Below are 72,089 nucleotides of genomic sequence, written 5' to 3' on the forward strand. Positions count from 1 at the left end.
AAACTCTGAAACATATGCCCAAAGTCACCTGGTAATCCATCTTCAAAAATCATGTTAATGATCTACCAGTTCTCAACTCAATGAGATGCTCCTTTAATATTGTTGAAAACAATGGACTAGAATAAACCTACTTACAAAAGGATGTGTTACCCAGACATTTTCTTTCTCACCACCAATAGTTTATAGTTTCCATGTTTGGTGCCCCTGAGTTTTTGCCATGCTGGACCCATGCAGCATGGTAAGATTCCAGATTGGTGAGGGGTGACTGTCCTCTTGTATAGTGAGAGGAGGGTGATTTTGAAGGAGGAGGTAGGAGAAGAGTAGCAGGAGAGAGTCATAGTCACAGGCAGATCACCCTGCAGAAAGTGCACATTGCAAGGTTGATGGTTTTTAACACATTGACTGCCCCAGAAGAAAAAAAAAATTTCCTTGGGGCTACAGTCTTTTATTATGAAAATAGAATAGAAACATCAAAAACAAAATAATCCTTTCTAATTTAATGAAAAATTTGTTATTTTCTGTGTGTGAGTTATATTCAATTAAATTGTCAATATCAATTCTAACAATAAGAACATCAACAAGTAAGATTTTCACAAACCAACTGCTGGGTTTTGCCCAGGGGATCACCCACCACGTATCACGTACAGTACAGCATGGCAGCATGAGTTGCCTGTGCACCACAGGGCTCCCAAGGTAAAGAGACATGTGAGTTACATATGCTTCATGAGACCCCAGGCTCAAAACTAGCATGAGTTAACTACAACCCACATGGCAGTTAATGTGTTAAAAATAATGCCTACCTCCCTTTGAAAGTCCGAGTGTAGTCCCAGCAAGAAGATCAGTGAACTAGAAGCTCTGTAAAAAGCTTCAGGGTGGAGTCTTGAGCTGAGCCCAGCGAATGGGTGAAATTTAGGGAAGCAGGGAAGAGTTGGGAGCATCTCCTACCTGCGAGGCACAGACTGAGCCAAGGCCTTGACTGTGTGGTGTCCCAGTGGAAGACTCCTAGAGCGCAGTGGCCTAGACAGGCCCACTGCTCACCCCTTTCGCTGTATAATTCCCATCACAGAGTCTGCAGTGAAAGGCAATATCACCATGACTCTAGATCAGAGATTGAAAAAAACAAAATTCAAGCATTTATAGGAACCCGGTAGGTTACATAAAGCAGAGCAGCTGCTGGGAGTGTCATAGTACATGGTGTGCACCTTGAAAAGTTGTCCCATCCAAGGGGTCAGCCTTTGCTGAGAAACAGTGGGAAGGTAGATACAGTGTTGCAGGTCTTCCAAGTGTTTCAAGAGAAATGGAAATCTGGATTTGAAGGTAAATCCACCCCAATGGGCAAGATACAACATATTTGTGGGCTATATCTGTCCTGTGGGCCAATCAAGACAGAATATCAGAAAGCATCAAAAGCAAGTGCCCATCAATACATGAGTGGATTAATAAAATGTGGTATATGTATACCGTGGAGTTCTACTCAGCCATAAAAAACAATGCTGAACTAGCACCTCGTGTGTTATCCTGGATGGAGCTGGAGCCCATTCTTCTAAGTGAAGTATCACAGGAATGGAAAAACAAGCACCACATATACACACCATCATATTGGTACTAACTGATCAACACTTATGAGCACGTATAGTAGTAACATTCATTGAGAGTCAGGCAGGTTTGGGGGGAGGAGGGGATGTGTATATATACACCTAATGGGTGCAGTGCACACCGTCTGGGGGATGGACACACTTGTAGCTCTGACTCGGATGTTGCAAAGGCAATTATGTAACCTAAATGTTTGTACCCCCCTAATATTCTGAAATTTAAAAAATGATATTAGAACATAAAAAAAAATTGATTTAATTTAAAAAATAGAATGACGAAAAAAAAAAACAAAAAACAACCCTGAAGTATTCTGCCCTATATAAGGGCAGATGCCCAGAACAAAGCAGATGCTCAGTCACCATTTGTCGGCTGAATGGAAGCCCACCTTTATAAGGCCCTCCTTGATGGCCTTCCAGTCCGGAGACACCTAGAGGTTCATACTCTCAAGAGTAGAGTCCAAAGCCACGACACCAAGTGTCTTCTGCCTGCGGTTGATTCTGTTTTCCTTTCTCTGTTGGCCAGTGGGAAGAACAGCTGCAGTCACGCCCACCCTCAGCTCCTCTGGAGGACCTTGTTCTCAGCCTTTCCTGTTCCAACATTTCCATTTATCTGTTTGTTTCTTTCTTACTGTTTTTTGCCCCTGCCTTGGATCCCTTTACGTATTTGTTTTATCCTGGTGTACTCTATGGATTTTGTAAGGCTGCTTGAATCCTTTTTGGAATGAGGTAGGGTATAAAGAAATAAAAATACTATCTCTGGAGCCCACCTCTTCCCCTACCAGAGCTTTCAGGCCTTGGGTCTGCGGGGACGCCACTTAATAAATTCCAGATTGTGTGTATCCTGAAGGTAATGGAGCTTCCAAAGGTGCAGAACAAACCACCGGAGAGTTGTTTAAGCACTAGGAAAATCTGGCCCCATACGTTATTCCGATCTATATTTATGTTCATGGCTTACAAAGAACCCCAGGGCCCTCTGGGATAAGAGAAGCTGCGTGAATCTAAGAAAATATTATTAAGTAGATTTATTTTGGGTTGCTAAAGAGTGTGAGGGCCTCTGGAGAACCACTGGAGGAGAATGAATTATTTTCTGCTATCTCCAACGCTTGTCTTTTTAAGAGTCTCTCACCAAACCACTGGCGCCCACCCTGATAGTTCCAGCTAATCTTGTTGCTATAGTTACAACAATTAATTATATGCTTAACTAGCCTTACTATTACATTGCAGCAATTCAATTAAAATCTTATTTTATTCTTCCTGTATTTTCAGGGTTTTGTTCAGCCTTCAGCTCTGAAAACAGCCCATAATATGGATTGAAAGAGTCCCAGAGGCTGTTCAGCCCATTTCCCAGTGGCAACTTTGGGTAGAACGTGACAGGATGGGGCACTGTTGCCCTGACATAGACCTTGGTATGAGAGCTAAACTGTTTGGGAGACTGAACTCAACAGCTGAGCCAATCATAAGATTAATACCCAGTGGATGTAAGACTGATATGAAGATATTATTTTTTCCTTCTTAATTTTAATAATGTATTTAAATTGGAAAGGGGATACACAGGATTCTGAAATTAGTGGCTGTGCCAGCCACTGGTTTGACATCTAGAGACACTCCCAACAGCCCCAGCAGGTGTGCCGTATGGCCTGACGTACCTCTCCTGGGCAACCCTGGAGACCAGGGGGGACTTACGAGGCAGTAGGATCGATTGAAGCTCCAAAGTGCACCAAGATTGTTGGTCTCCAGGGGCCTGATGAAAACACATTGGCTGGAAACGCTAGATTATTGCCTCTTCTGCTGGCTACCGATGTCAGAGCAAAAGCCCAACACCTTCATTTCCCAGGAGGAAAACAGAGTTTTAGAGAGGTCTTGATCAAATGTGCATCACTTTTGAGGACAGAGCTGGTGGTAAAACTGATTCTGGTAAGCCTCTATAGATCCTCCAATTGAAAAGAATGATTCCAAAATCATTGCAACTTTTTCCTTTTTTATTTTTTAAACAAAAGTCATTCTGTTCATGTAACTGATACTATCCTTTCCTGATATTAATATATCTTCATATTTTAAATTGTCCCTCTTTTTTTCTTTGCCTCATGATAATAACAACTAACACTGATGAATTTCTATGCACCAAGCACTGTGCTAAGTGATTTTCCCACATTATCTGATTTTGCAGAAGTGTCAACCGAGGTTCTCAGTGCTGAAGGACTCATCCAAGGGTACTGAGCTAGTGGCAGGGCCCCTGTCACATCTGATCTGCCTGGCTCCCATCTGAGCTTTGACTCTCCTTCACCTGCCTGCGACACATTGCTTCCTGGCCATCCTATCACCCCTACAAACTCACAGGGCCCTGAAATCTTAGAGTTCTTGTTGGTCTTCAACTCCTCATCTCCAACTCCCTACAAAGAATCACTCGCTGCCATTGTAGCACCCTCCTTGACCTGCCCTCTCTCACCTCTGTGGGTCACTGAAGAAGTGTGTCCCAACCAGACTGTTCCTGGGACCAGAGAAGCACTCTGGCTCACGGCCAAGGGCTGGTTCTATTTGCTATGAACCAGCCCTTGGCCATGAGCCAGAGTGTGGGTTTGACAAGAAACTGCAATGCACGTGAACTTCCTCTCCAGCTTTCCACACTGCTGTGGTTTCACAGTGCTATGTATTCCCGTCTGTCACTCCTGGGGGGCTCAGGGTTTCTGCACTATCCTCAGCAGGGCAGGTGTTCAAAGGGGACACTCCTTCTGACCTTCCCGGACACTGGCCTTCTTCTCTGGACCACTACTGCATCTCATACCTTCCAGGAAACGTGACCTTCTGTGACCACACTGGGACAAGTCATCTGCCCACGTCCTCTAGAGCTATCCCCTGTTCCTAGTACAAAGTCAGCACGTGGTAGGCATTGAATATATTTAATTTCTAAATTCAATTTTGCTTCTGTAAAATGAGATTTTTTTCTGGAGACATTCGCCAATTGAAAGGAAGGATTCCCAAATGTGTGTAGATGGACAAGGGGGGAAATATTTGCATATACACACATAAAAGGGGACTATGCTTGATGCTGTATTTGGATTTTCCCATTGCCTGGCACAATGTAATCTATGAGATATTAACTGAGCATCTAGTATTTGCAAGGCACTGTGTTAGGTGCAAATTTTATTTATACCTTAAATACTTATTAAATAAGGAAATGAATAGGTGAATGAGAAAATGAATTGATTTATTTATTCATTTATTTATCCATCTTGGGAACCACAGTTGGCTCTGAGAGTAAAGCAAATTTTCATTTTTCCTGTATTCCACAAATATTTAACAAAGGCCTCATGTGTGCCAGGCACCACACTGGACCCCGAGAATACGAAGATGAACAATGTTGTGGATACAGAATCCCTAGGGGAGGAGCTCAAGACCAGTGATGGGGCAGGCAGGTGCTGGGAGGCCAGTGAGCTACTGCAGTCCTGCTGGGTCCTCACACGGGGAAAGCCTGGGGACTCTGAAGCTGGAAGGCTCTTCCTTTGGGGGTCCTCCAACCTGCTGATCCCACTGTGGGTGGCCCTCCACTTGACTCATTATGAAACTATGACTTCCTGATTTTGTGAAAACCATAGCTCCTCACAGTTTAGTGACAAAAAGACCCTTCCAGGAGCCATGAGCATCTCCTAATCTGTTCAACTTAATCCACAGAGGTGACAAGGACAGCCCATCGCCATCCCTCTGGGTGTCCCTGGGAAAGACAGATAGAGTATCTTCCCAGGCAAGTTGGATCATGTTGGTCACATCAGTGTTGTCCTCAGCCACTGCAGATGTCACAGAAGGGCTCCAGAACCCCACATTTGGTTTTTACTAATTCATGGTCACATAGGAACAGACTTGATCTCACCAGCTCTACTGAAGGAAAATAAAATGAGGAAAATGCTCTAGGGACAGCTAGTCTTTATGCAATCACCACGGCAACACTGTCATCACAGGCGCTATCTATCTAGGCCAAAGCCGTACAGAAAAGAGGACGACTGTGGTGTGCTTGTGCCCTCACCCTCCAGGGTACAGCAGCCTGGGGACACAAATCGGGTCACAGGCAGACTATAGTATCTTACTACCTTCTCCCTGGATGCTACTGAAGAACTTGCTGCACCTTCAAATTCCTCTCCAACCAGCTCTTGGAGTTCCAGGAGGTGTCTCAGCTGAGGTGAACTCACGTTGAACTCACCTCTGGCCCTCCTTAGTGTCATTGTTGGGGTGGGCCCTGTACTGGCACCTCCTGAGGATACCGGGCAGGCCAGACACAGGGATATCCCCCTGGCGGCAAGTCTGGCTGATGTGTTTTGTGACCTGGAATGTCCCTTGGTCTAACACTGAGTCCAAGTTGGGGACTGACCCTGTACCTCATTTGTGCTCCTCTCTCTGGGGCATGAACCCCAAACCAAGTTCCTGTTTGCTCCCAGGGTCTTAGAAGTGGGGTAAAGCTCTTCCCACAGCCTTTTCTCTCTTCATACATCCATAACCCCTCCAGTCCTTCCCCCAGATGCTAAGGGATGCTCCCCAGTTCAAGTGGCCTTCTCCCTGCCCATCCACCCTGGATCTTGAGCCAAGTGTCCTTGAATCCATCTGTCTATGCCTCTGCACTCCTGGTTCCCATATTGTGGATTCTTTCTCCCTAGATTTCCACATAATTAAGCCCCTGGGAGGCCATCCCCTCATCCCCCACACCTGTTGAATCCCTGGGTGAACACATCCTTGTAACTTTTGATTTAAAGACAATTAATTTAGGCAAATCCCTGCAGTTGGATGATTTGAGGGAACTTCCATTCACTTACTCAACTTTTTACAAGGAGAGTTATCTGCATGGGCTTCACAGAGGGCTTGGCGCCTTCGCAAAGATGTGAGTCAGAGGCTGATGCTGGACTGAACGAAAAGTACTGCTATGGGCTGAATTGTGTCCCCCTCAAAGTCATATGGTGAAACCTAATCCCCATTGTCACTATATTTGGGGCAGGAAATAATTAAGATTAAATGAGGTCATAAGAGTGGAGCCCTAATCTGATAGGATTGGTGTTTTTACGAGAAGAGAGGAAAACAACAGAGCGCTCGCGTGCGCTCGCTCGCTCTCTCTCTCTCTCTCTCTCTCTCTCTCTCTCTCTCTCTCTCTCTCTACCATGTGAGGACACAGCAGAAAGGGGGCTGTCTACAATCCAGGAAGCGGCCCCTCACCAGAAACCAAATCAGCCAGAACCTTGATCTTGGACTCCCCAGCCTCTAGAACTGTGAGAAAATAAATGACTGCCATTTAAGCCCCCCTGTCTACAGTGTTTTGTTATGGCAGCCCAAGCTGACTAAGATGGGTACAGGTGCAGACTGCTGCTCAGAAAGTAGGCAACATTTATGGACCATCTAAAGGGCCCCAGGTTGTGCTGGGCACAGTCATTCGCACTATTTATTTAATCCTCACAGCAACCTCCAAGATCTGCATTAGTATTCCCAGTTTACACAGGGAACCCAGGACCCATGAGGCTTAGACATCGGCCCAAATGGCAGAGCCAGTGTTCAGACTTAGGTCTGGAGGATTCCAAATGCCAGAGTGAGGAGGGAGGGGCCAAATGTCAGGAAGGTTCACTGGCTCACAGAAGGGGTCTGGGATGGCTCACTTTCCACTTGTTGATTGCTCTTGTTGCCTGGGGCAGTCCTGGAGATCTAATGCTCTCACCGCCAGCCTGGAAGGAAGTGGGGCACTGGGGCTTGGGTTGTGTATCTCAGTGACCACAGAGCTCCTCATCTTCCTTATCAGATGATGAGCTAGACCAGGAGCCTCACTCTCACCCGCCCACCCCTCAGCAGTAGCCCTTCCTTTCTGCACACCTCTGGCAGCATTCTCCTGAACTCCTAGGCCATCTGGCCTTCACATTCCTATCAAACCCTATCCCTGCCTCTACTAACTTAAGTCTGGGGCATGCATGACATATGACAGCAGCTGTGTCTTTAGGGTGTGGCAGGCATGGAGACCCAACACCCGGATCACCCTTCAGGAAAAGACTCTCAACCAGCAAGGACAGCGGTGAACTGAGAGCTTCCAGCTCCTTCAAGGTCTACTTCAGCTTTCAAGTGAGGTCATGGTATTCTTGGGCTGCCTTCAAAGAGAGCAAGAATGGAGGAGCAGGAGATTGAGGGCAGTTAATGCAAGAAAAAGTCACCATCTCTTGCCCAATTTCTAGAACTGAGCTAGTTTTCAGGACTTATTTATTGAAGAGCTATCTGGGTGTCCTTGGGGAAAGACTGCAGCACCACGGCAAAAATCTACTGTAATTGTTCCTCAGTCCTTCTCCCTTACTAGAGTGGCAGTGCATGGAGAAAAGGGAGTTTCCACACATTCTGAGGACTACTGAACACAGGTCCAGGTTGACATGTCTCCCCAGAGACCTGAAGTATCATCACCGTTCTAGCCAGGGTGGAGGCTGATACAGAGGTCAGGTAACAAATGGAATGCTGGCTACAATGCAGCTTACACTATGTCCACTGGGTCCACAGACCCACCTGATGGGCACTTCCCCAGTTCCAGTTGTATAATTGAAATTGACATACATGATGGTTGGCTGAATCCCTACCTTGGATCCTAGGCCTATGGAATAAGAGCTGTCAAAACAGAGACGAGCAAGTGGTCCTGGCCAGGATGGTAAGTCAAACATGGTTTCACACCCAGGGGAGGAGTGATAGCAGACACTAGTGTTACTCTGAAGGGTCAGTGGATTCTATATATCTCCTTTTAATCTACCAGTATGCCCCTGAAGAAGCCAAGTAGATCCTGGAGAATGATTGTGGATAACCATTTTTTTTTTTTTGAGACAGAATCTCACTCTGTCACCTGGACTAGAGTGCAGTGGCATCATCATAGCTCACAGCAACTTCAAACTCTTGGGCTCAAGGGATCCTCCTGCCTCAGCCTCCCAAATAGCTGGGACTACAGGCACAAGCCACTGCATCCAGGTCGTTTTTCTATTTTTAGTAGAGACGGGTTCTGGCTCTTGCTCAGGCTGGTCTTGAACTCGTGAGCTTAAGCAGTCCTCCTACCTTGGCCTCCCAGAGTGCTAGGAATACAGACATAAGCTACCCTGGGCTGGCCAATAACCTTGAGCTCACCAAGTAGTAGCCTCACATACATGGAAAGTGGCCACTGATGCAGCAAATTTATTCTTTTCTATCTTACTCAAGAACGGATCAGAAACAGTTTACACTTACCTGGAATAGGTAACAACATATGTTTACAGCGTATCCCCCAGGACTATATTAACACTTTTTGTCCCTATATCATAATATCATCTGAAAAATCTGGACCTTATGGACATCCCAGAGCACACCACATTAATTTATCACATCCATGACATCTTGCTAATGCAGCAGGTGAACAAGGAGTGGCCATTGCACAGGAGACATTGGTAAGACACATGTGCTACAGTGATGGGTGATAAACAGTATGAAAATTCAGGCACCTGCAACTTCAGAGATGCACTGCAAATACTGATGCTAAATACCATAAAGAGAAATGACAGCGTGACTTGGAAACAATATCAGTGAAATTTATTTAGATTGAAACACCAACAGATTCATTGAATCTATAGATCAAAGTGGAGATGGTAAACATCTTTACAATATTGAGTGTGAATGTTCTCATCCACAAATGTGGATGTTAATTGGCTAGGGCTGCCATAACAAAGTGTCATGGACTGGGTGGCTTAAACAAAAGAAATTTATTTCCTCAGAGTTCTGGAGACTAGAAGTCTGAGATCAAGATTTCAGTAGGGTTGGTTTCTTCTAAGGCTTCTCTTCTTGGGCTGTAGTTGGCTACTTTCTCCCTGTATCTTCACATTGTCTTCCTTTGTACCTGTTTGTGCCCAAATTTCCTCTTTATAAGAACACCAATTATTTTGAATGAAGACTTAATTATTAAACTTAATTACCTCTTTAAAGACCTTATCTCCAAACATAATCACATTCTGAAAATATTGCAGGTCAGGACTTCAACTTAAGCATTTTAGGGAAGGACAATTCAGCCCATATCCATGGAATATCCCTCTGTTTATTAATGTCTTCTTTATCTCAATATTTCACAGTGTTTAATGTCGAGGTCATGCCTTTTTTGTTGTTATGTTTAGTCCTAGATATTTGACAGTTTTGATGCTCTTGTAATTGGTATCATCTTTTAATGCCATTTTCTATTTATTTGCTGCTGGTATATTGAAGCATCATTGAATTTCACACATTGGCTTTTAATTCAATGACCTGGTTAAAGTTATTTGTTAATTGCAATAGTTTATTTATAAATTCCTTTAGATTTTTCTACTTTACAACCATATGGTCTGGAAATAATGTTATTTTATTTCTTCATTTTTAGTCCTTATACCTTTTATTTATTTTCTTGCCTTATGCACTGGCTTGGAAAATCTGTACAATAGTGAATAGAGATGATAATAACAAGCCCTGCCTCATTTCCAGTCTCTGAGGAAATGCCTTGTATGTAGCTCTACAAAATACAAAATTTTTACTACAATTTTTTTGAGCTGCTTATTATCAGCTTAAGGAATTTTTTTGCTATTTCTTGTTTGCTGAGCATTCTTATCAGCAATGGGTAATAAATTTTGTCAAATGTTGATTCTATACCTATTGAGATCATCATATCATTTTGTTCCTATTCTGTCGATGCGGTAAAATATACTGGTCAATATTCCAATATTGAATGATTCTTACATACCTGAAATGGACCAAAATTCAAAGTGACATATTTTCCTTTTTGCATATTGCTGGACTCATGTTACTAAGATTTTATTTATAATTTTTGTATTTGTTTCCTTGATAAACAATAATTTGGTTTATAATTTTCCTTTTTTGTAAATATCCTTGTTATGTTTTGGTTTCAAGAAAATGCTGGCCACACAAAACAAGAATACACATGTTCTCTGTTTTTTTGGTTTTGTTTCTTGTGTTTATTCTGGAGGAGTTTGTGTAATATTGATATTATTTTTCCTTTAAATGTTTAGAAGAATTTACCAGTGTAGTCAACAGTGGCTTTTAGAAACTTTGTTAATTATAGATTTAATTTATTTAAAAATTATTTTATTTATTTAATAAAGAATAATTCATATTTTAGAAATTTTCTTGTTTTCATTTTGGTAAGTTGTGTTTTTCCATTCCACTTATATTTTAAAATTTATTGAAATAAAGTTGTTCACAATATCTTCTCATTTATTTAATGTCTGAAGGATATATAGCAATTCCTCTTAATCACTCTTGCTAAGGGTTTAGTTATTCGAAGAACCAACTTTATGTTTTGTTGATATTTTTGTATTGTACATTTGTTCTATATTTGACTAATTTCTGCTATCAAGACTAATATCTCCTTTCTTCTTTCTTTGGATTTAACTTGGTATTCTTTTTAACTTTCTGCTCTAGGTACACTCAAGAAAATCAACATATGATTAATTTTCAGCTTATCTTTGTTTCTGATAATGAATGTATGCTTTCAAGCATGCTTTAGCTGCCTCCCTCCCATTTTCATGTGTCATATTTTCATATAATTAAAATATTTTAAAATTTCCATTATGAATTCATCTTTGTTCATGGATTAGACATAGATTGCTTAATTTTCAAACATTTGGTGATTTCCTAGTAAACATTGATTTCTAGCTTTATTTCACTGCATAATTTTAACATGTGAAATTTTTGTTAAGATTCCTGGCCCAGCATATGGCCAATTTTGCTAAATATTCCATGCATTTCTGAAATTATGTGAATTCTCAAGTTAGTTGTACAGTTATTAAATCATATTGTTCAAACTTTATATACTCTAAATTAGATGTTATTGTCTACTTGTTTACTAGTTATCCAGAATATGTTAAAATCAGGCAGTATGGCTGTGAGTTTATTTCTTCTTTTAAATTTTAAATCCGGAACTTTTGCTTTATAGAATATGTTTTAATGCTAAATTTCTGACAAATTGATTCTTTATCATTATGAAATGTCTCTCTTTATATCCAGCAATGTCTCTTAACTTAAAGTCTATTTTGTCTTGTAGAACTACCCCAGCTTCCTTACTATTAGTGTTTGTACTTTCAGTTCTTTTATGTCTTTATGTCTAAGGTGTTTTGTTGTGTTTCGGTTTTTGGTTTTTTTTTTTTTTTTTTTGTCTTATTTTCTATTCAGTTTGAGAGGTCTTTTTTTTTTTAATGACATTTTAGTTCATTTACATTTAACATAATTGCTTATATAGTTGAGTTTTATCTATTATCTGTTATTTGTCACACTTGTTCTGCATTCCTTTTATGCCTTTCTTGAAACTTTTTGAACTAATATAGCATTTTAAAATTATTTTTCAGTTCCTTCTCTCTTGCCCTGTTAGTTATAATTTCTTTTATCTTCCTTTAATGGTTACACAGTGATTACAACATACATTTTTGATTTATTAGATTCTAATAAAACTTGATACTTAGATCACTTCCCAGGTAATAAGAAAAACTCCACAAATTTTAATTCCATTACCTTATTTCCATCTTTTTGTGTTCTTTTATATATTTACTTTTCATGTAGTTTAAATCATTATTGTTCTACATAGTCAATATTCATTTAGATTTACCCACATATTTACATTTTCCATTTATCTTTATTTTTTCTTGAATTTCCATGCTTTCATTTGAGATAGTTCTCCTTCTATCTTAAGAAACACTTTAGTATTCTTTTCAATGTGTGCCTGAAGGCAACAATTGTTTTAATTTTGGTTGGTCTGAAAAATGTCCTTACTTTTCCTTCATATTTAAAGAATGTTTATTCTGGATAGGATTCTAGGTAGACAGTTATATTCAGAAAATTTATTCAATAATATTTATCTTGAACCTAAAATCTGGAATTACTTACTAAGTAATTCCAAAGAAATCTGTGTAAATAAGTTAAAATGTAGATAAAGCAGTAAGTACAAACAAATGCATTGCATCATTATTCATAATAGTGAAGAACTGGAAACAAACATAAAATGTAACATTTAGGCAATGGTTAAGTAAATTATGGCACATCCACAACAATGCAATATTGTGAAACATTACAATGATGTTTATGAAGAATTTCTAGTGAGAAAAGCATTTATATTATTACTATAAGCGGGAAAAACAAAATGCACAGTTCAATATATCATGTGATTTTAGCTAAATGACAAAGCTATATACATAGAACAATCCTAAAAGGAAATGTACATAACTCAGTTAACTCTGCTTATCTATAAGTAAAAGTGTTATGGGTCGTTATTTTTATGTAATTGGAATAAATGATTTCCATATGTAACTATAGAAGCCTCACTTTTCTTCTCCTTTTCCATTTAAAATTATAAATGAAATTAATGGTAAAAATTGTGGCTAAGTAAAAGGATATTTAATTTATGGGTTTAACGTTGTCTTCCACACAGAATTTTCCATGAAAGGAAAATACAAACTGTAACAGAGAGACCTTATTTACACTGTCATAAATTGTTCCAAGTCTCGAATCACTGAGAAAAACTTACCTCACCCAGATGCCTGCTGTGGACTGAATGTTTGTGTCCCCCACCCCAAGTTAGTATGTTGAAATCCTAATCCCCAATGTGATAGTGTTAGGAGGTAGTGTCTTTGGGAGATAACTAGGTCCTCAGGGTAGAGTCCTCATGAATGGGATTAGTGCCCTCTTAATACATTGCCACAGTAGAAAAAATTTTTTTTCCTTGGGGCCACAGGGTTTTATTATGAAAATAGAATAAAGACTTCAAAAACAAAATGATCCTTTCTAATTTAATAAAAAAAATTGTTATTTTTTTTATCATTTTCTGTGCATGACTTACACACAACTTGAAAAATAGTTCTCATGGCTCCCAAGGTGAAGAGGCATGTGAGTTACATATGCTTCACGAGGCCCCAGGCTCAAAACTAGAGCCAATTACATACAACTCACATGACAGTAATGTGTTAAAAGAGACATTACGCCTTGCCCCTTCCACCATGCGAGGACATAATGACAAGATGGCATCTGTGAACCAGGAAGTGAGCCCTCACCAGACACTGAATCTGCCGGCGCTTTGATCTTGGACTTCCAAGCCTCCAGAACTGTGAGAAATGAATTTCCATTGATAATAAGCCACCCAGTTTATGGGATTTTGTTATAGAAATCTGAATGGACGAAGACAATGTCATAAACACATGATCTCTAACCATAAATCTTTATGTTGAAAATTGCATCCCACACACATCATCTGGAGTTGAAAGAATAGTATCTGCCACCCTTCATACATAGTACTAATCAATTCCCAAACCTCATTAGGGGTGGTAATAATGCTTCCCCAACAGGAATTAATTTTATGCTAATCATATATGTCAGTGACTCTCACAGCTGCTTCACAGAAGCAAAGATTTTGCAAATTAGTTGCTTTCTTATTTGGGAAAGGTGTGGGGTGGGCCAGAAGCAAAGGCATCACTGGAACTCACATAATGTTTTTAGACTTGTTAATTAGCCTAGCAGTCTCGTTTTATCATTTCATCAGAAGATGGTTTGGGGCTTCAGCAGTCCTGAGGTCATCAATTCTGACTCAACTGATTAACACTAGGCTTGTCAGATAATTGGAAAGGTCAAAAAACAGTGTCTAGTCTTTCTCCTAAAGCTAAAATTATTGTCAGAAAAATTTCTAAGAGACATTCCAGCCCTTGTAGGAAGGAGCTTAGGAATTAGGTAGATCTTAACTTAGATCCTTGGTCCCTGCTGTCTTGCTGTGTGGCCCTGAGAAAAGAACTTACCTTTGTGAACCTAAGTTTCCTTCTCTGTGAAAATGGACATGAAAATGCCTCTCCCATAGGAAAAGACGAGACAATGCACTGCACAACACACACTGGGGGAACAACAAATGTTCATTTATTCAAATCTTCTTTCAACACTTACTAGACAACCTTGCCTGTTTGGGAAGATCTGGACTCAACTTCGAAATTGATTGAATATTTTTCACCCTGAAGGTAATGCCAGTTTGGCTACTTTTGGCTTAAAAGAGGAATGGAATTTGCCTTTGCTTTGTTGGTGAAATAAAAGTGAAAATAAAAGAAGAATGGGGGGGTCAGGTGTGGGAAAGATGGGAATGGTAGAGGGAGCGAGGCAAACAGGATGGATTATCCAGGAGTCAGGAAAAGCACAAAAACCTGCAAAGGAGTCCCATAGAGAGATGATAATGGTTAGTTTTATTTATTCACGTAACTAACATTTATTGAGCACCTTCTATGCTATAGGTACAGGGTTTGATGCAGAGGAGACAGAGTGGGGTGAGACAAGCCCTGCACTTTCTTCAGAGACCCTATACTCTGGTGGGCAAAGAGGCATGGAGACAGCACGGTAAGGTCTGTGACGCTGAATGATTTGGTGGCTATGGTGACACTAGGCTGATCCCACCACCACCACCCTCAGATCACCCTGCGTCAGACTGCCCACTTTCCACCAGCAATGCTCGCAGGGTGAGCCGAGACCATCTGGGCAGGGAGGCAGCAGCATGGCGCTGTGCGGACAGACGCTAGATTTTTTTATTCTGCCGTGATCCCAGTCTTTGGAGTTGAGGGTGTTGCTGCCTTCTCCCAAGACACATGTGGTCATTACAGAAGTGCACAGGTGTAACGAGTCCCCTCCACATACTTGTCACTGGAGAGCCATTGAGATGAGCAGCTTCTGTTGGGAAAGACCCCTTCCCTGGGGAAGGCTAGCTTGCCCGTATCTTTCTGATATTCAAAGTTTCCTCCTTTTATTATTTCCGTTCTGTTTAGAGAACTTATTGTAGTCATTCCTTTAGAGTAGGTCTGCTGGTGATAAACTCTCTGTCTTCTTTCTGAGAATGTTTTAATTTTCCTTTCATTCCTGAAGGCTAGTTCAAATGAGTATATGATGATGGGTTGACAATTCTGTTCTTTCAGCATCTGAAAACTATTGTGCTGTTTCTTTCTGGCCTCCATAGTTTCTGATTAGAAATCCACTCTCATTTTAATTGCTTTCCCCTACATGTAAGGTGCTGGTTTTCTTTGGCTGCTTTCAATATTTTTCTTTGCCTTTAGGTTTCAGATATTTAATTATTATGTATATTGGTGTGGATTTGGAGAGGTTATAATTTTATGGGTCTTTTTTCAGCTTTTTGGATCTGTAGGTTTATGTCTTTTGCCAAATTTGAAGAGTTTTCACCCATTATTTCTTGGAGTACCTATTAAACCCTGCCATCTTTCTCTGCTCCTTCTTGGACTTCTATAACTCAATGCTTGGTCTTTTGTTAGAAATGTAGAGCTTAGACTTTCACCCTCATGAGACTGTAATGAGATATCCCAACAGCCCCATCACAGTGGCATCAGAAAAGACCAAATAGATATGACTACATGATGAGTGCCGGGCGCACTGTCTGGAGAATGAGAGCAGACGCGCTTGGGACTCTGACTCAGGGGGATGGGCGGGACATGGACAATGTATATGACCTAAACTTATGTACCCCCATGATGAGCTGAAATAAAAAAAAAAAAAAGAAGAAAAGACCAAATAGAGAGCCAGCATCTTCATTCCCACTAGTCCTGAGCTTTTCATCCCACCACAGTATCAGTGAAGACCATGGAGAGAGAGAGAACTTCTATCTCCACTCATCAGTAGTGAGGAGTACTTTCTACCTTGGGTGTCATGGAGACCAAGTGGAGAACCTGTACGTTTATTCCACCTAACAATAACAAAATGGCACCAACCCTTCCCTGCCACTGTGGTGTCATAGAAAGCCATACAAAGCAGAAGACTTAAATAAAATTAATTTTAGAACATAATCCAAAATGCTCATCTTTCAATAAGAATTTGCTAGTCATACAAAAACCAGAAGAATATTGAACCAGATGAAAAAGGTGATCAATAGATGCCAACATCAAGATGACAGAGATGCTGGAATTATCTAACAAATATTTCTTTTTGTAACAAAGATTTTTAAGCAGCCATAATTTCAATGAGCACATAGGAACATGCATGAAACATATAAAAAAAAAAAAGAGAAAGTCTTGGCAAAGAAATAAAAGACTTGAAGAACAATCAAATGAATACTATAGCACTGAAAAATGCCCCCAGCCTTTGTTCGTGTGGTTAAGAGTGAAGCCATAGTTTTTCTCTATGGTGTTTGGGTGGAGCAGAGTGGTTATTGTCTGAAAGTTTTCTGTCCTGCTAGGCTTCCCTGTTCCTGGTCCTTTGGCTAGAGAGAGAAAGCTTTTCTTGGGGCTGTTTTTTTCTGTGCCCATTGGCATTTCTTGGTTTCTGGCATCTTCAGTTCCAATTAAGAAATATATTAAATGTAAGGCAAGAAGAAAAATCCAGGGAACTCATCCCCATGTCATTCCTCAGATGCTGAAGTTCTTAGTAGGTCTACTTTTTTCTCCACTTTTCAGAGTCATTTACGTTTGTTTTATATATAACATCCAAAGTATTTAGTATACTTATAAGAGGAAGGGGAAAAGTACATGTACTTCATCTTCTCCTGTATCATGTTCTTTGGACTGGAACATCATTGAAAGTGAGACCTGAGGAGCTTTTAACATCAATATGAACTCCTTTAGTTTTACGTATGAAGAAATCGGCTAGAGAGACTGAAGGTTTATCCCAGTTACACAGCTGGTTATTGTTGGAGCTGTAACTAGAAGCCAGGTGACTTTACGTCTCTCCAGAATTCTATTATCTTTAAATCATACCCTGAGGGGTCCCTTCACCACCAGACATGTTTGTGATGTGAGCAAAACCTCTGTGCTGACCTCAGCAACTCCTGTGAGGTCAGACCAAGGTGAACTGACTTCCTGGTACCAAGCTCTAAGCAGCCAAACCAAGCAGCAGTTTGTGCTCAGCCTTAGATGTTACTGGGGAGAGTCTTGGGTTGGAAGAACTTTGGAGGGAAAAAAAGGAATTAACTGTTTATTTGTCTAGAACAAGAGAAAAATAGCTTCAACATGCCCTGTATCTCCACCAGTTTTAAGGATCTGGTAGTTGGTGATCACTTTACTGGTCATGGATGGCAGAGACAGAAAATTAGAGATATTTGTCTTGCCCTATAGAGAGGTTAGGTAAAGTTTTTCTCTTTCAATTTGTGTTCTTTTTGCTGTGGTCAGGGTTTTCAATATTCTAGTGAAATCCTCTTGGCTATTTTTATGCTGACTGCAGCCTAAACCACGGGAAGATGAGGGAAATGTTGCTGGGATGGATTTCTCAATAACCTCTCCTGAAATTAGCATGCAGTCTTGTTGGAGTGAGCATTTAAAATTATTTCTGCATTAATCCAAACAAGCTCCCTTGATGTCTAGCACTGGGCTCCCATCACCCCTGAGGACACAGTGTCCCCCAGGACTTTTGGCACCTGGAGAGCTGAGGAGCCCCGGTTTTGATGTAAATTTTCAAAAAAATTAATCCAAACAAAATGGCAATGCCAAAACTTTTAAAGATGCAAATTTGCTGTCCCCCAAAGTAGGGTTTCAGAGGACCAAAGAAAGATGCAAAGATGAGTTGTTCGTTCTTTACAGACTCACAGAACCACAGAGTTAGGAGGGTCGGGGGGCACTTTCAACTCCCAAACCGGGTGTGAGGAAGGGGCAGGAGCCCTTGCCCTTATTACATGTGCAGTGACTCCTCCCACTTATGGGGAGGTGTTAGTTTCTTCTCACCTCTCCTGTCCCTACCTTAGTCCAGCAGATACCAGCCTGTGCCCACAGCCCCCAGGGAGGAAATGGACAGGGAAAAGCCAGACCCCTTCCATGGTGCTCCCCAAGGGAGAATAGGGAGACATTCAGAATAGCAGTGTCCTGACCTTGACTTTTTTTTTTTTTTAGGATATATTCAATTTTATTGTTCTTTTATAGGTTTTTTCTCTTTGAAATGGAACATTCATTTGTACTTATTCATATTACATTATGTTACTAAACATTTTTTCTATTTCAGCTTATTATGGGGGTACAAAAGTTTATGTATGGAAATCCATAAAGAGTGGATTTCCATGAAGCTTGTCCAGGAACAGAGGGGGTAGGACAGGGTCAGGGGACGTGAGAGGCAGAGCCCCATTTCTTCCCTAAACGTGCAGGCAAGAGAAAGGGTCACTGAGGGTTTTTCTGTGCACACAGGGCCTCAGGCACCTTAGAAAAGCCACCGTGTTCCAAGCATGGTCTGGGGTAACAGAGACTCTGGGCCGGAAGGCACTCGGCAGAACCTGATAGCAGACAGCTCTGCCTTACCTGCCGATTCCACAGTCCTAGTGCCATTTTGGAAGGGGTGGCCCTAAAAAGGGTGAGAGGTTAACATAGAAATTGTTATTTGAGAAAATGCTGTGATATTTGTTACTTCTCTCCTGGGTTTGTGGCCTGTGATTCATACCACTGGGGACTTTGCAGTGCAGTCACATTGATCCTCACAGCATCCTGTGATGAGGAAAGTCAGATTCACAGAAGCTACGTGCTGACCCTGATGTCCCACGGCCAGTGGGCAGAAGAGCAGGAACTGTAGCCAATTTGGACTGTGACCTACACGTTTCATTCCAGCACAGTGGCCCTTATTAAGAAACCCTTATTTTCTGCCAAGGTAAACCATTACCTCTTGGAGAGCTCCATGGATGCAGAGACATGCTCGAGGGATATGAGTGAAAAAATTCACTGGGTTTCCACCATCAAGAAATAGAGATAGCTGCTTCTCTCAAGCCTCTGCTCCTTTGTATTGTAGAAGAGGGACAGTGTCTCTTTAACAATCTGCTCATCGCCTCTGCTCATTTCAACTCATCTGCATTTGCATGTGAAAATTACCATCTCAGCTCCCAAATTGATGTTTGCATGTGCAAGGAGAGAGGCCCCTCTCTTTGAAACTCAAGAAGACATTGCTATAAAAAATAATTATTATTTCCATTCTGATGCTCACCCTCTGGCCTCCCGTACCTCACACATCAGAGTGTGCCAACAAGAAAGCACACACCCCAGCAAGCATTCATTTTATCTTAAGCATGAGGTCTAAGAGAGAAGCAGGTATTGCTTACCTCTGATTTAGTCAGGCAAAACCTATACCCTGCAACTTAATTTCTCATGTTTTCTTGTTTCGTGTCACTTTCCAGTATCAGCTGTAATCTGATTTCATAGCTTACAGAACCATTTTGCAGGCACTGGGACTCTTGTTTTTCTCTGTAGATTGAGATAAGAATGTCAGCACAAGGTGCAGGAAGAACTTGGCGAAAGTCACTAATACAGTAGTCGGCTGACGTATGCAGGTACGGGAGGCGGCTTCCCCCAGGTGCCCAGAACACCCTGCAGGAGAAGCTGCTGCAGACCCTGCAGGCTCCAGAGAGGCCAGGTCCTGCCTCCCTGACAGCAGGACCTTGGACCCTGCCGTGTGGCTGCACAGCGTCACGAAGCTTTGTTTTCCTCCCCATCGACTGGTCAGGTACCGGCAGCTTCCTTGCCAAGGGCTGGCTCTCACAGCCTGGCTCTCCTGACCCACAATACCTCTGGATTTCCCCCAGGCAAACAGAAAGGCGGGACTGGTGTGCTAGCACCACCTGCTAACCAGGTGGAGGAATCAATTATGTTAACAGGGCCCTCACATTGGAGTTTACAAAAATAGATTTTAACCTCATCAGTACACATTTTCAGATTTAATTCTAACAACATGAACACTAAGTAGATACAGCTATCCCCATTTGAAATATGGAAAACCAAGGCTCAAGGAATAATTTTCTCAAGATTCCCAGCCAGTAGGGTGTGAAGACAGTCTTTGCAAACTCTCCCGGCTGCTGTGACTAGGGAAGCTGCCCAGTTGATGAATCAGTCTGCTTAAATAAATTCTTCAAGGAGAAGCAAGGAGTGTTCCTGCATTCACTCCACACCCCACAACTTCTCAAAGCAGGGCCAGAGGGCATTGAGGGCCCCATCTTTTCTCCCTTTCTGCCAAAGTGTCTGAAAATCACACAGCACCAAAGAAAGGAGAACGAGCACTTCTACACACGGAGACAGCACTGAAGCTAAACAAAGCATAGTTTATTTATGCCATTACAAGTGGATCTAGTGCTCTCCTACCTTCCTTAACTTCTTTGACTTGAAAAGGAGAGGCTCAGAGTCATGAACCAGAGAGGTCTTTGTCTTGAACAAGGCTCTCTCTCAGCATCCAGACTGTGTAGCCAACAGCCTCTTGGCCATGTTAGACCAATTATTTGGGAGGCCATTCGACTGAGGCAGTTCCAGCACCCTGGGTCCCTGCATAAGCAAACCAAAACCCAACTCAGTGTAAACAGTAAAACTAACCCTAAGCTTAACCAGTCAGAAACTGCCAACCAACCTCTAACTAGGAAATGACTCAAATAAGGCTATGGCTCTGCTTTAACCAAGCACATATTTCATTTGCCTGGCTTCCACGTTCACCCTATAAAAGCCTTCACCTCATTTGCCCTTGGTAGAACCTTCCAACTGCGTGCGACCGGTCTGGAGTTGCCCAACTAATGAATCTGTCTGCTTAAATAAATTCTTTAAAATTTTAACGCACCTCAGTTTGTCTTTTAACAGCCACCAAGAGGAATTCAGAAAGAATTTGGCTTCACGAGGCAGCAACACACTTCAACAACCACAAAACAGGAGCAGCTGGGCACCTGTTAGGCCAAAGCACTGTTAGCTGTGTGGGACTCCAGACACCAAGAGCCACACAGAATGCTAGTGATGCTTGGACTCCCCTAAAAGCATTTCCACAGGTGGAGCGTTTTTTCTTTTTTCTTTTTTCGATTCTAGTAATACCTCCGATAAGTTTGCTGAGCAGAAATAATTCCCCTGAACTAATACATGAAAAAACTGAGGCTTGGGGAGTTCACATAAACAGGAGACCAGATATCATTCAGTCAGTGTTCCCTACAGGGCAGACCTCATGCAGTGCTCATTTCCATGAATAATCTTTTAATCCTCACAACAGTCCTATGTTGTCCACCTTGAAGAGGAAAATCTTGGAGGTGGCAGGATTGGATCCCACACTCAGGTCTTCTGGCATCATGTCCAGAGCTGTGTCTACAGCTCAATCAAACACTGAAACCTCATCCCCAAGCCTCCAGGAGACCCTTGGATGGAATACAAGCCTATGTCCTTTATAGGCATGTCAGGTCCCCAAAATGGATAAGGTCACCCAGTATGTTAAGTGGGGTGTTTCAAAGAAGGAGAGTGTGAGTCTGCATGCTAATTTGGGAAAGTCTATTCCCAGCAAATATTATATGTTTAGGGCTTTGACACCAAGGAGTTCTGAAGATGGACAATATGTAAAAATATGCAGAGGTGGTGGGAGGTAAGACTTCCCACTGAGCTGAATTTTTCACGGCTTTTTTTATCCAATATATGCTAAGTTTTGTTTTACAGAAAAGACGTTCGGAAGTTGACTTGAATCTCTCAAAATAATCTGCAGGTAGAGCGTGTGCAGCATCCGCCTCAGAACCTACAGAGGAAGTGCAAGATGATAGTTGTAATACAACTGTTTCATTCAGCATAACAGGAAATAAAGTGGCGCAGATATGGCACAGAGTAAGTACCAAGCATTACTCACACTCTTCAAATGATCAAAATTACATTCATTGTCTCATGTCTCAGGGCAAAATAACTCATGAAAGAAAAGCTGCTGAATGTGAAGTGGGGGGAACAGGTGCTTGATGGAAGGAAATGAGATTCACTGCACCCTGCATCTTAAAGACATGAACCCACCTGACCAAGGGATGTCTGTGCATTGGCTCCAGAGCACCTCGAAGTCCCTGGAGGATGATACGACACATCACAACTCAGCCATGGAATGCGAGGCTGGTTTGGATCTCCATCCTTGACAACAGGGCCTGCTGCACCCAGGGTGGTTAACCTACTAATCCTGGAGATTCCGGTGAAAGCTTCCACGGGGCATCACACTTCTTTGCTCTTCAACCTGACACCGGGGATCACTGAGTTACCTAAATGAAGTGTCTTCTTGCAAGACACACCATCTGCCTTGTGTGTGGCTGGTGTGAAGATGTGAATTTCCCCAACCCACCCAATGCCTCTCATTTCTCAGATAGAAATCATAGTCCCTGCCTGAAACCACCCAGGAGCCCTGCCCTCAGGCATTCCCTGTGAAGCGCAGCACCACTGTGCTCTGGTCATGGAAGGGCTCCGTATGGAGACAAATGCTGTATTGCATCTGTGGCCTCACAAAGGAGTCTCTAAATTTCCAACAGTCCTAAAGGGCAGAATGTAAGGTCACAGAGGATGGTGACTCAAGGCCAATGTCATGCAAGTACCAAATCTTCCCTGCCCTATAGCCTTGAGCTCTAGGCCTGTCCTCAAGTCTCACCCCTTGTAAGATTTACTTGGAGCCTAAAATCATGGGATGTCTCAGGCGTCCTGCCTGAAGACCAACAGAGCATGCCAAAGAAGACACCATTTCTTTAAACCAAACCTATGAAGGAAGACCTGGGATAAATTACTTGATATTCTAGCCAAGGAGTTATGTTCAAAGGGAGGAAACCAGTCACCAGCCAACTTCAGGCCCTTCAGAAGCCATCCACCAGCTTGGGTACCCAAATGTGCCAAATAAGCACCAACCCCAAGAGGTGCTGCTCCATTTCCAAAAGGCCCTGTGGCTCAATTCATTTGAGATCCACTCTTCAGTTCAACCTCCTCCTGAAGATTCATGGTGCATAAATGCATTGTAAAAGCTCTGAGAAGTCACAAAGTACATAAGATTGACTCCTTTTGCAATCTTCTTGGATTTTGAGAGTGAGGTACATTTCTGTGGTTGTGGAAGAGCCAGGTCAAATAAAAGAGTGTTCTGTCCCCATCTTAGGCTTTGGTGTTGCAGACCTTGTGTCTAAGGTCAAGTTCAAATGTTTTTGTATTTAAAAAAATTAATTGGCCCAAGAAGTAGAATGGGGCTCTAGGATTTGGAGCAGCAGGCCCTAAGGAAAGGAGATTGTCCAAACTGGAAGAGACCCATGGTTTGGAGTTGCTGCCCTGAAAAGGGGGAGGCTCTCAGTGAGGAGCTGGTAGACATACAGGAAAGGGCCCTGTGCATCTGCAGCTGAACTCCAGGCAGAATCAGATGGGCAAGCTGGCTGGAAATGGCCATTTACCCCATCACCACCACCACCACCACAAGGGGCCATGCCAGCTTGGAAATTTAGCATGACAGTGGAATTCACTGTACACCAATTACAGAAATCCCTCCTCAAGTGTACCAATATGTATGAGCTCCCTGCAACCTTCCCATGGTGGGTGGGTAGGAGGACAATGACCCTCGAATAATTTTGCTTAATTTTCCTATATTTATAGGACATAACTACCACACATAATGAGACTCAAGTGTGTGTGGGGGGGCATTCTGTTTGGTGACTTGCATTTTGTTTGTCAATGAATCATAAGAATTTTTCTAGGACATTAAATAATCCTAAAATTATTTGTTTTGAAAATCACGGTGGATAACAGATTTAAACCTTAAATGGGAAACGATTAGAATTCTAGAAGAAAATGTAGGAAAGACTCTCACAGACGTTGGTCTAGGCAAAGAATTTATGAAGAAAACCCCTAAGGCAATTGCAGCAACAACAAAAATAAACGAATGGGACCTGATTAAATTAAAAAGCTTCTGCACAGCCAAAGAAACAGTCACGAAAATAAACAGACAGCCTACAGAATGGGAAAAAATTTTTGCATACTACACATCAGATAAAAGACTGATAACAAGAATCTATTTAGAACTCAGGAAAATCAGCAAGAAAAAATCAAACAATCCTATCAAAAAATGGGCAAAGGACATGAATAGAAATTTTTCAAAAGAAGACATAAGAATGGCCAAAAAACGTATCAAAAAATGCTCAACATCCCTAATCATCAGGGAAATGCAAATCAAAACCACAATGAGATACCACTTAACTCCGGTGAGAATGGCCTTTATCAAAAAATCCCAAAACAACACGTGTTGGCGTGGATGCGGAGAGACAGGAACACTCATACACTGCTGGTGGGAATGCAAACTAGTGCAACCCCTATGGAAAGCAATATGGAGATACCTTAAACAGATTCAAGTAGACCTACCATTTGATCCAGCAATTCCATTATTGGGCATATACCCAGAAGAACAAAAGTCATTTTTTAACAAAGACACCTGTACCCGAATGTTTATAGCAGCACAATTCACAATCGCAAAGATGTGGAAACAACCCAAGTGCCCATTGATCCACGAATGGATTAGTAAACTGTGGTATATGTATACCATGGAGTACTACTCAGCTATAAGAAATAACGATGATACGACATCTCTTTGGTTCTCCTGGAGAGAGCTGGAACCCATTATACTAAGTGAAGTATCCAAAGAATGGAAAAACAAGCATCACATGTACTCACCAGAAAACTGGTTTCCCTGATCATCACCTAAATGTACATCAGGGAAGGATACCAATTGGATATCAGACTGGGATGGGGGGGGTGGGGGGAGGGGATGGGTGTATGCCTACATGACGAGTGCATTGCGCACCCTCTGGGGAATGGTCATGCCTGAGGGTGCAGACCCGGGGAGGTGGGGGGGGAGGGGATCGAGGTATGAATACATGGCGAGTGCCAGGCGCACTGTCTGGAGAGTGGGAGCGGACGCGCTTGGGACTCTGACTCGGGGGGATGGGCGGGACAGGGACAATGTATATGATCTGAACTTATGTACCCCCATGATGAGCTGAAATAAAAAAAAATATATTAAAAAAAAAAAAAAAAAAAAAAAAAAAGAAAATGTATTGTCTTTTTGCATTTTTTCTGCCAATTATCTGTACATGTCCTTTGTTCATTGTTTTATTAATATAAGGTTGCATGCCATATTGATTTGTGGGAGCTCTTTTTTATTATGATACTATTGTTTAATATGAAAGTTATTATGTTTTCTAATGGCTTAGTATATAATCAGTTTTTTAAATGCTCCTTATGTTACTAAAAGCTCATCACTTGTCCCTGAGAGAACATCAAAAGAAGGAGGAGAAAGAAAGAGAAGTTTATCAATTTGCTGCCAAATGAGGAGGTTGTCAGACTCCTGTCTTAAAGTACCAATGTCCTCCCTGAAATTATTTTAAATGCTCAATTCATGTGGTAAATTACTATCACAAAAGTGGGGTGACTGTATTTAAAATTTTTACTTCAGGTCAAAACAGTGAAGAAATTAATGAGAGAAAATCTAGCTATGTGTGTGTGAAGTCAAGTATCTAGGTATTTCAAACATGAAATGAAGAGAAGCCAAATGAAGTTTTTCCTTTTTGTCCAGATGTTTGGCAGGATGGTGATATTCTGCTCTATTTGAGATCAAATTTATTTGGTTACTAGCACAACCTCTTTCATCAACTTATTTATAATGGGAAGGAAAGGAGGTAAAGAACTTGGGAAAAGTGTAAAGTCAATCCTAGTAAGCACTTCCTAACGAGTCATACGCAGAAAACAAGTTCCAAAGAGTGCTTTGCTGGTGTTATTCCTGGGGTGCAGTCTGAATCTGCAATCACTGTGAGATTCAAATGTAAGGAAAGTCTTATTAGTGTGTTTCCATAAATAGAATTAAATCTGATTCTGAAGCCCCATTAAAATATTCTTTTTTATTTTTATTTCAGGATATTATGAGAGTACAAACATTTTGGTTATATATTCAACAAAGCATAGACTGGGACAAAATATTTGCAAAGCACATATCTGATAAAAGACTTAGATCCAAAATATATAAAAAGTCTCTCCACACTCAATAATAAGAAATAAAGCAAAACTCATTTTAAAATTGCTAAAAAAAATACTACATGAACAGACCCTCCAAAGAAGAGCTATAAATGGCAAATACACATATAAAAGATACTCAATATCATGAAGGAAATACAAATTAAAACCACAATAAGACACCACTATACACCATTAGAACGGCTGATTTTTCTAAATGAGAATATTTATAGCTGGTGAACACCTGGGGCAACTGGAACTCTCCTAGATGGTACTTAATACTGGTAGGGACACAAAATGGTGCACCTACTTTAGAAAATAGCTTGGTGGTTTTTATAAAAGTAAACCTCTACCTGCCATATTACCTAGGTATTTACTCTAGAGAAGTGAAAACATACATCCACACACAGACTTATATGCTAATGCTCACACAAGCTTGATTTGGAATTGCCACAAATCCAATCCAAATGTCCTTTAACTGGTGAATGAACAAACTTTGGTATAGTCAAGCAATAAAATATTACTTTTAAAAAAAACAGAAAAGAACTAATGATCCTGAAACAACATGAATGATTCTCAAAGCCTTATACTAAGTGAAAGGAAAGGCTTCATGCTGTCTGATGCCATTTACACAGCATTCTCCAAAAGGAAAACTATAGAGACAGAAAACAGATCAGTGGTAACCAGGGGCTGGGGAGGGAAGAAGGGAAATGACCACAAAGAGACAAAAGGAAACTTTTTAGGGTGATACAGTGATTGTTATGCAACTGTATACATTTGTCAAAATGCACAAAAACGAGCACCAAAAAAGAGATAATTTTACTGTATGTAAATGATTCCTCAATAAATCTGATAGCTCAAGTTTAATGGTGGAAGCATGGCTGACTATCTGAACTCTGTTTTCTGAAGAGAGAGGAAAGGATAATGAAAAACTCAGTCAACTCTGCTATGGACTCCCTGGGAACATGCCCAGCCATCTGCCTTCAAAGGTACAAAAGTCTCTACAGATTAAAACAGAGCCTTGGTTCGACTATGTTGCCTATGGAGAAAAGCATTTAATATCATTATCCACCCCAAATGCTAAGTGACAATATGATGTTTCCCTACTGGGAAGAGAGATTGTAAATATAAATGTGATCTTAATTAGATGCTTCTCTTTTCAACCCAGTTATGAAGACAGTTTCATCAAGGTCAGAAGGAGATGGAAGAATTTGATTAAAGTCAGTCACTGGGAAAATAGCATTAAAGTAGATGTAGAGCCTAAAAAGGATATGAAGGGTACACTTTTATAACCTTGTCCATTGCATTGACAGTTGTGCTCTCAGTGGGCATTTCTATTTTGACTTTTCAGTATATTCATGATATATTACAAAAACAGTCCATTTGAATGACGCGCAATTTTAAAATATGAGCTTAAAGAAACACAAACCTATTCAGGCACCCTGCTAAGTTGCTTTGTCTCCAGTAATCCTGAATTACTAGTAGCTCTTGACTATTGGTTTCATTACTCTGACAGCTGCAATAACATGTTCATGGCTTGCGTCTGTCTTGACTGTTTGGGGTTAGGAAAAGAATGGGCAGGTTATGCATGGTATTTTCTAAATTAACTAGAGCTCTGCATTTGTCTACAGGCCTACAAGATTGAGTCCATATGGTTGGTACCTGAGGAGGTGGCAGGCACAAGCCGAAGGTTCCACTTGGGTAGGTGCTGTTGTCATGAAAAGCCAGGTGTCAACCCTTGTAATGTAAAGGAATAAAATTATTTAATCTTTTAGGACAGATTAAATGAATTCATTCTACCCTGAAACAGATAAATTAGTACATAAGGTACAAAAAGTAATCCCTTTGATAAGCATGCTGTATCTGCCTCATGGCTGTGAAATCAGAGAGCAAGTTTAACACTGATTATTAACATCTTAAAGTTGTTAAAAAAAAAAAAAACCAGGAAGCTGTTGATGGTGATGAAAATCACAATGTCACGGGTATTTCAGGCTTACTCAGAAGGCAGCAGTCTTCCAAGAAACAGCCAAGGGAGGGGTTGTGCCTGCCAGATGAGGAACCGTAGCAGACCAAGGGGCTTGTGTCCTGTTCCTCAGAACCTGAACCTCCTGGACCGTCACGGTAACCAGAACACCTTTCCTTTACTCCACTTAGAAAAGAAAAGATAAATTCCAATAAAGCAAGTTACCCTGAGCTCGTGGGGTGGGTGAATTGAAGCCAGGAGACTGACTCCCTAAAATAGCACTGAAATGACAGAAAAGAAATTTGTCATTAAAAAATGGCAAGGGCAGAAAGAAGAAGGAAGGAAGCAATAGTGGAGAAGAGAGAGCAATACAATTTTGGAATCTGGAAGCTGGATGGAGCAGGCAACGTGGCCCAGCAGAGCCCTGGGACCTGGGACAGAAGCACAGGCAGCCAGTTTGGGGGTGGGGGTGGGAGCACAGCAGTTCTCTTCCCCTCTGACCCTTCCAGAAGGCTCAGGGACTAAAGACACCCTGCATGGGAGGTAAAAGGGTCTACAAACAGGAGGGTGCATTTGAGCCTAAAATGGAGGGGACGAGAACGCCCACCCAACGCCACCCAGCAACTGCCACCCTCCAGTGCCTGCAGGCCCTGCGGGATCATTCTAGAAAAACTAAAGCAAAGGAGCCCTGGGGCTCAGGGAAATGGATACAGCAGTGTACGGCAGTGCATGGAAAACATGTGCAGACAGGCAAGGGAGCAGACACACCTGGGATTCCCTCCTCCAAAAGGCTTTGTGGTATTTAACTTTCTTTTTTTCATTTGGTTAACATTTATGAAAAGCATCATCATGTGTCAGCAGTGGGGCTGCCTGGAGAACAAGGCTGTTTCGGTTATGAAATGCTTGACAGAGACAACACAGACACAATGTACGTCAGAGTTATGAAGCATGGCTGTAAAACGAACACCCCCGACTGGACCACCCAACTTCAGAAAAAGGCCACGACCAATACAGGTGGAACCCCCATGGGTCCCCCTGACTGCAACCCTCACCCTGCCCCAGGGGGAACCACTGTTCCCTGTTTGTGCTTATCCTTCTCTTGCTTTTTTTTTTTAAAGAATTTTTTCAGATCTGTGTTTATTCCTAAACAATATACTGTTTGGCTTTGCTTGTTTTTACCTTGATAAAAGTGGTATCATCTTACATTGCTGACTCTGAAGTTCTGGGACTCATTGCTGCTCATCATTACATGCTGGTGGCAGCTGTGGATCATTTATTTCCACAGTTGTATAATATCCCACTGAGTGAATACACTCAACTTTTATTTATCCACTTTCCTATGGATAGACATTTAGGTTATTCTCATTTTGGCTACTACAAAGGGTGCTGAAAACATCCTCTTGTACATGCTTTCTTAGTACCCATTGGCAAGAGTTTCTCTAGGGCTACCGTCCCCAACCCTCAGGCCATGGACAGGTACCTGTGCATGGCCTGTTAGGGACTGAGCTGCACAGCAGGAGGTGAGCCGGCCGGTGAGCAAGCGGAGCATCATCTGTATTTACAGCCGCTCCCCGTTGCTCGCTTCACCATCTGAGCTCCTCCTCCCCCTGCCCCCACCCCCACCCCATCCGTGGAAAAATCATCTTCCATGAAACTGGTCCCCGGTGCCAAAAAGGTTGAGGACCGCTGCCAGGGTATTCAGAGGACCAATGGGTCATAGGATTTACTCATGTTCAAATTTATAAGATAATGTTTTCCAAAGTACTTATACCAATTCACACTCATGCCAATGGCGTATGTGTGCTCCTTGTTCTGTATATTTTGAATATGAATATCTGATCTTCTCAAATCCCCTAATGTTTACAAATCAAAGGACATTTAAAAAGTATCCCATGGTTGTCTTAATTTTCGTTTTCTTGAAAATTAATATTTTCAATTAAAGGCAGTCGAAACAAATTTTCAATAAAGGTAGTCAAGAAAATAAGATCAAACCATAAGATTGAGCTAATCCATATAGATTTTTTGACTATTTGTGTTTCTACTTATATGAAATATGAAATTCCTATTTGTATCTTTTCTTTTTTGAGATGAGGTCTTGCTCTGTTGCCCAGGCTGGTCTTGAACTCCTGGTCTCAAGGGATCCTTCTGCATGAGCCTCCCTACCTATTTGTACCTTTTATCCATCTTTTCTATTGGTTTATTTTAATGGATTTATAGTAATTTTTTAAATATATAATAATCTTTTTCTCAGAGTACATGTTACAATGACTTGAGTTTAGAATTTGTCTTTTCCTTTTTTATAATGTCTTATGAAAAACATTTAACAACTGAAAAGATAGGTAAGTCCCCATTCAAGGTAACAAAGTCTCAACATCATAAGGACATCAATTCTACCCAAAGCAGTCCATAGATTGAGTTCGCTTCAGTCAAAATCCCACCTGTTTTTTTGACATATGTTACCTTATAATTCACCTTCCTATTTGAGTCAGTGATTCTTTTGTGCTAAAAATGAGCATGGAATGGAATAAGCAGCCTCCCGCCCACCTGCAGTGGCGGAGCAAGTGGGCTGGGGAGTCACATGGATGCAGGTCCTGTGGTCACCAGCTCTGAACTTGAGCAAAGTACTTCACAAAGCGTCCATTTCCTTATTTGTGTTGGAGATAAGAATGTCTAATTATCGCTTTACTAAGCAAGATAACATATATAAACACCCCCAGAGTCAGTAGCACATAATAGGCACTCAGTTAATGCAGACTACCTTCTTCCCTATACTTCCTTTGCCCTCACCGGCCTCCACAGAATTATAAGGTGATTTCCTGAGCCAAAAGGTCCAGCCCCTGTTAGAAAGGGAGGTTCCTGGGGCCCTGCCCTCGGCTGGCTGCCCTGCAGGTCTCTTGGGGAGTGGGCTGCACACACCTGCAGGGGCCTGCGTGCCTGGACAGGGAGGCGGTGAATGGGCGGGCAGAGCCAACAGGCCCACACCATCCCACCCCAACCCACAGCCACGGAGAGTGATTAGTAATAATATTAACGATCATGATGGAGACGGGCAATAATAAATAAACAATAAAAAGGCTCTTTGTTGTAAAAGCACTTGGCAAAGTCAAAATAGCCCCTGGCTAAGCTTCGTGATTGGTATATTTATACATTTGACAGCCCAAGGCACAGAGGCTCGGAAAGGCCAAGTGGGTTTCTCGTGCAGGGTCACACGGGTGCCAAGTGGTAGAGGCAGGATGAAAGGCAAGCAGTCTGCCTCCACCAAGGCTCCACTCCCCACTGCTGTCCCTCTTGCTGGGCCACTCCTGTCTTTACACCACCTCGTTGCTGGTAGCTGTCCTTTGCTCCGTGCTGTGCACAGTCCTGCCCATGGGACGCTGCCAACTGGTCTCTCCACCCTGACCAATCTCCACGCTGCCTCTGCCCTGTGGGGTCCTATGGACACGAAGTCTGTGCTTCCTACTCAGACCTGAGCTCTTCCCTTCAGGATAGACACACTGTACAGCCTAGCCTCGAATCCCCCTTCAGAACACCTGGTAGGAACTGTCCCTCTTTCCCCTGCCGCCCTCCAGCCCAGTCTTCCGATCCACAGACTTTGCGACCCATCCAGGGCTCACACAGCCCATTCTCAGCTGAGCCTACGCAGAGCAGACCTTTGCCAGGTGTGAGCGTGGTCAGCATGTGGCCTTCCTAGCGGTACGATATTGTGGTTCAGCACGGGGCATGTGTCCCACAGACTAGAGAAAATAGCAGTAATGATTACCCAAGATAGGTGTACATAAAGTATTCAGCACGACATTTTACAATAACCCTTCAAGGTCAGCCTTCAGTGTGAACACCATTGGTGCTTCTAGACATTGGCACCTATCTCGTTCCATGCATTAACTCGCAATTACCTACTAAGCAATTACTTACTGTCATGCGAAGGCAGAGTGTACTACTGTACCTCAACTGTGGGCCTCATCTCCGTCATTCACTGTCACCTTCAGTCATTCATTCTCTTCCTGGCCTTTCTATCTGCAAAACGAGTGATCAGTGGTCACCAAGGGCCCCTCCCAGTCAAACAGGTCCTTCCGTAAGCTTTTCAATTATTCACCAAGTTCAATTAACAAATATTGATTAAATGATGTTTCAGGGCCTGTCAAAAGTAGAAATTGTCTTCATCTCTGTGCTACAGCATGAGTTAAATCTAATTTTACATCATATAGCATGGAAAATGCAGAGCATTGAGCCACAGAGAGCAGCCCAAAGGCCTTGACTGTCTCTTTATTCCCTTAGAACGTGATGCCAGGCAGTACCCAGCCTTTTCCTGGGCCCAGAGGCAGAGCTACCAAGAAGCTGATGAAAGATAAACATCAAGGCACCTCATTTGCATGACAAATCCCCTTTCCACGGCCTGGGGAGGGGTTCTAGCAGTGTATGCCCACGGTCATATGTTTTTGACCAATTTTCAAAAGTAATATATTTTAACTGCAATCAGTTAAGGCTGGGTCTCTTCCCACTGAGGTCCCCTTCATCACATTTTCCATCATGTCAGATGGCAGGAGAGTGGCCCTGAGACTTGGGGTCCAGCTAAGGGCAAGTTGAGTTGGGGATACATTTAGTTTGACTTTAGTAGAATATGTGCCTGTAGTTCACAGTGATTTCCTTGTAGAGTTGAGTTATTAATGGCTGTCCTGGTGTAGGAATGGTTTCTAGGAACACTGCTACCACCCACCATGTGGACTTACCCAGCAGTGTGACTCCAAGACGCAGGGCCAGAGATCGTGCCCTGATACGGTCATGTGCTAGTGTCCCCAACACCAGAAGCATGTGATTAGTAGAGCAGAAAAAAAACAAGTACAGAAACTAGTCTGTGGAATATTTTTCCAAATCTCACAATTAGTCTATGACATCTAAAAGAAATTTAATAGAGGTCTTCCAAAATTTGGCAACAATCTTAAACCTTTGCCTGACATTGTCAGTGATTTTTGTCTGTGTCCTAAGAGTAGTAGGTTGCGGAGCTAAAAGAAACTTCTCAAATTATAAATAACATTGAAAAATGTTTAATTAACCATGACAGAGTAAAGACTAAATTATCTTGCTATTTTTCTCTATAAAAAGTAATATCAAAAAATTGCCATCAAAGAAGATGCAGACAAAAGATCAAATATATATATATATATAATAGAGTATGCCAAGCAGATAATTAATAAAATCTTTTATGTTATTTTGTCATATTTGTGGTTTTTGTCAAATTTAATATTTTGTAGCTTGTGATTTGTTTTCTGTTCTACATACTCTCTTTCATATCTAATTTTATTAATTCATAATTTATATTCTTATTCTTAAAGAGGAAGCTTTAATTGCACAAGATCAAGACCCCACGCAACCAGGATCTGTCCCCTGCCTGTACCTGAACATGAAAATCTTCAGTTTTCTGAATTGCCTTTGGCCCCAGCGTGGACATCACTCAGAGGGCAGTGGAGGGGACAACAGAGGGGCAGCCACCATGCAGTCAACAGTCACTCCTAGGAGATACAAGCAAGTCAAGCATGGGGTGAGTTTGGGCCTGATCTGACCACTTCTATTGTCTCCATGAGGCCAGACACAATGGACCCAGGAGACACTCAGACAATGCTCTCTTACCTCATTTGGGGCAAGTAATAGACAAGATACAACACGCACACGCGCGCGCACACACACACACACACACACACACACACACACACACACACACACACACACTGAGTAAGCAGGGCCCATCCAAAAGGCCTTGGGCCGGAACTCTGCAGACAATCCTCCCTCCTCCTCTTCTGCTGCCTCCCAGCCCACCTCTGGCAAAGGTTCCAGAGGTTCTGGGAATCCTACCGGCTTCCTCTGAGAAAAGAATTTCTCAAATGAAACAGGGAGAAGATTTGCCCGCTGGAATTGGGAGGATAACATGCGGTAGGAGAGATGAGAATGGTGTTTCTGGAACGCTGTGAATGATGCTCGTGGAATCCACACAAAAGATGGAAATGAAGTCTGGGCCCTGCACTTAGTTTTCTTTGACCAGAACGGTTTTTGTCTTTTTACTTGTGCAAGCTCCAGTTCTGCCGAGTAGTCACCACTCTGTATTCCCCACCCTGGGCCACCATGAGTATTAACATTACGAGCCAGGATGCAGAAAGTATTTGAAATTGCAAATGGGCCACTTAAATCCTCAAGGACTTGGTGTGCTGCCAGGACACAAACACATCACTCCCTCCCTGCCCTCACCCTCAGACTTTCATACCATTTGCTCGTTTCCAGGATCCTCTGCCCTAAAGGTGCCCCGGCAGGGCTGCCCTGCAGGCCCTCTGGAAGTTGAACTTGAGGCTCCGGTGGCAGGCTGCACAAGGAGCTCATTGCTGGCACGCCTCTAGACAGTATCCATCAACCCCTGCTCCGATTCACATCAAGGTGACACACATACATTAGAGCTGGTGAGGTACTTAAGAGGCGGGACCTTTGGCTCATTAAGCAGCTCCTTGCAGGACCCCGTACCTGACAGAAGAGCTAAACAACTTGGAGGATAAAGACTGCCCATCATCTCTAGCTTCCCGGGAAAACAACCATCCAGAGCACAGTTCTGATACTATATCAATTCCTGTGCATCACTATTCAGAGGTGCTGCTTTCTGCCCTTCCCCCGTGCCCCTGCATCCATCAATCTTCCTTACAGAAATGATTATAGATAAATGGACAGTGAAAATCACAACTACCCCGGGCATCTCTAATTCCCTGTTGCAGTTTTCACCTGAAGCGTGCAGGGTGCTTTGCCTTCAGAGGGGCTTGTCTGCAGGCTGCTCCTGCACTTCCCCGTGGGAAACAGAAACTGAGCCTGCCTGTTTCCTGCTAACTCCTTCCAACATGCAAGTCTTTAGCCTCACCTCAGAGAATGTTAGACACTATTTAAAAAAAAAAAAGAAAGAAAAGAACTCAACATCAAAACCACCAGCCTGTCTTTTCGCTGCTAGGCAAGGCCCACCTCTGGCTCCAAGAATGAAGACTAATGCTAGATTTCAGTTCCTAGTTCCTCACATCTTTCCTGATTCCTAGAAAAATTAGTGAGAAGAAAAGCTGAGATAGACAAGAAGTTTCTTTTGGCTTCTGCTGAAAAGATATTTGTTTAATACACATAAGTTTTTTATAAACCTTTCTTTTTTTACATGCATTAAGCACCTACCATGTGCCAGGCCATATGCTGACCACTCTGCACACATTATCTTCTTCGATCCTTGCAACAACCCTTGAATTAAATAGAGAGCTAATACAAAAGAGGCAGAAGGGGCCAGGGACCCATTTTTCTCAGATTTCACTTCTGTGCTGTTCTTGGTACATAATTTTAAGAATCGTGGGGACCTGCCCACGAGAGCCTTTCCAGGGCTTCCAAGTCCTAGAAGAACACCTTGGACAGGCCATATAGGAACACAGCCAGCAGCTGGCTACGGGGAGGGGAAATGGGGGGACTATTTAGCAGTCTCCTCACCTCTTGGCAGAGATGATAAAAAGGAAAATTAAATCTATAAAGGCTTAGATAGTCCCAGACCAAGAAAAGATGAGAAAACAGAGTACATTAATATTAATGGGAAGATATCCCTGAATCTGGGAGGTGTAGCTCATGCTCCTGATGAAACCTAGACAAGTTCACATTGTATCTTTTGAGGAAATGATCTTTCACTGTTGGAAACTACAGGAATATAAAATTACAGAGGATACTATAAGAAGCACCCATGAACTTCCCCTCCACAAATGAACAACTCTTGTTTCCACTTCTAAAAATAACAGGTTTACTACTTCTAAGAAGCTAAGAAAGGAGCCTTCTAACAAATGTTTTCAGTGGTGCCACCTGGTGGATTCATCCCAAAAGTGCAATCTGCTCTTGCTTTCAAATGGACTTGAGAGGACAAATTCCAGCACATAATCAGACATCCCGCCCACTTATTTTTCCCCGTGGCTTTCCTTTATTTTCTCTCTGGGCGTCCGCAGCCTCCTTTCCTTTCCACGACAACTGACTGGTCCTTGAAGTTCCCCATTTCGTCTCATTGCCTCTCTACCACATTAGAGCAATTTTATAGCAAGATTTACAACAATGTCAGGAATAAAGAAAACCGTTATAAAATAGCCATGGACAACATTATAAACCGGTAATAAAATTGGCCATAATGCACAGCTGGTATTTATGGAGGCCACCTGTTCCATTTTTAGCTACTCCTGATCAACTGCTTTTACCCCGTTTGCTGTGCTTTGAAAGACCTTTTACTTGCCTCCTTCTCCTCTAAAGGTCTTCAGAACTGATGATAAGTTCCAGAATGTGCTGAGCCCTCACACTGGGCTACCCCTGCTCATCCATGTCGCTATAACCATGCCCAGAGGCCCATCGCGGCCAATCCTTGCTTCTGAGTCTTTGAACTTTGCCCGAACCTGAATATCAGATGGAAGAAAAGTTTCACCCAAACCCCCACGCAACTGCAACATGCACTTAAATCCAGCACATACCCATCTAAAAAATTGTAAAAATAATCAAAGAGCTATGTACTGTTCACCCAAAGTGGAAAAAATACTAGAGCCATAATTTGTAGGAGAGGTTCCCATTTAATGATCACCTTCTAAGTATAAGCTGAAAATTTTACATATTTTATCTCTAATCCTTGCAACAACTCTTCAAGATGAGTTGAATCGATCATTCATTACCTCTGTGACTTCAGGAAATAATTCTACTAACCTCAGGTTAGAAGTTGGCCCATCAACTATGCAGGATTGTAATGAAAATTCAAAGTAACCATAACAATAGGTAAGAGTCAACAAATGCTTATTCTGTGTTAACTATCACTATAAGAACTACCCACATATTACCTCATTTTCCAGAGTCACAACTAAGCTACAAGGTAAATATTATTAACATGCCCAGTTCATTAAAAAAAGCCAATACCCAGACAAGTTAAGTAGTAACTTGTCAAAGGCCACAACTAGTAAGTGGCAAGGCCAAGATGTGAACACTAAAAGTCATATTACAGAGCACTGTGTTCTTTCAACAGACAGATGTGACTATTATTTGGATGATTGATTCAAAAAAACATCAAGGAATGAAGTCAGCATAAATGGTGGAGTGAAGACTGCCAAAAATTGTTCTTCTCCACAGAAGCAATGAGAAAGTTGGCAAAAATGGTCAGAATCAACTTTCTCCAGAGCTCTAGAAATTAACCAAAAGCTTGCAGCAACTCAGGAAACAATTATTTAAGAAAAACAGCCAAATCTCAGTAATAACCGTAAGTTTTGTGGTATTTTACCTTGCCTCTGTCCCTCACTCTCCTGCCCTGCTATAGCCTCGAAAAATAACAACCCACATTCCTAGGGCAGCCCTGGAGCCACCCAGAGGGAGCAGGATGGAGCTTTTTTAAAGCCTTCTTCCCAAAGATTTGTCCTTATCTGAACTGTCTGTTCAGACATGTCTGGGAGCTCCCTGGAAAACTCCACTTGCAAGGCTGTCTGTATGTGACCTGACTTGGAGATTTATTGGTTCCAGGCATTTGAGGAAATCTCTGTGTGATCATTAGCTAACAACTAAGCTAACCAAGTAGAGACTTCAACGGCCACAAATGACAAAGAATACAGACTTTATAGTACTAGTTCAGAAAAGTTACTAAATATATAAAAACAGCTACAAATAGCAGCAACAATATATTCTGTGAGGGCAGAGAATCTGATTTCAAGAGATGCCACATTATATTATTGTAAACAGCCAGTTATCAACAGAAGTTACAATGCATGTAAAGAAACAAGAAAGTGTGGCTTTAAATAGGAAATTGAGCAAGCAATAGAAAGTGTTCCCTGAGAAAGCACAGACTTTGGACTTAATAGGAAAAAAAACTTTTTATCAGCCATTTTAAATGTGCTCCAAGAGCTAAAGGAAACCGTGTCTAAGGAACTAAAGGAAAACATGAAAACCATGTTTGACCAAATAGAGATATTCATAAAGGAATGGAAATTATATATTTTTTGAAAAACCAATGGAAATTCTGGAGTTGAAAAGTACAATAATTAAAATGAAAAATTCACTATAGAGGCTGAGCACTAAATTTGAAGAAGCAGAAGAGAGTGTCAGCAAACTGGTCAATTGATATTATCCAGCCTGAAGAACAGAAAGACAGTAAAATGAAGAAAATGAACACATCCTCAGAAGGCTTTGGAACACCATCAACAAAACAACACGTATATAAGAAGAATCTCAGAAAGAGGGGAGAGAAAGAAAGGGACAGAAAGAATATTCAAAGAAATAATGACCCAAAACTTCCCAAATTTGATGGAAGGCATTAATCTACACATACAAGAAGCTCAACAAAGTCCAAGTAGAATAAACTCAAAGAGAGGCACAGCCAGACATATAATAATCAAACTGTTGAAAGACAAAGACAGAGAGAGAATCTTGAAAGCATAAGAGACAGGCAAGTAACATTCAAGGATCCCTGGTAAGACTAAGAGTTTATTTCTGATCAGAAACCATAGATGTCAGAAGATATTGGATGACATATTCAAAATGCTGACAGAAAAGAAGAAAAACACTGTCAACAAATAATTTGTATCCAGCAATATTATCCTTCAAAAATGAAGGAGAAATTAGAACATTTTCAGAGAGATAAAAACTAAAAGAATCTATCTCTAGACCTGCCTTACAAAGATTTATTTATTCATTTATTATTTTTAAAGACAGTCTCACTCTCTTGCTCAGGCTGGAGTTCACTGCAACTTTGAACTCCAGGTCTCAAGCAATTCATCCATCTCAGCCTCCCAAGAAGCTAGGACTACAGGTGTGTGTCACCTCACCCGGCTAATTTTTAAATTTCTTGTAGAGACAGGTCTAGCTATGTTGCCCAGGCTGGTCTCAAACTCCTGCTCTCAAGTGATCCTCTTGGTTCAGCCTCCCAAAGTACTGGATTACAAGCATGAGTCACTACCCCTGGCCTAAGAAGTCCTTTAGACTGAAATGAAAGGACAATAGCTCAAATTCAGATGAAAAAAATAAACCATGCTACAAAGATAACAACAAAGGTAAATATAAAATAGAGTATAAGATAGCGTGTAAACAGAGTTTAAGAGTCTTGCTTGTAATTCTTTGTTTATCCTATCTGATTTAAAAGGGAATTGCATCAAGAAATAATTATAAATCTGTGTTGATGGGCAAACAACGTATCAAGATGTAGAGGTGACGGATATGCTAATTACCATGATTTGATCATTATACATTGCATATATGTATCAAGATATCACTGTATACCCCATAAACATGTATAATTAATACGTGTCAACTGAAATAAAAGGGAAAAAAGATGCAATTTCCATGGTAATAGCGGCACAAAGGAGGGGGGATAGAGTGAAGCCATAAATATTTATTTACAAAGTATTTGTATACTCTTATAATTAAGTTGATATTGATACAAAGTAGATTGGAGTAAGTTAATACATTAATTGTAATTCACAGGGTAATCACTAAGAAAATAACTCAAAAAAATATAATAAAAGAAACACTAAAGAATTAAAATAAAATGCTAGAAAATATTTAGTTAACTAAAAAGAAGATAGTAATGGAAACAAAAAGGCATAGAATATATGGAATATAAATATTAATAGTAAAACCACAGACGTGAATCCTATATATCAGATATGAATAAAAATAAACTCCCCAATTAAAAGCAGAGCTTAGCAGAATGGATTTTTAAAAGTACATGACCCTTTTCAATAACCTAAACAACTACTTTAAAAACAAGAAATCAAAGAGCATACAAAACCCAAAGCAAGAAGAAGGAAAGAAATAATAAATATTAGGGCAGGAATAAATAGAGAATGGAAAAGCAACAGAAAAAAATCAACAAAATGAAAACTTGGTTCATTGAAAAATTGACAAAACTTTAGTTAGGCTGAACAGAAAGAAAAAAGTGAGAAAATTCAAATTATAAAATCAGGAAAGAGAGGATGCTATTACCAACCTTTCAGAAATAAAAAGAATTATAGGAAATACTATGAAAAATTGTACCTCAACAAATTAGACAACCTAGATGAAGGTAACAAATTCCTAGGAAGATGAACTACAAAAACTCACTGAAGAAGAAATAGAAAATTCGAATAGGCTTACGACAAGTAACGAGATTGAATTACTAATCAAAAAACTTCTCACAAAGAAAAAGCACAAAACCAGACAGCTTTAATGGTGAATTCTACCAAATATTTTTAAAAGAATTAACATTAATCCTTCACAAACTCTTCCAAAAAAGAGAAAGGAACTTTTCCCAACTTATTCTATGATGTCATTATTACCCTGATGCCAAAACCAATCAAAGACATCACAGGAAAATTACAGACCAGTATCTCTTATAAATATGGATGCAAAAATCCTTAACAAAATACTAGCAAACCAAATCCAGTGACACATTAATAGGATTATATGCTATGAACAAATGGGATATAGTTCATACGTGTAAAGGTAGTTCAGTATATGAAAATCAAAATTATACGCCTCATTAATAGAACAAAGAACAAATGACATGATCATCTCAATAGATACAGGGGGGTGGAAACTGACAAAATATAACAACCTTTCACAGTAAAAATATTTAACAAACTAGGAATAGAAGTGAACTTTCTCAACTTGATATATGAAAAACCAATATCAATATTACATAATGATGAAGGACTGAAAGATTTTCCCCTAAGATTAAGAACAAGACAGAGATGTCCGCTCTTACCACTTTTATGCAGCATTATACTGGAGACTCTAGCCAGGTCTATTTATGAAAGAAAAAGAAATGAAAGGAATCCAGATTGGAAAGGAAGAGTTACAACTATTTTTATTAACAGATTATTAGCAAATTATTAACAAATTAACGGGCATTATCTTGAATATAGAAAATCCTAAGAAATCCACAAAAATCTATTAGTGCTAATAAACATATTCAGTGTGTTTGTAAGATACAAGATCAAACTATAAAAATTAATTGTATTTCTATACACTAACCAAGAGCAATCCTAAATGCAATTAAGAAAACAACTATGCAATAACATAAAAAGGAATAAAATACTTACGAATTAAACAAGTAAAAAACTTGTATCCTGAAAACTACAAAGCATTGTTGAAATAAATTAAAGACCTAAATAATGTAAAGATATCCCATATTCATTGATTGGAGTACTAATTATTTTTAGGATGTCAACTGCTCCCCAAATTGACCTACAGATTAAACGCAATCTCTATTAATATTTCAACTGCCTTTTTTTTTTTTTTGCAGAAATTGACAAGATGATCCTAAAATTTATATGGAAATGGAAGAGACCCAGAATAGCCAAAATAATATTGGAAGAAAAAAATAGGTGAAGGAATCACACTCCCCAATTTCAAAACTCACTAGAAAGCTACAGAAATCAAGACAGCATTGTATTGTCATAAGGACAGATAAGTCAATAGAACAGAATTGAAAGTCCAGAACTAAACCCATATATCTATGATCAATTGATTTTTGATAAAGATGTCAAGACCATTCAATGAGGAATGAATATGTTCAAAAACTAACTTGTCCTGCAGAATCCTTTGTCATGTACAAAGGCCTATAACATCCACTGCCTTGTTTGATCATCACAATGACCTTGGGAGATATGCATGCAAAATCATTTTTTTTAGCAGCAGTTGAAAAGACTCTAAGGCCCACAGCTGGCTGTAGGCCAGAGGGGTTGGCAAGGACTAGGACTTCTAGTCTGGAGCCCACACTTGCTCTCTGCATCCAGCAGCCCTGAGTCAGCAAGGTTCATCCTTGACATGACTGTCCCACAGCCCTTGAGACAATCTACTCAGGAAATCCCCCACCTCAAGTAGTATCTGGATTCTCCAAGCAGCATCCTTGGGTTTACTTAGCAGAGAAGCATATTCAATATTAAATGAAGCAATCTCTCACCACACAGTTGCCCTCTCTTGACACACAGTCCTCCCCTGAGTCGTAGTGTAAGGCCATGGTTTCTGATTTCATTAAATGTTAGAATAAGAAAGTACCAAGTGCAGCCTCTGCACCATTTGTTTTTTACAAATCCACAGTGGCCACTTGCTTACCAGCCACCAAGGTCATGCTATGTTTTGCTGCCTGGACCACTGAACATAATTCCCGTAGCAACACTTCAGGATGCGTGGGCTGCCTCTGCTTGCTGGTGCAGGACCCGATCAGCCCAGTGATTGATTGCACACTCTGGACAGAACAAGAGACCCCGAAGCCCCTGTGTGGCTCCTCTGGCCAGCATACCAGGCATGGAGGTGCATTGAACAGTTCTGCTGCTGAGCTTGGTGATGCAATGGGAAGTTTGCAGATTGTCAAGTGAGACTAAATTCCAGGCAAAACTTTAAAACTAAAAGAGCTTCACTCAAAGCAGATTCATGCAAGACAAAGCAGCCTGAGCAGAAGTCAAACCAAACTGAGGAGGTCTGAGCTGCAGAATGGCAGGCCCGTGAGCAGTGCTGCAGTGAAAGCACCACATGTCATCAAGGACCACAGTCTCAAAGCAAGGAAGCCTCCTGGACGTGACTTTAAGAGCTGGGATGAATTAGCAGCATATGCAGGGCCAGGTATTAATCCTCCTAATGGACTCCATATTGTTCCCTTCCTCATTAGGGTTCTTTACCCAGTTTGTGGCCTCTACATTTTAAGAGAGATGTCAAGACCTGGAGATGGTCCAGGGAAAAGCAATAAAAATGATTAAAGGGCAGGAAAATAGGTCTTAGAAAAGGTGAATAGAGAATTAGAGACTGCAGAAGACAAGGCCACAAGCAACTCTAACCACAGTCTTTGCCTGAGCAAAGGTCAGAAGCACCCGAGCCCCGGAAAACTCACTCCACACCCCGGCTGCATCCAATGAAACCAAATGTCTAGGCATTTGGAAATAGTATCTTTTAAAGCTTTTTAAAATTGTTTCATCCAGCCGGTGTTGTGCTAACCCTGCCTGAGTTTAAATCAAGCACAGACATTTGCCTCCAGAAAGATATCTCCGCCATGTGTTGGCCTCTGGTTTGGGGTTTTAGCAATTGAAATTAACAAAGGGACTTGTTGAGTCTAAAATACTAAATAAAAAGAGCATGAAAGAGACATCAGAATTCCTAGATATCTTACAGAACTGGCCACAGAGAGGACTCAAGAAAGGAGTGGAAGAAAGGTGAAGAGGCTGGACTTTTTGAGGGCCACCCGTGGTTATGAGCTGTCTTAGGTGGGCTCAGCCACCATGGATGAGGAAGCCATGGTGCCGTCCACAAGGGGTTCCAAGTGAGCTCAAGCATGCAGAATGAGAAGTGTTGGGAAAGACCCCAGGCACCGTGCTAAAGGCATGAAGATGAGAAGCACCTCACTCCTGTGCAGGGATTCTCTCATTTGGTCCAACAAGCTATTTGCCTCCTCACCTTGAATTCTTTGAAGTCGAGTCCCTTGCCCCAGGTTGTAATGTCAATAGGGAGTGAAATGCCAGCTCGAGGGCCATGTTCCATAGCAACACAGCCAGGAAGAATTTGAGAAAGCAATTCTGAAAATATCCCATTTTACCCATTTAATGCATCATCCCCTCTCAGCTACATAAAGAGAAACTAAGGACGTAGTAACCAACCAGAGAACACTTACTAAAAACCAGCCTTGTGTGAAACCGTGGAGATGCTCCTGAGGAAATCAGGACCTGTGACCCCAAGTGATTAGGATTCCCCAGAGGAGAAGCAGACATGGATGGATAGTCACAGACACTCGTGGTTCTGAGGCATCACAGAGATTCCGCATCGCCTACCTCCTCCCCTGCACCCTGTTTTGCAGGGTCCATCTGGCGCCCAGAGAAGTGAAGTGACCCAGCCCATACCAGAGCTACTGAGGGAGGAGCCTGGGCTCCAGCTATGCCTTTGACTCCAAGTCCAGGGCGCTCTGCAGCAGCCAGAACAGCAGGCTACAGATGGCAGGGACCCAGGAAGGTGCCACTCATGAGATAGCGGAGGACTGTTTCTCCTCAGAGAAGCCATAGCGGCTCTGGGGGAGGAAAAACCAGAGGTGAAGAAGAAAAATTATTACACTGAGCTGGGGAACACCACAGGTAAGGAAGCAAGACAATCTCATCTATGAAAATCTTTCCCTCCTGCCCCACACATATTAGTTAGTCATCAGCACCATCAATAGATGCCTTTTTCGAGTAACAGCCATAACAAAAGCTGCTATGAGGCTGATAAAACACTTACACAGGCATACACAGCTGCAGTCTCATGGGCTTGCTGTCACCAAGACATGGTACGAACCCAATAATTCAATGTTCAAATTAAAGGATGTTAATAACACACTACTACAACACTGGGAATAATGCTATATTGACTTTGGAAGTGGAGTCAGGAAATTTAAAGCAGCAGAAAACAAGATTCCCCTGAATGCTTGGGACTTGCAGAACAGGCCCACTCTTCCCTGTTTAAGTCTTAATTAAAGGTCTTGCAGTATAAAATGTCCCCTCCACCCTCCACCTCCTTTTCTGGCCCCCAGACCAATGAGTAGGGTTCAGTCACAGCTTAAGCTGGCTGGCTAAGGGCTGGGCCTGCAGACGGAGGAAAGGGGTATACCATGAAGGAGCTGCAGGGTCCAGTCAACTTGAACCAGCAGAACTCAGGAGAGTTTATGCAGGAATGGATCCTCAGATGCCAGGTGGAGGTAGAACATAAAATTGGTACAGGAATGGTTATTGATGGGGAAGCACTTGCCCATGATACAGGATTAGCATTCTGGGTGGGAACCTAGGGGATGGTGTTCATACATTGCTAGCATGTGTTTTTTGGAAGCTTGGGGAAGGCAAAGGCATATCCTAAGTGAAGTAGAAATGGTAGCACTTGCTCCAAAGGGCAGCAGTTCAGCAAGTTGAAAAGTCCAGCCTTGCTGTACGTGAAACTCCTCCCAGGCAATTCCATCGTAGGTCCCACTTGCACAGAGAAATGTATGAAAACATTCTCCGAACCCCTGTCTATCCGTTGGTAAATTTTTAAAAAGTGGGTACAATAATGGCAATAATCTATTGCATTTTGGAAACATTTGTTCAGCAAACAGTCTTTTAAAAAAGCAAATCATTTTCATTTGTGTGTAAGGCTAGTGATAAATTAAGCCTTTCATGTCCATAGAAAACTTTTTTTCTGTTGTTTTATTTCCAAATCTCTCCCTGTCGACATTCAGAGAGACATATTTATGGAGAAAGCATAACAGATGATCTGGCCGCGTTGCTGAGGGAGGGCCACATCTGTCTCGAAGTACCGTAAGCCACTTACCCAGGATAAATCTTCCCGCCCCAGAAACATTACAAGGCCAGGCTTCTGAGCCTCCTCCCCAAACTGCCTGCCTTCCCACCTTCCCTTTCCTCCCAGAGACGCTCACCTTGGTCTCAGACACTCTCGCAGCCCCCAGCATCTCCTGACCTCTGTCCCTCTTGCCTCTTGAAATTCTCCAGAGCTCACCTGCTTGCATTGGCTCTTCCCTCAAGATGTGAACATACCTACGATTCTTTCCAGTTGGAGAAGATCAAGCCCCTTCTCTTCAAGCATTATTCTCCCAATATTTTGCTGCTTTCCAAATTCATATTTTCCCGCTTTTGAAGGACTCAGACCTCCCCCATGAGTCCAAGCGTAAATGGTGACATTTAAAACATTTTCCACTCATCTGCCCTCCCACCTTAAAGTGGTGTCACATAAACAGCACTCCAGAGACAAGCCAGGGCCTTGCCACTCCCAGTGTGCTCTCTGGGAGGCAAGACCCAGCCCTGCTTGTTTCACCTAAGTCAACAGAAGAGCTACCCCCAGGCTGAAGTCCTGCCTTGGCCACCACACTTAGGAATCCAAACGGAATGCAAAGTGCTGTTGAATGGGACAGCCCAGAGATTATCTGCAGGCATTACGGGGGTGGGGGGGTGGGGGGGGAGCGGGGCAGGGGACAGACACAGTCGGGGAAAGATCATGGTCTTGGACTCGGTGGACTCAGACAAAACCAATTTCAAAGTCTCTCTTATCTTTGTCTTTCTGGGCTCCAGCTTTCTAATCTGTTAACAAAGATAATAAGGCCTACCCTTCAACTTTGTTGTTAGGATTCATAGAAACCCGTATTCTTGGTTTGCTTCTTACTTTAGCGAACTGTGAGACAAAGATTCAGGTGCAAGCAGTTTATTTGGAGATAAATCTGCACTGGTTTGCTAGGCCTGCAATAGCAAAGTACCACAGACAGGGGGCCTCGTACACAGAAATCTGCTGTCTTGCAGTTCTGGAGGTTAGAAGTCCAAGGTCAAGGTGTCCATAGAGTTGGTTTCTTCTGATGCCTCTCTCCTTAGCTTGCAGATGGCCACCTTCTCTCTGTGTCTTCATGTGGTTGTCCCTCTATACGTTTTTATGTCCAAATTTCCTCTTCTTATAAGTACACCAGTTAAAGTGGATTAGGGCTCACCCAAATGACCTCATTTTAATTTAATTACCTCTGCAAAGACCCTATCTCCAAACACAGTCGCATTTTGGAGCACTGCGGATTAGCACTTCAACATATGAATTTGTGGGGACACAATTCAGCCCTTAACAGCTCCCCAACACTTTCCCCCTCAAAAAAGCAGTCATATGCAGTGTTGAAATTAGACAGGGAAGAGAAGGCAGACACTAAAGTGTGTGCTATGGAGTCAGTTACTGCTGTCCACACTTGGTACTCAATCCCACTGCAGAATATTAAGAGACAAGAAGTCTATAATATGCCTAAGAATCGTCCCAACTCCCTGTTCCTCATTGGTTGAGGGTGATGTTTCTATGTGGGAATTGCTTTCCGAAATTTCTCAGGAAGTTTATGTATCCCAAATCTAAAATCCCAAGAAAAATATGAGAATTTAAGAAGACAAACAGAAGAAAGCGTTATGAATTTTAAGAATCAACAAAGAGCCATCACTGTTTCAAACAAACCCGCTGGGTCAGCTGAGAGCAAGAGCAGGAAGGGCTGACATGCAGAGTGCAAGGTCAAGGCTACATTTTCAGGAACCAGGACAGGAGTGTCAGAGAAATGTCACAATCTAATCAGTCTCGCTCATAGCGTGGCCATGTGACAAGGGTGTATTGCAGGTACTGTCTGCTCCTGACACCATTCTTGCAAATACAACAAATATTAAAAAGTTTATGTGCTGCGTGTGCCTTATTCAATCCTATGAATGTTATTGGTGTTCCAAGAAATAACAAGTTTAGGAAGCAATTAAATGAGTTCCTAAACTGGCCACTTTGACTTGTGATTCTGCATAATGTTGTTAACCCTGCTGGCATGTTGACTATTACATTACACAAATACTACCTCGTAATATTCACTGGTGTTTTCCAGCATCTGAATATTTGCTATAGGCTATGATTCTTTGTAAATACAACTAAAATACTTTTTAAAAATCCTATTAAAACACTAAACTACTTTCCTTCCATAAATAAAAGTATAGTACATAATAATTAATGATTTTAGGAGTTCCCAGGAATTCTGATTCCTCACCCAGAATCCCTAAGATAAATATTTGTCAGGAATTTAGAAATGCTAATTGTGGGGTGTGCCCAGGGCTGTTAACCCTCTGGCAGGCAGCTCGCCCTGTGGCCAAGTCTAGACCTGCTGCTGGAGGCAGATGGATGTGCCCTGGGCCAGGCTCTGGTGTTCTCAGGGAGCAGCTCTGGGTGGGTATGGGGACCCCGAAGGGATGAGGCAGGGCACCAGCAGCATCTAATACAAGTGCCTAAGAGAGCGCCTGGCACAGTGTGTCAGGACAGTGCTGGACACTGCTCCATCACAGCTAGGTGTCACCATGGGGGGCACTGGCACATCCTTCCCCTTAGGCTCTCCTCATGTTGTTCTCTAGCCTGTCCCTGTTCTGATGGGTTGACAGTTCCCCACACCTGTGCCAACTACATCCACCAATCTGCCAACCTGCTTCAGCCTGATAATTCTGCTGACTCTAGGCTATTTCATCCTTAAATATCATGCAAGGTTGCTTCACCTTAGCCTGCTCCAAGGAAGTCCTGCAGCCCCAGCCAGAAATGGTCCTCTCCTCCTCATTTTTCGCTCCCAAATAAATCTTTCCTCATTCAGTCCCTAAAGCTAGTGTTCACAATGGGGTCTTCAATTCTAGCATAGGAAGCCCCCTCCCCACTTGTAAAATCGCATTCCCAGGGCAAAGGACCTCATGAGACCTAGAGCTGGCATTTCAGAAACTTGTCCAGGTGCTGCCTGACCCTTTGAAAGTGACTTAATAGGAGACATTCCCTGAAGCAAGGAATTGCATGCTTTTCATGTGCTTATGGATCCCCCTAGGAGGGTTTTTAAAGGAGGATTCCCAGGGCACACCCCCAGCAATGCTGATTTAGAAGGTTTGGAGCATTTTTAGCATTTTATCCAGCTGCATTGGTGGTTCCAAGGAAGGTGGCCAGGAAGCTGCACTTAGAGAAATGACCCTCCGTGTGGCCCATCCTTCGCAGTGCCTTCCTTTGCTCTTGGAGAAATCAGCAGCCACCACCCACTGTGCCCCTCAGCCCTTCCCCTACCCTCCCACCGCCAGCTCAGTCAACACAGCTTTTACTTATCTGTGATAGGCTTTTCCCAATCATGTGGATAATTTTGCTACTAATCTCTATCATTAAAATTTTATTATAAGTATCACTTAATTCTGAAACTCAATACATCAGTCTGGGTTCAATCAGGAGACAGAAACCTGATAAGGTGAAGAGTGATGGGAAGATGAGGAGAGAATGGACTGCTCCAGCACAGGATGAGGAAAAGTTTACTACAAAGAATTATTAAACTATAATACAAGAGTAGCTGTGAATGTGAAATGAGAACTCTAAGGGCACTCAAGAAAGGCAAATCTCTCCAGGGCTGGGGTTCAGAACTCACAGGAGAAGGTATGGTTGCAACCGATTGGATGATGGAGAAGTTCACCTGGATGCCCAAGTCAGAGCTGGTGCACAGCTGGCAGCAGGGCTGATTCTGTGACTCAACAAGGTCAGAGCCCTGAGTCAGCACCACTGATAATTTTTTTTTTTTTTTTTTGGTGCCTTTCTCCTCTTAGTCACAAGATGGCTGCAGGAACTCAAGGCATTAGATCTTCACATAATATCACTCAAAACAGACAGGATAAGAGCAAAAAGCACCTTCTTTTTGTGCTATTCTCTTTCTTTAGGAGGAAGAATTTTACCCAGAAAACCCCGGCTGATTTCCCATGACATCTCATTAGCAATGATTGGGAGGTTACAAGCTCACCTGCACACTGATCACTGGCCAAGGGTATGGCTTTGTCACAACTGGCTGACACTAATCGTGATTCAGGCCTGGGCCAGGGGCACATTCAGTCCAAACCAAAGCAGAGATCTATTAGTAAGAAAGCAAAGAATCAGCTGACAGGAGGCAGCCGGCAAGACACAGCACGCACTGTATCGCACCCCCTTTCTAGGTTGCGGAAGTGTGAGAAGAGAAATGTGTGGAAAGTCAATGCCATATTTTAAAAGCAGAGTTTTCAACTGGATGAAAATACTGCTGTCAGAAATTTGAAAAGAATCTCCCTTCTGGAATCCGGACAGGAATCCCCAACATGCTGTAAAGAGTTGCTCAGAGAAGGGCTATGAACTGGATGCTTTAGTAAGTTTTTTAAAAAATAATACTCAATTCTCCCATGAGTTCCAATAACTGTCCCCAAAGACAAGGGTGAAAGGCAGGAGAGACCAGAATCCATGAGTTCAAGAGGAGCTCTCTTGCCTTCCTCTACACTGTCCTTCCTGTGGGGTTCCTTAATTCCTCCGAGACCAGAGTCACCACCATCTACCTGTGTGGCTAGTGAAGGAACAGCCCCAGAGAACCAGGTCCTTGCTTTCCTGTGCTGGAAGGGCTGGCTCCTAGAGTGTCTCCATCCTTTCCCAGGGGAGATTGCAGCAGAAGACTTGGCCTCTCCACCCCTTCTCGCGTGTACTTTATTCCTTGGCTTCTCTTCCTTACAGAACTCGCTCCTTCTCTCCTTGTTTCCTCTTTCTCATTAGCATCGGTCATTAGCATTTTCCCTTCAGTTCTGAAATACTGCTCTCCTTTCCAGCCAGAGGCCCCCTGCAGCATGAGCGATGACATTGGTGTCCCTTTTACCCAGCAGGACGTTGGCACTGGCCCTTCTCATTGCCTCGGCCTGACACGTCGTGGGGTGTCATCTCACTACACTCTTGCAGCTGACTATCTATTTACATGGTGACCCGGGGACCTGCTTGTAATTAGGAACCCTGCGGCCATCATTCACAGGATGTTGGCAGAGACAAAGCAATTTAGGCAAAAAGCAAGGATTTTGAAGTCAAGCAAATCTGGGCTGCCAGTCCCAGTTCTGCCTCTTACTGAATATGGATATGGTAGATTAAAGACAATTGTAATTCTTTACTACTCCTCCGTTAAGAGAGTGAGTCCAGTTTCCCTCCCATCAGATGTAGGCTGGCTTGAGTGATTTGCTTGGTTAACAGGATATGGCAGCGGTGACAATGTGAAACTTCTGGGGCCAGGTCATAAGAAATCTTGCAGACTTTTGCAACTTCTGCCCTGGGGGAACCAGCTGTCATGCAAGAAGTCTGATTTCCCTGAGACCACCGTACTGCCGGGGAGTACAAGCTGTAGGGAGGGAGAGCGAGGTCAGGCCAGCCCAAGAGTGTGAATGAGAAAAGTGAACTTGGACATTCCAACCCCAGCAAATGTGACATGAAGAATAACCAAGGAATCAAGCAGGCAGCCAGACCAAGCCTCAGGATGAGTTGTCTCAGCCACCTCCAGTCATTTGAGTCAAACTTGCTGGGGTCTTTGTCACTGTAGAGCAGAGACCAGACACCCCACTGGGCTCTGTCTGAATTCCTGACCCACAGACTCCTGAGCACAACAGAGTGGTTGCTGTTTTACTCAGCTCAGTTGGGGCCTAAGTTTTGCTGCGGTAGATAATTAGAACAAGGTGCACTGGGCAAATCCTCAACCTTTCTGAGCCTCCATTTCCTCATCTATAAAATGGGGCCAAGAATAGCACCTATATTACCTGTTTTACCTATCTCACACGGATTAAGTAAAACAATGGCCCTCAAAGAGCAACCCTGTTTAGTATAGGATGGATGTTGATTTAGCATTGGTCCCTTGACATAAGAAAAAAATTTATTCTAGGCAGCTACATGTTAAGCTCCTAATTAGGAGCTGTTAGTGATGACTGGTAATGCCTCTTATATCCTTGGGCGCTGACTTGAAACCAAGAGAGTTGTTCACGAGTGTCTCCTGCCATGCTGAGCACCAGCCCAGGTTAGGCTGCCCGGGAAGATCACTCTGCTTATAAAAGCCATCCATGCTCAACTGGAACATGAGATCCACCATGAGATTTAGGGTCTATGGCAACAATTATAGAGATACAGGAGGTGCAGAGGATGACAACATGTATAAAATGTCATTATCTATGACTTCAAATTCCATAATACTTTTTATTGTGATGATTAATTTTATGTGTTGATTTGTCTGGGCCATGGTGCCCAGATATTTGGTCAAACATTATTCTTTATGTTTCTGTGAGGGTGTTTATTTGATGAGATTAACATTTAAATTGGTGGACTTTGAGGAAAGCAGATTGCCCTCCATAACGTGGGTGGGCATCATCCAATCATCTGAAGGCCTGAATAGAACAAGGGCTGACCACCCCCAAGCAAGGAGGAATTGTGCCAGCAGATGGTCCTCACACCTGAACTGCAGCATCAGCTCTTCCCTTGGTTTCCAGCCTGCTGGCCTGCCCTGAAAATTTTGCACACCATAATTACATGAGCAATACGTACATATAATGTACATATAATGTGTCTATATACTATATAATGTGTGTATACATATAATGTATATATAACGTATGTGTATGCACACACACACACATCCTAATTTTGGTTCTGTTTCTCTGGTAAAACCTAATGTAATTATCAATCCTCGACATCTGATTGCAAGGTAGAGCTTGTCTCATCATGGGTTAAATGTGTGAATTCACGAAGAACTCTTTGATTTCAAGTTATCTCCCCAACTGCAGAACTCAAGAGGTCTTTAGAGGTCTCTGAGCCCAAACTTGCCATTTTCTTGTTATTTGGTAGGAAAACTGTTTGTGTCTAAACATCATTTCTTTTTGACAGGATAATAAGCCTGTTGCACTAGGGAATGAGCAAAGTTTGTCTGGGGGGCAGGAGAAGAAGAGGGGTGGCCTTTTATTCACTCATTTGTTCTACAAAGATTGAAAGTACCTACTGTGGGCTGGGCACTGGGCTAGACACTGACAATATGGAGGCAATGAAGCAAGCACCTCCACCCTCCTGGAGCATGCTCTACACAGTCTCCCAGAGCTAATAGTAGATGAACCCCAGCTGCCCACAGTGGCAAGTTGCTTATTAAGGCATCCTGCACTGGCTTCCTTCCCTTCCCTGTCTTACCTGCAGTTAGTGGGGGAGGTAGAGGTCCCATCCCAAGGAAATCCCTTGTGCTTCCTGAGTTCTCTTCCTAAATGAACAATTTACATCCAAACTCTTATCTCAAGATCTTCTTCTGGAGAAGTGCAAAAAAAGACTAGAGCTATGAAAATTTTCCATTTACTTCAGATCATTTCCTGCCCTACAGTTTTTGCTCCCTAAATACGTCACAAATGTTTCCTCTTCTCTACCAATCTACTGTTTGTTTCTGAGTTTAGAACCTCACCCCTTTTCACTGTGAAACAGCAATGGCTTCTTAACTCATCTTCCTCCCTCTTCTAGTGCCCCTTCCCATTTATTCACTCTACTGTTCCCAGAGTGATTTCTGTAAATTTCACATCTTGTCATTTCACTGGTTCAGTCTTTCAAAATGTTCCCACTGACTCTGGGAAGATCTTCAGACCCCACAGGCTGTAACACCCTCTTGATTTGGGCACATCCTCCATGTCCAGCCCATGATGCTCCCAGATACATAGGTTTGGAGCCAGATCACCTCTGCTGAGCCCTCTGTTTTTCCCCTATTGATGCTTTCTCATGATCCCACTGGCCATTGTCCATGGACAGCTGCCCTCTTACATTGTTTTAGGAAGCTTTGCCTTTCTCCTGTGGCCATGTAGGTTTCGTGGAATGTTGAGCATTTGTTTGGTCTTTTGGTACTAAACCTAGGGAAGGATTCAGCTGCAAAGTGTCCAGCTGAAGGACACAAGATGCTGAGTGTGCCCACGGAGAATATCAGAAGGGACATCACCAGACAAGCATTTCTCAACAGCGGACAAAGTTCACAGTGGCAGGCTGTCAAGATCCCCCTGATAACATCTACTGAGGTCATAGTAGCAGGAGAAAGATGACCTTAGGGAAAGAGTTGTAAAATGCTTTGATGGGTGAGGGTCTTTCCCTCTGATTTCTTTAAAAACAAGGTAGGAAGGATCCATCCCTTGTTCCCAGACTGTGGCAGACGACAATATCAACAAAATTACACTAAGACTTTGTTATGAGGCAAGTCTTATTTCTTTTTTTCTAACTCCAGAATCTGAGAATCATGGTTCTGAACAGCGAATCCTAGTTGCATATTTTGCATGCATAGGTGCACACATACATGCACATTTCTTTTCATTGAATCATCACAATAACTTGTTGAGGTACTTGCTTCAGTGTCCTTGCCTCTGAAATGGGGAAAAAAGCAGTACTCATCTCATTCAAGTATTTTGAAGATTAAATGAATTAAAACACATAAAACACTTAGAACAACATCAGGCAATAAAGACTGTAGCTTACCTCTTTTACTTTTTATCATCATCATCAACAATCTCCCAAGTTTAAGAAGAAGGAAACTGATACTAGAGAATTAAATAATTTGACCCAAATCACAGAGCTGGTAAGTGTCAGAACAGGAATTAACACTCACGCTCATGCCTGTCTGCTACACTGTCTCTCCCATAATAACTGAACTTGAAGCTCCCACAAGCGCAATGTCCTCCCAGGCCTCTGCACCGTTACAGGTGCTATTCCTCTGTCTGGCAAATTTGTCCTGATCCTTTAAGACAGATTTTCTGTGTTCCCGCAGAACTACAGTACCTGATTGATTACTGGAATATGAACACTTTTCGAGTCCTTCCCTGCTCCTTCTTAATTATCTTTCTATTCCCAGCACATAGAATAGTACCTGGCATATGGTTAATGTCTAAATACACGTTGAATAAATGTGTATATGACTATATAAATATATGAAGATGTTGGCTTCATCCAAGAGAATGAAACACATTTATTTTGCTTGGGAACTTTGATTGATCCCTCCAAAAGCCTCAGGATTAAATTACTCCAATGCCCACAATTTACCTCATGGCTGAGCTGTAGAGTGTTCAGAGCCAGGAGTAGGATGCACAGGTGGCAATAGGTGAAGAGGTTTGGGGTCAATCCTTCTGGAAGACTCTACAATAGATGATTTCTGCAGAAGAAAAGCAGTCTTACATTTCATTCATTCATTCACTCACTCATTCATGTGTTTATTCAACAAATATTTATAACTCCTTGTACAGTTAAATCCTCCTATAACATCTCTGGCATTTCTATCATTGTTGTAGTAAAGGCTTGGTGGAAAAAATAAAAGAGACAGACTTTGGAGTAATTTAAGACATGGAATCAAGTCCTCGGGCAAATCATTTAACCTCCTTAAACCACAGCTTCTGATTAACAGCATCCATCTACTGGAGGCCTACGAAACGGTGCTGGGGTCTTTACACACCAGCTCTTTAATCCTCACGAGCTTCAAGACTTACTCAGCTCTCAAAGGATATTTGTATGGGGGCCAAAGATAATGAACTGAGAACACTTAGAACCAATCCCAGCAGGTAGTCTCCTATACGTTAGAAGAAACATCAATCAGAAGAATTGGATCTCAACATCTTACAAGCTCATGCATGGTTGCTTGAGGTCAGAGTTCAATGAAGGCATTCAATGAGGTGTTCAGGAGGACTCAGCAGGAGGGGATTCCAGGCGGCAGAAATTCTCACAAACCCAAGGTGGGCAATGCCACAGTGCTCATCGGTACTGGGCAGAGAGGAGACCCAGACAGGGACTGCAGGTATTGGGTCTAAGGCTCAGGCCTACCCCTTACCCACCAGCACAAGTAGCCCAGAGAGAGGTATCCCATGTGCCACGAGGAAAAGCAACTAAGTCTTAAGCACTGACTATGTGCCAGGCACTGGGCAAGGTGTAATGCATACATTACATCACATTTCATTCTCTTATCTACCCTGTGAGTCCGAGTTTATCATTTTACAGGGAGGACACTGAAGTTCAGAGAAGTGAGGAGCTTGCCTAAGTCACACAGCTAATAAGCAGTGATGCTGGGAGTCAAACCCAGCTCTGACTCCAGGGCACACACGTTTTCCACCACACCAAGTTGTCTCCCAAATGCTAAACAGATCAGTTAGCATTTGGGACAGGCCCCCATCCCAAACAGGGCATTTATTGACTGTCAACTGGGAGATGGTATGCATTCAATAAGTGATGGCCATCACAGTCATTGTCGTTTTATGCAATCTTAATAATAATACTATTATGCCCCATCTTGCTGAGTTAGGTAAATGTACTCAAGCTTCCAGAACTTAACTAAAACTCATTCCCCAACAATGAAGGCTAAGATAATACAAAAGATGACCTCACCTGGAATGGCTGCCCCAGGGATAAGCCCCGTTGGAACATCTCTCCTGCAAAGATGCACAAGATTATATTTTACGAGTGAAACGGTGAGCCATGATCCTGAAGTTATAGGACCACATGTGTAAGTGATCATTGTTATAGATCTGAGCTTTAGTTAAGGCTCTACAAGTTATACAACATTACAGGCCCCCAGAGGCTCGGATTTCTAACCTCCCTTGACTGCAGACAAGCCACAGGCTCACTGGATGAAGATGATTTATCTGACAGCGTACAGAGCAAGCCCTGCCTTGCCTTCAGGTTGGGGTGGGCTAGCATAAGCCAACAGTGTCTTGTCAGACATTTTCAGTGCTGAGTGTCATCTAGGGAACATCCACATCTATGAGAATGTGAGATCCAAGCAGAATTTGCCATCTTTTCACTGCTCCTGGAAGCTAGCAGGAGACTGGCCTATGGTGGGCCCTCAGTGAATACTGGCGGGATGAGTAAATGGGGACCATTATTGAGTGCTGTGATGTGCTGGAGCATCAAGGATATAGACAAGACTGAGCTGGAAGATGGGTCTATCCCTACTCTCCTGGAACTCCCAGTCAAGTGGAGGTAATGTGGAAGAGAAGCGGGCAATTCTATTGCTGTCATATCAGTACTACAAGAAGAAGTCATCACAGGGGGTAGCTTTGAACGAACAGAGAAAGGACCCCCACAGTCTCAAGAGGTCAGAAAAGTTTCTGGAGAAGATGAGGTCCCACCTTAGAGGGCAAGTATAAGTCAGCCAGGCCAAGAAGTAGGGGAAGACATTCCAGGCAACAGCAAAGGAACAAAATCACAGAAGTGCAGAAAAATTCAAGTGGCTCATACAGGCTGCAGCACAGTGCATGAAAGAGAAGCCAGAGATGAGGCTGCCAACATAGAGAGAAGCTGGATCCCAATGACCTTGTTGTGTCCTACACAGAAAGTTCTTTTTACCTAAAGTGATACTTCTCAGCGAGCTCTCTAGAAGACCAGTGTTTTGAGATGCTTGGAAAGGACGAGTCTCTGTGCTCAAACAGATTTGGGAAACAGTGTGTTCTAATCCCCTCCCTCCAATGCACATTACACTTCAGAGGTCAGGAGGCCTGCATTGAAGAACCCCCCTCCCCATGAAGCTGAACACCCCCATGATGCTGAACCACCAACCCCACGGCACAGTCCAAACTCAGGAGGAAGGCATCTGACCACAGACACCTTCTACGGTATTTTCCCTGCAACCCTTGTAGAGGGGCCCTTAATACACATCAGAAAACGTTCCTCAAATGTATTCAGGTGTGATTGAAATGTTTTAAGCAAGTGAGTGGGCTTGTATTTCGTTATTTGAACTTTAGAAATGATCACTGGCAACAGTTGAGAAGGATGAATTAGAAGGGGATCTCCTTTTGGTAATGGTGAACTGTGTAATCCTGATCAAACTTCTCTCTGAAGATACATAGGAAAAAGTGGACAAAATAAAATGAGAACAAGGTATCTTCCTGAAAACATTAGAGAGCTACCAAGGCAGTAGAGCATCACAGACCAGGCTGGAAACCCAGGGAGGTGGGGCAATATTTGGAAGCACTTTTCCCTGGGGCAGGAGGAGGTGGGCAAGGAGGCACCTACTGACTTCAGCCAAGGCTGGGAGGCTGAAAATTAGCCATTCATGTGGGAAAAAAAGAAATTTGACCCCTACCTCATAACACATACAAAAATTCCACATGAATTATAGATCTAAATGTGAAAAGCAATACAGTAATTAATCTTAATGACTTCAGGGTAGGGAAATGTTGCTTAAAAAGACAGAAAAGGCACTGGTCCATTAAGAAGAGGTTGTTATTCGACCGCATTAAAATCAAGAACTTCTGTTCATTAAAAGACACCATTAAGAAGAGGAGAGACAGTAAAAAGATACTTGCAACAGAGGGCTTGTATCCAGAATAAATAAAGAACCTTTGCAAATCAATCAAAAAAAAATAGGAAAAAACATGTATAACAGGAACTCCAAAAGAAAGGATATCCAAATGGACAATAGACAAATTGTCGACTTCATGAGTAATCAGGCAACTCTAAATTAAAACTACAATCAAATATCACTCACATCAACAGAATGACTGAAATTGGAAAGACTGACAAAACCAAGTGCTTCAAGGCCCTGTTTGTCTCCCAGCCCACCTCCTGCCGCTGTCCCTCTTGCTGTCTGAGCCGCAGCCACACTGATTGTAATTCTCTGAATGTTCTGAGTTCCCTCGTCTAGACCTTTGCATAGACTTTTCACCTTGCCTTGAGCATCCCCCACCCCCTTTACCCTGGCAACTTCCTCCCATCCTTTGGGCTTCATCTTATCTGTGACCTTCTCTTGCTTTTTGTTCCCCCAGGCCCTGTGCTTCCACTGGCACTGTGCACCACACCATAGTGGTTGACAAGGATCCATCTTTCTCACCAGACACGTCACTGTCCATCTGCCTTGATAACAGGCATACGCCCTGCTCTGGGCACGATGTCTGGAACACAGGAGGGTCTCAGTGATCTTTGTTGAAAGAATGAATGAATGAATTCACAAAAGCTGAATACTTATGGATAAAATGGCCTCCCCACCTAACCTGTAACTCCTCCTAAGCAAGAGACCTCCTCTCATAAGCATCTGTAGTTCCTTGGGAGTGGGAGTAGGGTGAGGTAGAGCTCTCTTCCCTCCTGAGTCATAAACTATTTCATTATCAGCTCACCCAGCCGCTCACTCATTCCACTGTCTTGCTTATCCTGGAGGAGTCTCTCAACCACTCACTTTCTGTTCCTAACTTTGGAAATGATTGTACCAGGTATTGACCTTCCCTTATATACCACCCCCAAAGGTGTTTATAATATCATTTTAAACACCTAACCCTTTTTATAAACATAAAAACTCAATACTCTACCTCCAAGATGCTCAAATGTCCTTTGTATCCCACCAGTTTAGAAGCTTAAAATTTGCATTAATATCAGTAACATAAATCTGAATATATTTTTCCACACTGTACATGCACCACCCCATTCTGACATGTGCCTCCTGGAAGAAGCATGCTCCCTCTCTCCCTTCCCTCTTACCAACATGGAGAGTCCCTTCTTGTGGCCATTTTCAGCAGGAGCCCAGCTTAGGGCTTTTCCTGACGCAGCAAGATTGCAAGGGAATTTAGATAGCAGTGGTCTAGAAAGATTTGATGTCCCCCGAGATGTGTTGATTTTGCATCTCCTCCTGAAAGCATGGGCTCCTCCCAGTGACCCTCCTTGTGCATCCACTCAAAGCAAGGTAGTCACCTCTGTGATCTGGCCAAGTCAGGTGTCCATGCCGGTGTGGAGAACACGTACATATCTGCGAGGCTCAGTAAAGCGAGGTATGCCGGTTTACGACTTCATAAGCCTTTGGTTTGAGAACATTGCTGTAGATTCCAGTACCTGACAATTGCAATAGAATTTTTAGCAGAGGTTTAGCCATACATCTGGAATCAGATTAGCTTCACAATTTGATATGGTGAGGACTGCTTCAAAGGTAGCTGCAGTTTCATGAAATAAAGGCTTCTTGCTGTAGGCATTTCTTGTGGGCACGCTCCACAGAGCTCAGGAGTGCACCCTTGGGAGACAACAGGCAGTCTGGATTTCTTCCACCAGGTCAGAGAGTCAATGTCACAGCTCGAATCTGCACCTGGGGCAGGACAACTGGAATCAGCCCCAGGATAAGGGGGCAGATTGCCAGTGCATGAAGGTAAAGGATTTCTACCTTGGATACTCATCACTCATTTTGCTTGCAAAAATGCCTGGCTTTGCTTTTCCCATCCAGGCTTTCCCCACTGAGTGAGAATGAGGCCAGCTACTGACCAGATCTCCTCACCTTCTTCCCTGACCTCTGTCCCCTGGAGGTGAGGAGCAAGGCCTCTGGCCTCTGCCATGTGGGGCAGCCAGTTCCATGCCATCAGTTCTGAAATGGAAAATTGTTTAAATAGCAAAGGGAAAGATTTACTGAAAGGCATAGAGGACCCAGGAGGGGACACGTGTGTATAGGGCTTCCCTTTTCTGGGGCCCACAACACTGTTCCCACCACCCTCCACCCTCGTGTTAACGTGCCTCTGTCCCTGGTCCTCTTCAGCACAGAAATCAGGTCTCCTCTTGGATGTTGCATTTTCCCCAAAAGAAGATTGTGTTAGTCAAGGTTCTCCAGAGAAGCAAAACCATTAGGATATGCAGAGACATGGAAGAGGAGATTTATTGTGGGAATTGGCTCACGTGACCATAGAAGCTGAGAATTCCCGAGATCTTCCATCTATTTCAGGAAAATCCTGGGTGTAGAAAAACCACCCTCCAAACTCCAGGAGACCAAAGAAATTACCCAGACCAACCCAGCCTGGTGAGTTAGATGAGCTTATTAGAGGTTACTTACACAGGGCTCTCACTCCTAGGCAAGATAGGAATCTGGGCACTCACGCCTGAGCAGAAGCAGGAGTAAGATCCACACTGCCAGCTTCTTTGTGGAGCCTCAGATTTCTTTCTTTCTGGCAAGTGATACAGAGTGTTTTCTCTTTCTCTCTCCCTCTCTCTCTCTTTCTCTCTCTCTCTCCCATCATTGTATATTTACATACAATACAGGTTAAGCATGCACAATAGTTCTAATTAGTCCAGGACTTTAGAATTACAAGTAACTAAAGGAGACTAAGGCAACTAAGGCAGCTTAAAACAGTTCAAACTGGTCTTAAGACTTATGGTAATCTATGCAAAAGGAGCTACTTAATAATACCCTTTGTGTTTTGTATTTCTTTCAGCTGTTTGGTTTTGATCTATATCTTTAAGCTCAAAAGAAAGCTGCATGAATTCTGTTAAACATTAAGAGCCAGTGGTGGGGAACTTGTATTTTTCCCTCACCATCTGCAAGCTGGAGGCTCAGGAAAGCCAGTGGTGTGATTCAGACCTGAGAATCAGGAAGGCCACCGGTTTCAGTGTGAAGGCCAGAGAGTCAAGAGATCCAGTGTGCAAGGACAGAAGAAGATGGATGTCCTGGCTCCAGAAGATAGAGAGAAAATTCATCCTTCCTCCACCTTCTTGTTATATTCAAGCCCTCAACGAATTAGATGATGTCCACCCACACTGGTGAGGGTGGGTCTTCTTTACTCAGTCTACTGATGCAAATGCTCATCTCTTCCAGAAGTACCCTCACAGACACACCCAGAAATATTATTTTACCAGCTATCTGGGCACCCCTTAGCCCAGGCAAGTTAAAACATAAAATTAACCATCACATAAATCCTGAGATAAGAATGTGGGTGCAAGTGTTTTTTAGGGGAGTAACCCCAGGAAACACTATAGGGAAGAGAAGAATGAGGCAGGCAAGGGAGCACAGTGGATTACCATTGCAGGCAATCAGGGTTGATCCTACTCTTGACCACCTGGAGCCAGTGTAGACAGGTGCTTGAACTGTCCCATTGAGGGCTGAGAAAGCTAGGGTGTTCATTCACCAACTTCTATCCCTCACCAGCTGGGGGTCGCTCCTGATATGTGAGTTCCCTGGCACTGGTGCTACACCCTCCCATCCCTCAAGCCCAGAAGCTAATAGACGCAGAAAGCATGGTGGCCTGTAAGGGAAAGGTCTGCAGGGACCTGGGGTCTTTCAAGGACAGATGGGCAGGACATCAAGGTGCCTGTTCCATTCCCTGTGTCTTTGTAGTCCTCCTGCTTTGCCTTTGTGGGGGTCTGGCACATAGAATAATTAATATATTAATATTTAGTTTGAAAAATTGAAGGATGGGAAGAGGTGGAAAAAGCTGATGAAGCCTCCATGCCTGCGCCGTAAAGCTGGGCTTAGTTCTCTCAGCTCAAATGCTCCCAGTGCACTCCACAAACAGGAAATGAATGAAAAGCCCTGGTGCCTGGGAGGCCTGGCCGCGTCTGCTCTTCGGACTCCTGCCCCTTCACAGGTGAGCAGCAAGATGGCATTGTCACACCATCCAGCGGACATGTGCTCCCTGCCTGGGGGCTCTCCACTGTGGTGCCCCCTGAGAACCAGCTCATACCCCTGAACTTCACGGTCAGTCACCTTGGGTGCATTTCACAACTCCTGGTTTCTTCAAAGCCCAACCGCACAAACATCCATTTCTGGTAGTGCCGCCTCTCTCCAGCAAGCTCCCCTGGCATCTCCTCTGGCTAGAAGCTCTTCCAGAAGTCATATGTCATTTCATCATGGAGTATTTTTAAAGTCTGTGTCTGAGGATGAAGACAGAGGAGTCGCCTGTGCTGTGGGAAGAAAAATACATGAATCTGTAAAGTGGAAGTCCATTAACGTTTCAAGAAAACTCTTGTATTTCTCAGTATGTTTTGTAGATTATATGTACGGATAATATTCCTTCAGAGGTGTGAGTTTTGAAATATTTCAGATATTTAAATGTACACTCTAAGAATTTTATTTAAAAAAAAGAAAGGAATGAAGTGGCGCCACAAACACTACCAGGGAAAACTTTAAAAAGGAGCCGCAGCTAAAAGGAAGCACAGAACCAGGACAGAGGGGACAGACAGCGGGAGCTCAAGCAGGGTGTTGTGGATTCTTTGGATCATAAGGAAAACTCAAAAGGAGAAACAGATTGAGAGAGGAAGTAGGAGAGCATCTGCAAGTAAAAAAGAAAGTGGATGAAAGGTCCAGGAAAGGAAGTAGAAAAAGAAATGAGAGGTTAAACCATGAGGAAGTCTGAGATCACACTCAGCATTTTCTTTCGCCTCTTCAAGCAGAGTTGGATGTAAAATATCTGCAGCGATAGGTAGAATAATGTCCCCCTCCAAAAGGTGTCCGCCTCCTAAGGCAGGAACTTGTCGATATGTCCCCTTACATGGCAAAGGGATTTTGCAGATGTGATTAAGTTTAAGGACGTTGAGATGGGGAGAGTGTACGGAATTGTTCAGGTAGACCCGCTCTAGATCTAATCACCTGAGAATAAAAGTGCAGGCCATTTTGGGCTATGTCGAGAGAGAGAGACGGCAGTCAGAGAAGGATTCCGCAACCCCTTGCTGGTTCGGACACGTGCCCTAGGTGCAAGGACCAGAGAGAAGTCTCAATGAGCTGGAAAGGCAGGGAGACATTCTCCCCTTGAGCCCCCATTAAGGAACGCAGCTCTGCCGACACCTTAATTTTAGCCCAGTGTGACCCAGGCGGGACTTCCATCCTCCAGAACTATAAGAGAATAAATCTGTGTTCCTTTAAGCCACTGAGCACGTGGTAATTTGTTACAGCAGCAAAAGAAAAACGAATACACCCAGGGACATCAAAAATGGGAAATTATCAAATATTGCTCTCCAACTCTCTGGTAGTCTGCCTGTAATCGGTTTCCCATTTAGGTTGGAATTGTTCTTCCTCTCTGCGGAACAGAGGATGGCTGCTCACAAGGCTCATTAATATGCATAAAGGGTGGCATAATTAGTTGCCACAGGTAACCCTTCTCTGGCTGTGTGAACTGAGTTAATGTGCAAATGCATGCTGCACAGGCGAGCAGAGCGGTGTGAGTAAAAGTCCCCGTTTCATGAAAGGAAATATTTGAATAATATGCAAATGAACTGGATGTTATTAGCAGGATGTCAGGTTTGACAGTCTGTGTTATTGTGAAAATAAATGAGTTTTGACACAAATAACTTAGGTATGCATTGAATTTTTTAAAGCAAATCTTGTAACGAGATGTTATGTATTGTGCTGTAGGTTTATAAAGATTTTGATGGCTATTAAGAGAAAAACATGGCGAAGGATCGTTTATTAATGTATTCATTAAGCTGCTCTAAGGTGTAACAATAATTACTTTCCTCCAAAATGTACACTGTTCCTCTTGCATATTTAATTGACTCTGGCAACCCGTATTTAAGACAATGAGGGGAATTGCCAGCAATACGAAGACAGAAATAAAGAGAAATCAAATCGCCATCATTGGCGTCAGAAATGTTGTGCTGTGCATTTTAACTCCTGGGAATATTTTTTCTGGGTGGTCAATCTGCCTAATGAAATTTCTCTGGCCCGTTCCGTTTTCTTTCTTTTGGGCCTTTCTCCTTTTGATTTTTTTCTTGTCTTTAGGGGCCCAGTTAACAGAACCCAGTGTTGAGGTCAGCACTTCCTGGCACTGGGCAGTGGCCAGGGGCTCACTGTCGTCCTGGCATTTGCCCTTGAGAGGCAAAGGAGAGAGGCATCCAGGAAACAGCTCTGCCTAAGGAAAAACATCTGCTGGAGAAGCTCCCAGGCCAGGTTCACAGGCTCGGAGGAGAAGGCTGCCAGCTGGCCTCGTCCATCCTCTGGGGTGTGGGGGGAAGAGCTGACAGGTTGGGGCGCTCCCCTGGCTGAGCCGATGACTGACCATCCTCCCACCCGGCACAGAGTTCCAGGTGTTTCCTGTGCAGAAGAGGCAGGGACCTCAATGAGACCAAGCTCTTGGACAGCTTTGTTCCCACAGGGATAAAGTTTTGTTTGTAGTCAGCCAGCTAGGAGGTTTGGGGCACAGGGTGAACGCTGGGAGTAGGAGGCAGACACCAACATCCTGAGGCCCAGATGTGACAGGTTTACAGGTGTTTAACACCTGTAGATCCTGCATTGCACACATGATTTGCATTCTCAGTTCCCCTCCTGTCCTGTCAAAGAAACAGGGGCAGGCTCCTGGGGTCCAGATGAAAACATAGCTTCACCTGGAACCGGGGAGGCAAGCTCCTCTTCACCTGCAGAATTCAGACCACTCAACTGTTCTCACCCAGGACCTGGGGAGAACAAAGCCCAGAAATTGGAAGCCTCTTGAAAAGTCTGGAGATGCCCCTGGGACATCTTAAATATAATGATTGATGCAACAAGAGATCCCTGGGGTTGGGCAAACTTCCTCCACTCTTCAGAGTAGGAATACAGAGGTGAGAACAACACAATTCCTGCCCTCAGTGGACTTATGGGCTAATATAGGAGACAGATATACAGAAAGAGAATAAAAGACAACATGCAAAGGCCTGGGATAGCTATGTGCATAGGACACCCAAAGCACAAAAAGGGGCCACTGATAGTCATCCAGGCAGCTCACCAAAGACTTCAGTTATCCCCTGCAGGGCACATGGACAGAGTCTTATCACTCATTTTGCAATGAAGTGTGAGCAGAAGTACCAAACGTCACTCCATAGCAGAAGCCATAAGAGCAGTGCCTGCCTCAGCAATCCTGAAGGCACAGAGATGGAGCCCCAACAGCTGGGCCGAGCAAGGACAGCAGAGGACAGAACCTACAGCCTACCAGCAAAGGACATGTACCGTAAGCTTGAGCAAAATGTACGTCTTCATTGTTTGAAGACACTGGGAATGTTTGTTATTAAGCATAACCTAGCCAATGCTGACTGATACAGGCACCAAATCTAACCAAGGGGCTGAGTTGTGGGGCCCCCATGAGCAAAGGGACTCCCAAACTGGGCCCATAGGCATTCATTCTTTTATTATTCTTTCAACCATACATAGACTTTTCTACATTTCTTTATATACATTTCACATTAATATTTTTAAAAATCTCATGGCATTCACTATTGTAGAATGTGAAGTAGGAAGAACAAAAGATTCATTTAAAAGATTCTGAGAAATAGGAAGGGTGCAGGGCTGCATTTTTAAAGCAAGATTTATTGACATAAAAAAATCAAACAAATGCCAAATTATATACTGTTTGGTTTAGAAGTCAAATGAATACTAGCATTTAGATTTACATTGTAGCATCAAAATAGATATTTTTAAAAGAAACTTTTTATATCCTCATAGATGGAATTCTTTCAAAAAATCAACTGTACTTTCCCACTATTTTTGAATTTTGAGTTTAAATGATGAGTTAGGAAAGGATTTGAGGTGTTATTTTGAGCATGTCTCAAACAGCACCTTGTAGTCACATAGCAAATGCCATAAATGGCCTCAATTTACAGATTGGATGATTGCCAGGTGAATTATCTTGTTTGTATATCAATAAGAATAATAATTACAGTAAACTGAAATGTTTAAAATATGTTTAAGTTCATAAGTTGATAATAATATCAATTAAAAAAATACTCATTGGATCACCTTTTGACAATATAGCTAAATTATTATTTTGAAAACAGGCAAGCGAAGAGAAAGAATCCCACACTTATCTGGCCTTTCCCATAAAACTGTACCACTGGGTAAACTAGTAATTAATAAGGGGAAATGTCTCCTTACAGAAGTATTCCAGCTAATAAATGAAGAGGAAGGACAAGATGAAAATATCAGCATTTTAATACCCAACGCGATAAAGGGTGAAGACAATGACCAGCCATGGGCAGCTAACATTCCGGAAAGAGAGCCAGCCAAAAACAGGTGCCTCCATATAAAAGCACCAATGTGAACTGTGAATCAGTCTGGCAACAAACAAACAAATAAAACGTGAATCTTAATTGCCTAAATTGTTAACTATGAGTTTGCAGGAAATACAGCCAGGACAACATATAAAGGATACTTTGAGGATGCAATCAGACCAATCCAGACTGGAAAATTCTACAGGACAAACAATGTAATTTTTTCATTAAATTACTGCAATGAGAAAGAGAGAGTGCCATAGAGTAAAAAAGAATTAATAGCATAAAAACAATTGCAATGAGGGTGTAATTCCCGTCATAATTCAAACAAAGACACTAAAAAGCTATGAGGCCATCTGGGATATCTGAACACTGACTGAATCGTTAATAATGGGAGGATTTAGGTAAGGTAATGGTGTTATAGCTATGTTTATAAAAAAGATTTACCTTTTAGAGATACGTGGTCACAGACTACAGATGAAATAAGCTGATATCTAGGACTTGCTTCAAAATAACTCAGAGAAGTGGAAGTGGGTAGAAGTGGGTCTAAGATGGAACAAGACTCACCAACAGTAAACAAGTGTGCAAGCTGGTGATGGGGACACGAGAGTATCCTACATCATCCTCTTCACTTTGATACTTCTTATATATTGCATAAGGAAAAGTTTTTAAATACTGCCTCAAATAAAATGCAAAGCAACCTATGTATTATGTCTGATAAACAAAGGGTTTCTAATATTAATCAAAAGTAGCTCTTACCTATAAATGAGAAAAAGAACAACTTAACATAAAAACACTTAAAAGAATGTGAGCCCACTTCATGAAAAAGGAATACGGATGGTCAATACTTATCCAAAAAAGGTGTAATATTTAAATTTAATATTTAATTAAATATTTAAACAAATATTTAAAGAAATGCATGGAGTGAGCATAATTATGGAGATGAAGGTGAAATAGTAATTGTGAGGCCTCCCTGAGACAGGAGAGAGAACTGTGGGGATTGGCATCCAAACAAGTCTCTTGCGATATAGTATATGCTAATCTTCTAAATATTGAGATAATTGTGTGTGCATATGTATGTATGTATATAAATAAAGCCAAGAGGATAACTTTGAACAGAAGTATGCATTTATAGACAATCTTATTTTATTAAACAAATAACTATGTGATAAAATTAGGCCAATAATTTTAATTTATAAAAAAGAAAGCTCTTCAGAATTATTTTAAAGATACAATGATACAGTATCCTGGCATTCTGACTAGGATTCCAGTTCTAAATCTATTCGTAAAAATAAAACAACCTTAAAAATAACATAAATGGGATTGGCCCTGCAAGGGACAACTCCCCAATATGTGGAGGGTCACTGAGCAGTGACTAAAGATGTTCGACACCCACTCAGTGGGCAAAACACCAATAACCCATCTACCCCCCTGACACTGTCAATCCCACTCCCAGTGGAATATGCACTAGATAAGTAGAATGTCATAATATAATATTTTATAATATAACATAATATAATATGACATCTGCTTAAGCAGTTTGGATACAGATTACTCACACTCAAACCACAGTACAAGTCTTGAAGTCTAGTTATTGGAAAATTATATCCCAAAAATACTATTGTTACAAACACACCCCACTGTATATCATGGAGTTCAACAGAACATACAACAAACTAAATTGATAGATCCAACACAATTGATAGCAAATTACAATTAAAAGTAAAAAGGAGCATCAACTGAAAATGAGAACAACTTAATACAGCACATATAATGCAAGTTTTTCCCAAATGGGGGGAATTTTAACTATATGAGAATACACACATAGGAGGGGTTTGAGTTTTTTCATAATGTTATACTTTACGTATTGATTGGCAATATCCTTTTTTTCTTTTTAATAATAAAACTTGGAAGTCTTTCCATGGTGGCTCATATGTGTCTACCACACCCTTTGTAACAACACCCAGACATCTTAGTAAGAGTGATGCTGTCAGTGCAGACACATTTGATGAAGTGGTGGCCTTCAATAATTGCTTCTGTTCTTCATGTTTACTTTTCTTTTCTTTTGAAAAACTCGAAAGACTTGTCTTTTAATGCAGGGTGTTTGGTCTCCATGTGGCGCAGCAGTTTTGAAGGTTTCATGGCTTTGCTGGATAGCAGTTGCCACATAATATGCAAAGCAGGCTTGGAGAATGTGAATCACCAGTTACAATAAACCCATAATTTAAGTAGGACTCCTGGTATTTTCTTTTAAATGCAGCTTTCATTTTGTTGGCAGTCTTAGAGTCTTCTGCTGTCTCATTATTGGGTCTTTTTCCCTATTCAAAGAAGCTCTCCAGTGGTATTGTTTTTTTATTCATTTCTGGTAGGGTTAGCTTGTGGGCTTACTAAAACTGTGACTGCGACAGGTGTGCAGTGTGGAAGAGAGACATGGACAGAAGTGGTAAATAAAATAATGGGCAGGCCATGTGTGGATTAAAATAAGTATTGGATTCTGACTTAAAGCCTGCCACCAGATGCAGCTGTACAATTGAAGTAAGATGCTCATTTGCTACTGTAAATCCTGCTACTATATGCAGCTTAATTGTCACTTGCCACTCACTGATAGCCTTTTGATATGAGTCTTCAAGCAATTTACTTATTAGGTTGTAGTCAAACCTCTCTGCTAATGATAATCTCTTTGCAGCCACTCCCCAGCACTAGCATCACCACCTCAGCTCCACCTCAGATCATCAGGCATTAGATTCTCATAAGGAGCACACAAGCTAGATCCCTTGCATGCACAGTTTATGGCAGAGTTTGTGCTCTTATGAGAAGCTAGGGCCACCACTGATCTGACAGGAGGCAGAGCTCAGGCAGTGATGCAAGCGATGGGGAGAAGCTGTAAATACAGATGAAGCTTCGCTCGCTTGCCAGTTGCTCACCTCCTGCTGGGCAGCCCAGTTCCTAACAGGTCAAGGACCGATACCGATCCACAGCCCAATGGTTGGAGACCACAGAGCCAGAAAGAAGAACCAATCACTTCTCTCAGGTAGCACTTCTTTGGCCTGAGATTTAAACCAAGTCCTGCTCTTTAAAACTGCAGCCAAACACTTGCTAAGTAGTAGACAGGCCTCTGTTCACCAGTCACTCCCAATATACATGGTCTTAAATGAATACTTGTTACCAATATAATCTGAAATGTATCCAGATGTAGCAGCATCATTGCATCCAATGCAAAGAGAAGTGTCAAGATGATAAAAGCAAAGCATAAGCTCTTACATCAAGTAGATGAGAATATAATAATATCTTTTATCTTGCAGATAATTGTAATTGCCAGCTGGATACTCAATGCCTTCAGGTTGGTAGATATGTGACTTTCAGAAGTAAAAGAGGATTAAGCTCAGTGTTTCACTGAAGGTTTTCATATGGGCCTTGTGCTGTCAGGTTTGTGAGAGAAGGAGTTACCAGGGATCCAAGGCAAAGGAAAACCTTAGGATTTACCTCCACTGAACGTATGAAGGATGCCTTAGGTAAATTCCAATAGGAAAGGAACAAAGGAAAATAAGGCAAGAGTATTAGTCAGGGTTCTCCAGAGAAACAGAACCAGTGGGAGACAGAGATATATCTATATGAGGAGATTTATTATGGGAATTGGCTCATGCAATTAGGGAGACCAAGAAGTCCCACGATCTACTGTCGGCAAACTGGAGACCCAGGAGAGCCAATGGTATAATTCAGTCTGAGCCCAAATGCCTGATAACCAGGGAAGGGTCTGAAAGCCCAAGAACCAAGATCTCTGATGTGTGAAGGCAGGAGAAATCGGATGCCCCAGCTCAAGCAGGGAGTGTGAATTCGCCCTTCCTCTGCCTTTTCACCTATGAGCACTCTCAGAGGATTCAATGAAACCTACCCACATTGGTGAGGGTGATCTTTACTCAATACTAATCTTTTCTAAAAACACCTTCAAAGACACATCCAGGAATAACATTTTACCAGCTATCTGCCGTCACTTAGCCCAGTCAAGCTGACACCCAAAATTAACCATCAGAGGGAGTGTTTGCCACTCCACGTCCTCAGCTTTGGAGAGTTGTGCTCCGTGGTCCCTGACACCGTGAGTACATGATGCTGATAATGTAGCTTGGCTCCTCAATGCGTGTCTTCACACCGTCCTGTTCCAAAAGGAATCCACAGTTCTCAGTTTTAGGGTTTCCCAGAAAGCCCGCAGGGGTGGGGCTGAAGCACAGAGTTATGACGGGAGCTTCCACCAGGACCAGGCGCCAGCAGCCTGTGCACAAAGCCCCGTGAACCACAGTGACAGGCTCATTTAGAAACAAATTAGGGGTTAAGTAAAAAGTGCACGATGGAGGCAAAACTGAGTTTCCCTTTCCCCTTCTGTCGGTTAGCATTAGAAAGTGCCCATGAGCAGCGTGTGTCAAGAATATGAACGTGAGATGTCATTTTTGCTGCCTCTAATTGAAGCCAGGATAAATGGAGTGGAAAGGCAGCGTCTAATCCAATCAAAACATGAAAAAGGTATTTTGACATGTAAATTACAAACTTCCTGTGTATTTTGTCTCCCCAATTACACCCTCCCCTGTCATGTTTTTTTAAATTATATCTTAATCTCCCAGTCTCCTAATAATTATGTCATCATTCTTGGGCCCTGAACACTGTGTAATGGTATTTTATGGGATATGCCATTCATTATTAACTAAACTCACTCCCTGTCCCCAGCGATACCATATCTCACGGTGTTCAAATATGCCTAGTGTCAGCTCCTGCTTTGTAAATGCTACAGCGGTTTCACTCTTTGCTTCATAGTTACATGGGAATGAGTTTGTGAAGCACTTTTGGACAGTTGATTCGACTCATCAGTATATTTATGTGGGGATAACTGACAGCTTTTTTTTTCATAATGGAATGGGAGATTCATTTAAAATATAAATCTCTCATCACTGGGACTCACTGCAATAGTGCCACACTAAGAAATTTTAACTGCTGCTCTGAAAGAAATAGCCAATATTGAGATCACACAATTGAGACCACAAAAAGAAGCCCAACAGTAAAGAAAAATGTCGATTTGATATGCACAGAGTGGTTATACTGCAGTGGTGAGAGGCATTGGTATATGCGTTGCTTAACAACAGGGATGTATTCTGAGAAATGCATCATTAGGCGATTTCATCATTGTGCGAACATCACAGAGTGCACTTACACAAACCTGGATGGTACAACCTACTACACACCTAGGCTGTGTGGTATGACCTACTGCTCCTTGGCTACAGACCTATGCAGCATGTTACTGCACTGAATAGTGTAGGCAGTTGTAACACAATGATAAGTATTTACATCTCTAAACATAGACAAGGTACAGGAAAAATACTGCATTAAATTTGATGGGACCACCATTGTATATGTGGCTGTCATTGACAGAAACACCATTAAGCAGCACATGACTTTAATAGTACAAATAGTCTCTAAGCAAAAGCTTAGATAGCACCCAGCCTAGGCCCCCAATTTACAGGTGAAAAAAAAAAAAAGACATGACACCAACTCTATTCATTGGAGGCAGAAACAGAATACTGTTTTTGGATACTTAAAACAAAGTATATTTAAAGAATATTTAAAGTCAAGAATCCTGAATTTGTGTCCTTGTTCTACCACTCTTTGGCCCTCTGACCTCAATTTCTCTTTTTTCAAAAATGAGCAAAATAATGTACCTCCCAGGGTTAAAATGAGGCCACTTAGGTGTAAGTGTTTTACAAGGTGCCTGGCATTTGGAAGATGTTAAACGACCAGCAGAGCCATAGATTTTTTTCACTGAAATCAGGTCTGAATGACACAGTTCACATGAATCAGGTTAAACAG

General features: G+C 42.3%; 1 long non-coding RNA gene and 1 other non-coding gene across 2 annotated transcripts; one reads left to right on the forward strand and one right to left on the reverse strand.

Moving 5' to 3' along the window:
* The first annotated feature begins 17,886 nt into the window (after window positions 1-17,886).
* LOC123645482 lies at window positions 17,887-17,977 on the forward strand. Its single transcript, XR_006737598.1, has one exon. It is a non-coding gene; the product is annotated as a small nucleolar RNA SNORD88 (small nucleolar RNA).
* A 35,851-nt stretch (window positions 17,978-53,828) lies between these two features.
* On the reverse strand, window positions 53,829-59,355 carry LOC123644548. The gene is made up of 4 exons (XR_006737174.1): window positions 59,229-59,355; window positions 55,935-55,978; window positions 54,606-54,714; window positions 53,829-53,932 (listed from the first exon to the last, which is right to left on the reverse strand). It is a non-coding gene; the product is annotated as an uncharacterized LOC123644548 (long non-coding RNA).
* Window positions 59,356-72,089: the final 12,734 nt, after the last annotated feature.

The sequence above is a fragment of the Lemur catta genome, chromosome 9 (assembly GCF_020740605.2).
Source record: "Lemur catta isolate mLemCat1 chromosome 9, mLemCat1.pri, whole genome shotgun sequence".
Taxonomy (NCBI): domain Eukaryota; kingdom Metazoa; phylum Chordata; class Mammalia; order Primates; family Lemuridae; genus Lemur; species Lemur catta.